Raw genomic sequence first — 72,089 nt, 5'->3', positions numbered from 1 at the left:
GTACATTTTGTCTTTCACTGTTTCTGCTTTACTCTATTTTTTTCTCCCTCTGGCATTCAGATTCCATGCCACATTGGTTTAGCCCTATAAATATTTATCAGACCAGAACTGTTTTCCGACACACTTGACAAGCGTTAAGATTCCCAGTCTGATCCTCTGAAAAGCCCTCTCTCAGACATCTCCTGTGTGGTGAAGAGTTCAAACAGAGCCACGCATGAGGGGAAGTCCAACTAACCTGGGCCCGTGTTGACATTTCACAGACACTACAACCTGGTCCAATGGGCTTAACTCATCTACTTTTTGGCCTAATTTTCAGTGGCATGTCCAGAAAATGTTTTATGGCGTGGCCAAGGTGTGGCACAGATGCAGTTTAGGGGTGCCATAACATGTTTTACCTTAACTGATGCAAGGTGGATCTTTTTCAATATACAGTAATTATGATGGTTCCACGCATTTAATGCTTCAGCATAGGTTTGGTACATTTCCCTTTTAAAATCATAAATCAAATCCAAAAGGGTATTAGCATATAGCAGTCAATTCATTTGAAAGTGCCATCCTAAATGTGAATTATACCCTGACATTCGGGGGGTCAGATCTTTTTTTTATGGGACTTCCAATCATTTTTTTAGGGCATTTATAGTAAAGATATGTAATTTAACTGTAAAAATGTATTACATTTTAACCTGTCATGAACACAACCAGACATATTGTTTTCATCTGATTGTCAAACTGATCACTTCAAAAAGTAGGTTAAAGTTGCACTATGCAGAAATCGCTCCTGGTTGCTAAAACGCTAATAGTTTGCCTAATTTCAGTTTATGTGACAAAATAAGATAGTACAATGATTCTCTACAGTATACTATCTAAACCACTGTGAAATATATTTTCCAATATCAAAAATATTGTTGTTTCAGCTGTTTGAACTAGTTTACAAAACCAAAAGTAAAAGATGCAAAAACAAAACTTAAGAACGGAATAGAACAGATTTACCGCTTCTTAGACTTGCTGTCAAGTAGAATGATAGATCTATAACACAGATTTCCATGTGAATTTGGTCGGGTCGCCCAAAAAGTTACATATTGCCACTTTAAGTATGTTACCTGCGCACATTCGTCTACTCCAAAATAAGTCAGAAATCCAAACAGTGCACTGTCCACCCGCTATTTGAATGTAATGATATTCAGCCAACAAAGTGGTGCGTATTCATGGATGCCAAGGGAAGCCAGGCTTCCCAAAAACAATTTCCAATTAAAAAATGAACAAACGTATAAAATAATTCTCATTTGTGTCAATCCATGTTTCAGAACTTTCCTTCAATTTGCCAGACAGCATCAGATACTGTACATAGCCTACAGATACTAAGACAGAGGAGCGTTGTTTGCCTCGCTCGGATGCTCTCTCCGGTGAGATTGATAAGTATTGTTGTCGGTGCGCCTCTTGTCAAATGTATCAATATATTCAGAGACGACCTATCAGATCTCAGAATTCCTAGGTGCAGGGGGCACTGGGGTGGTCAATCAGATTTCAAGGGGGGCCGTGACCGCTGTTCATTGTCTCATTGTCTCTTCTTCACGTTTCCAGTGTTTAAGCAAACTCGCCATTTGAGTCACTTCAAATGGCTTTGGTACTGACATAGATGACATGCAAATGAGGGATAGTTCCTTGCATCCTTACAGGATGGTTAAAATGATCTGACGCTATGTTGGGGAAAAGAAAACATCTGACAACCTCCGATATTCAGATGGATGTCATAATTATTGGATGTCATAAGCACCATAACATTTTAGTAGGATCTTGAGGAGTCATGCCAAGACATACAATAAAATAAACAAATTCATAAAACATATTTTTGGAAAGTTTTACTGCACTGCTTTTCTGGAGGGTATCTGAAAATGAAACGGGATTTAGAGATATGAGACCATCTTGGAATCTCGGCAGCGGCCAACTTGTTAGTTCACCAGCCCTATTCGTGTGTCTGTCTATGATCAATGAGGTCTTGCTGTTATGGTTGTCTGCGCCTTCATCAAATTGGCATAAAACCCCTGAGAAGTATTTTTTTATGTTCCACCAACTAATATAGATCATCCGCTTGTACCTCTTCCAAGCACTATTGCAGGTTTATGGTACTGGTTTTCATGGCCGGCTTCACCTTAGGATGCCTTTGCCCTCACGATGGAGGCACTGGTGCAGTGAAATCAGGGCAAACACTGCACTACCAGTGCTTCATACCATGTGAGGTCATACATCTTCCTCCTTTACTAAATATGTGAATGTGTCAGAAAACAGAGTCAAGACCAACGATCTTACAAACTAATTCATTAACTTAGAGGCTGATGTTATGAATGTAACAACAAGTTTAAGGAAAGAACCTCAACCACAATCCTTCATGTGAATTGTCACGTCAGAACCACAAAAACCTGCAGCAGTGCTTGGCTTCTCTGTCTCGTATGTTCGCTTGCCTTTTATACCTTCTGGCTCCAACACTTGCTCCAATATCATGGCTTATTTCTTTGCTGCACTGTACTGTCTTTCACCTGGTCTGGGCTGTAACCTTGGCCTTGGAATCTGAAAATACCACTTAAGCTTTAACTCAATGAAAATGATGTAAATTCAAATTGCTGAAAAGTATTTAGAACCCTTTGTATGGAGAGTATTGCATTTGTACCTAATTGCTTTGAGGTTTTTCAGTCAAAATTGTTTTCCTAAGTTTTGAAACCTTGGAGCATTTCGCTCACCTGTTTGAAATTGTCTGGGAATAAAACAGAAAATGTCTCAACATTTCCAAACATAAACACCAAGAAGAATTTAAAAGAAATCCCACTATGTTCTACTGCATTATAAAACGGAGGATTTATTCTTTACAAGACATCAGATAACAAAGCATTCACTGTCCTCACTTTCAAAAGGGCATCTTAAATCACTCCCCATCTCTAGCTGCCCTCAAGAGTAAAATGTTATACTGTGTACTTTGCTGTGCTTTGAGTCATCTCTTACACAGTACGGGATGCCATGTATTCAGAAAATACCGTAATTCCTAAAAAACAGTTACAATAGGACAACTAAGTGATACCTGACATAATTAAGCAATAAGTCACAAGGGAGTGTGGTATATGGCCAATATACCATGGCTAAGGGCTGTTCTTATGTGCGACGCATCGCGGTGTTCCTGGACACAGCCCTTAACTGTGGTATATTGGCCATATACCACAAATCCCAGAGATGCCTTATTGCTATTATAAACTGGTTACCAAAGTCATTAGAGCAGTAAAAATAAATGTTTTGTCATACCCGCGGTAAACAGTCTGATATACCACAGCAGTCAGCCAATCAGCATTCAGGGCTCAAACCACCCAGTTTTTAATTCAGTTTATACCATGGCATTGAATACTTGTTTCTGATTGGCTTGAAGGGCATTCTAGAGCATGCATTATTTCCCTATAATGCACGGTATATTTGCAGTGTAGAATTCAATGGCTATAGTTCATTCTTACATGTTCTATGTTTGAGCTGCATTTGAAAGCAAAATCGAAAACATTATTGGCATTGTTGATTTCGAATTTCATAATAGCAAGCTACGACTGATGTTTTGGTTAGCTAAACTGGCAAGTCTGTTTGTTTGATTACCACAGCAACTACTGTAGCTATCTAGTAAACTTGCTAGCAACTTCAGTGCATGTTAAACACATTTCTACCAGCAAATGAACACATTTCTTGCGGCAAATGTGTTAAATTATAGCCATGGTATAAAAGGGATAATCAACACGGGGCTGTATGCATTCTCTGTTAATAATGCAACTCCGTGGAAGGTCGTTCATTATTTTCCAAAGAACGCATAACCCCTCGTTGATTATCCCAATGCATGTCTTGTCTGTCTCTTGTTAAGGAGAAGAGTGACAGTATACATCACAATAACACAAAGATGACATTTTCCCATGCTGGGGATTTTATGAGACAAAGAGAACTCAGGTGATTAGTGTGAGAGATCGATCACAAGAGGGTAGCGTTTGCCAAAACCTATTGAACTGAATTGATTACATGTGAGAGACTGTAGATCTCTGTAGAAGGTGTCATACCAATTTAGCGTCTCTGGCACAATTTTGTCTGTGGGTGGTATAGGATAGTCCGCTTGCTACATCCTTATGACGAAACTACTGGCACAGATGCATGAAATTAAGGTGAGATTCTGCCTGTTCTTATGAGGACCAATATGGCAAACACATGTTGGCAGCTGCAAATGTTCTGGGCACATTGTTTCCAGTGTGATCAATCGTTAGTTTGAAGCAGTGGGAAGAGTTTCAAAGAAAAGCTTCCCATAACATTCTTGTGTTCGACATACATCTATTCAGATGACAGGATAGCTTTTATTTGAGTGTTCTCGATAGAAATGAATAAATTGGGATAATAAATTACTGTGTGGGCCTGTGCTCATCACAGGTGGTTACAGAGTGATTCCTCACGAAAACCATTTAAAAAATACCATGAATTGGGGGATTTTCACAAAATGCAATCCGTAGAATAGTCCTTTGGAAGAATGATTGTTGACATATTTGACATTTGTATCTAAAAGCATAATTGAGAAATAATTAATCAAAGTTGGCATATTTATGAAATGTTGACCTTAACCAGGCCTCTTTAAGACTCCATAATGCTTAATCTGAAGACACTACAAAGCAAGAATGTGTATCATATGAAGCTTTACCACTTTCTCTGTAATATGAGTGGTATTTTGATTTCAAGTAAAAAAAATTGACTTTAATTTATAAATATAAAAAAATATAAACATGAAAATTGAAAATATAAAATGTTGGATTTGGCAGTTTCTTTATATTGTCAAATATAATATACTCTACGGTAAGTTTGAGTGGTATCCAGATTTCCATCCCTTCATACAGTTCCCATACCACTCCGGGGAATACGGTATTACCGGCAGTGCACACAAGGGATGCTATTTCTTTTTTTTATGCTAACAAAGTACTAGCGAATTCCCATAGCAGACACAAGCTTGAAAATCATTCCGTCGGTACTTCAAAATACCCCGGTATACGGTATATACAGCATACAGGCCAAGCATGTTTTAAAGTTATGGCTCATTTTATACAAAGAAATTGGCATAGTAAGCAATGTAACCAATCACAAACCTCCTTTTATTTGTGTCGTTGCACGTCCTGCAAATCACCAGCAGAGGGTGACCATTTTGAATCCATTTTCACATTCACTCTGTTGGTAACGCTTAGAAATTGGAATCATAACATTAAAACTAGCAGAGATCCCACTCTGGAACTTTGACATGCCCGTATAGCATATTATGTTCAACAATATTGAAAAATTTGTCAAAATTCTAAAATGGTATATTTTCAATATTCATGTTTATGTTTTTCTATATTCATATATATATTTTTATGTTCCTTAAATCAATATACTACTCATATTACAGAGCAATCGGTAAATCTTTATATGACACCAATGTTTGCTTTGTAGCACCTACAGATTATACATCATGGAGTCTTGAAGGAGGCCTGGGTAAGGCCAAAATGTAATACATTTTAATTTTGATTAATAATTTATCAATTATGCTTTTAGATACAAATGTAAAAAATAACAATCCTTCCTCAAAAGGACTATTCTATATATACTGCTCAAAAAAATAAAGGGAACACTTAAACAACACATCCTAGATCTGAATGAAAGAAATAATCTTATTAAATACTTTTTTCTTTACATAGTTGAATGTGCTGACAACAAAATCACACAAAAATAATTTACATTTACATTTACGTCATTTAGCAGACGCTCTTATCCAAAGCGACTTACAAATTGGAATCAATGGAAATCCAATTTATCAACCCATGGAGGTCTGGATTTGGAGTCACACTCAAAATTAAAGTGGAAAGCCACACTACAGGCTGATCCAACTTTGATGTAATGTCCTTAAAACAAGTCAAAATGAGGCTCAGTAGTGTGTGTGGCCTCCACGTGCCTGTATGACCTCCCTACAATGCCTGGGCATGCTCCTGATGAGGTGGCGGATGGTCTCCTGAGGGATCTCCTCCCAGACCTGGACTAAAGCATCCGCCAACTCCTGGACAGTCTGTGGATGGAGCGAGACATGATGTCCCAGATGTGCTCAATTGGATTCAGGTCTGGGGAACGGGCGGGCCAGTCCATAGCATCAATGTCTTCCTCTTGCAGGAACTGCTGACACACTCCAGCCACATGAGGTCTAGCATTAGGAGGAACCCAGGGCCAACCGCACCAGCATATGGTCTCACAAGGGGTCTGAGGATCTCATCTCGGTACCTAATGGCAGTCAGGCTACCTCTGGCGAGCACATGGAGGGCTGTGCGGCCCCCAAAGAAATGCCACCCCACACCATGACTGACCCACCGCCAAACCGGTCATGCTGGAGGATGTTGCAGGCAGCAGAACGTTCTCCACGGCGTCTCCAGACTCTGTCACGTCTGTCACATGTGCTCAGTGTGAACCTGCTTTCATCTGTGAAGAGCACAGGGCACCAGTGGTGAATTTGCCAATCTTGGTGTTCTCTGGCAAATGCCAAACGTCCTGCACGGTGTTGGGCTGTAAGCACAACCCCCACCTGTGGACGTCGGGCCCTCATACCACCCTCATGGAGTCTGTTTCTGACCGTTTGAGCAGACACATGCACATTTGTGGCCTGCTGGAGGTCATTTTGCAGGGCTCTGGCAGTGCTTCTCCTGCTCCTCCTTGCAAAAATGCGGAGGTAGCGGTCCTGCTGCTGGGTTGTTGCCCTCCTACGGCCTCCTCCACGTCTCCTGATATACTGGCCTGTCTCCTGGTAGCGCCTCCATGCTCTGGACACTACGCTGACAGACACAGCAAACCTTCTTGCCACAGCTCGCACTGATGTGCCATCCTGGATGAGCTGCACTACCTGAGCCACTTGTGTGGGTTGTAGACTCCGTCTCATGCTACCACTAGAGTGAAAGCACCGCCAGCATTCAAAAGTGACCAAAACATCAGCCAGGAAGCATAGGAACTGAGAAGTGGTCTGTGGTCCCCACCTGCAGAACCACTCCTTTATTGGGGGTGTCTTGCTAATTGCCTATAATTTCCACCTGTTGTCTATTCCATTTGCACAACAGCATGTGAAATTTATTGTCAATCAGTGTTGCTTCCTAAGTGGACAGTTTGATTTCACAGAAGTGTGATTGACTTGGAGTTACATTGCGTTGTTTAAGTGTTCCCTTTATTTTTTTGAGCAGTGTAGATAAAATTTGGTGAAAATCCCCCATATCAGGACATTTTTTTCTGGCTTCAGTGAGGAATCAATCTACAACCTAATATGAATAACTTCACGATCAATTTTGTCCACGATCAATATAAACATTTGTGGAGTTATTGATAAATTATATTCCAACAATGATTAAAGCATCACTTTCTAAAATATCTCAATTTATTTATGAATATTCTGTGTACAATCAAGAGTAGCCAACAGCTGGATAGGAAACACGGGGAGGTAGGAAATATAGTGAAAACATGTGGAGCAGAGCAGAAAGTCGGAAGTGTGTAAAAAGCTCCAGGGAATTCCTGTCTGAACCCAACACAGTCAACCACAAATTTACTGAGTAAATATGGTCAGCAGTAATGTAATGACAGGTTGTATGTTTGGAAAATTATTATCTGGGATATTTTGTACGTTACACGTTTTCAGGGAGAATTGGAGCCTAGAGATCAATGTATGCCATCTAAATAGCTGATTATGACTTATCACAAAAGAATGTGATCATATGTGAATCAGTCACCTTTTGATGGAAGTCATGTAACCTTATACTTGAGATCATGCTAATGTGTTTGTTAAAAACCATCCTGACAGACACCTGGTTAAGTTCGCTGATGACACTGCCTTGAACAGCCTGTTGCATGATGACGAGGAACACCATGGCCCGATCCTAAATGACTTTGTAGAGTGGTGTGACGAATCACACTCAATACCAATAAGACCAAAGAGATGTGCATAGACTTCAGGAAGCATACAACACCTACCTCTGCAACATCTATCAGAGGTCAGAACATAGAGATTGTAGAGGAATACAAATATCTGGGTGTCCTCTTGGACAATAAGCATCAGTGGAGTACATTTACAGACCTGATCTACAAAAAGAGTGAACAGAGGCTTTCTCAAAAAGCTGGGATCTTTTAATGTTAATTGTACTATACTGACTCTGTTTTACAAATCTTTCATTGAGAGTATTTGAACTTTCAGCCAGAGAAATATGCTGAGAAGGATTATCACCACAAGGTACACCACAAGGTACTTGGAGTCAAACAGACAGGCCTGGATAAGATCTTTAAGGTCCCTCCGCGAGGCTCACAAAATCATTTTAGACCCAAGCCACACCCTGTACCCGGACTTTGAACTACTCCACTCTGGGCGCAGGTATAGGGCACCCCTCGGCAGGAAAAACAGAACTAGACAATCATTTGTGCCAGGTGTGATATCCCTCCTAAATAGCTCAGGCTAATGTTCCTATCGACCCAGTAAGGCCAGCAGGCTAGTCTCTTTTTATGTAACTGTTATGAAAGTTGTATTGTCAATTTGTTTTGTTATTTAAACGCCGCTTTAAACGTGTACATGACGCCGCAACAAAAATTCCCCATGGGGACAATAAAGTCAGTAAAGTAAAGTAAACCATAGCGTAATCCCGGCAAGTCTGAGAAACTGACTTTTCTGCAAATGCTGCAGACCTCGGTTGATCTACTAACGCCACTGTAGACAATGTGCATGCCCACGGAGGATTAGGGTGTCTGCATCACACACTTTTTGGGCCACTATACCATTCAGGACGATGTCAGCCCATTCAGTGCTGCAGAATCAGTTTAGAGACAGGGCCTGTACTCACAAAGAGTCTCAAGTGCTGATATAGCATCCGTTTTAGGTTTTAGATCAACATAAATAAGATTATATGGACGGCGGGGACCTGATCCTAGATCAGTACTCTTACTCTGAGATATTTTTGAATATGGGCCCTCGGCCCTGGTCACAGAATCAATGGCAAGCAGTCTTCCACACAGAACGGAAGATGTCCTCTCTGCAATCGATTATAGCAGGGTACACTCTGTCAGCACATACACAATTATTCTTCTCTGTGTCAGAATCAGACATAAAAGCTATCCCGAGACTTTTTGTTTCAAAATAATAAAGGCTGAATTCCATAATTGTATTATTTTTTTCAAATCCATAAATATAAGATTTCAATGATGTATAATATTCTGGCAAAGTAGTCATGCTGAGACGGCTGCAGACAAAGAGAACATGACAAAATACAGACCAGCTGACTCATTTTTCATCAGTCACACAATGCTTGTTTTGTCTTTTTTAAGCTCCCCAAAATTGTAGATGGTGTCCTTCACTCCTTTTTATTCACTTATAGCCCTGCACCTCCTTTCATTCTGTCCATGACCAAATATGATATTGGGCTGTGGAATGAAGGAAGGAAGGACAGAAACTTTAGGACTCGATAAGATTAGGAGGAAGAAAAAGACACAAACATGTCTCCGATTATTATACGGGTAATCGTTAAGATAAACAGACAGCCTAGGAGTCGAGAGGGGGAAAAATAAACCAATGATACTGGAGCCAACTGGTCTAGTGCTCAGCTCTAATAAAAAGGCATTTTATGTACTCACTGGAGAGACATTCAGAGATTCAATCAGATGGATATCTCAATCATGATTACGCCTAAAACACCAGTAGCCTATGTCTCTTTCTATCTCTAGGTAAATCAGATATGCAGGAAGTGTGTTGGCATCTCTGACTCACAGTGTACCTGTCTGCTTCAATACACCTAGGCTGGGATTTAATCTGAGGTGCGCTATAGAGCAGCTCACTATAACATACTTTTAAAGGTAAATTACACCTCAGCTGGAATGCGCAGTGTGAATGAAACTCTGCCCTAGTCACTGATCAATGTCGAAATTTGTTTAATCAAATCTATCTAGTCATGTATAAACAAATCCAACACCGAAACCCAATTGATTATATGCTCATTACTTATTTTTGTCATTTTTTTTAACAATCCACACAATAGCCAGCATCTGCCCTTCACAGTCACACCTATCTTTGAAATAGCGAGCGGTGTAAATAGGCTGTACTGTAAGAACGAGAACCTTCCCTCCTACAAAGCCCATGGCAATGCCAGTGCAAGGTGTAGAGGTTAAGCCATCCATTAGTGTCTAATCCAGCCAGATCAGTACTGCATCTGTGTAATTCAAAGTGAGCATGGCAACTGAGATACTGTTTGTGTGCACTCTGGATATGATAACATGGGGTCATGAAGATTTTTGCACAGATGACTGGGCAGATAGCTAGCTAGCTTCACAGTTAGCCTCAGCTGTAGTTTTTTCTGTAAACAGGAGACATAAACAATTGATTACTGACAAAATAATGTTGATCTCTTGGGAAGAAGACTGTAAGGGACCTAAATCCATGCAGGGCATACATGTAACACTTCGCCAGCCAAATGCAGAATAACATCACACGTGGGTAAACCATCAAACTCATGTGCCACATTGGAGGGTACAGTGTAGGCTAAGGCAAGCCACTATGGTAAAATGGTTACAGCTCTGAAGGAGTTAAATAATGTATCCAGTCAAGCATATACTCATCATGTGGATGAATGAGCTAGTAAGATATTGAACAGGGTTGGCAAGAAGTGTGAGCTACGATTAGACTTTTGAAGAGACGTGCATGTTCGCATTACTTATGCTTTATTGGTCCCCATTCTCAATAAATTGCCCCGTGCATTGTCTACGATTTTTATCCAAGCTGTCTTTGTCGCAGTTTTAAATATTTCCCAGCCAATACAAACCATCTAAACTCCAGCAGCAGTAAGTGTGATGTCACCTACGGTGGGGAGTTGAAAGCCCAGTTTGTGTCTGATTGAATGAGAGCTGTGTGTTCATTGCATGCGGCAGTGGAAAAGCACATAACTCATTTCAGAGGGCCTTGAGCAAAGTTAAAGTGGGTGCAAGTGTAGTAAGTGTGCCTGACTGAGATTTTTTCTTTTTTAAAGACTCCATTGAACTCATTAGTTCAATCAGACAAGAATGAGACATTCTGGAAGATACCATTTAAGTAAAGAGTTTATCCAAAAACATTTTTCCCCCCACCCAAATAAAAACATCACAATTTCTTTCCAATTATATTGACTTACATCTAGATTGTTAACTGCTGTATACAATTGCAGCCAACAAACTTGGGATGTTCTGACTTATTGAGCAACATCTCATATGAACAGAATATGTAAAACCAAACCCCTCTTTTTTCCGTTTTTTGGGCAAAAAGATCAACTTAACTGCAGCCAGTAGAACATTTATCCATCTACAGTATCTGTGTTTTATGACCTTCAACAATTATTCCCAGCCAGTCCCATCTATTATTTTTGAAGTGCTCATGATCAAGCAAGGCTTTGTACATGCCCAAAAGGTTAAAGTACTTATGTTAGCACAGTAGTCTGAGAACGGCTGTTCTTATATTATGCATGCTAGGAACTAGGCATGTTTTTGCTATTACGTGGTGAACAACAGGGATTGTGCTTAATTTCATACATTTTTTATTTATTTCTTTCTTTCCTCTTTTTGGCAACTTAAATTGATATTATATTCCTTTGTGTGTGATGGATTTGAAGCACATTGATATATTTTATTTTGACATTCATGTCCCGCTGTTCCGAACAGTCCGATTTTGGAGTCATAAACCTATCATTAGGCATCATTAATCCCCAGGCCCCTCGTTAAACTGGCTCTGCTGCACTCTACCCTGGAGGTATTACGACGACCTTAACTACCGTTGGCTGATAGACTTTGACAGAAATTATGACCTTAATAAAGTCTATTTTGTAACATTTGCATGCATAAAAATCTCATATCTGACACCAAAAAGACTGTCTGACTCGGTTTTAGGGCTCCCTCAGGACGTCTCTTGGCAGGCGGAGCGATATGTGGCACTCCAACTTCGAGAGGGATTGCAGTGGATGTGCGTATGACTAAATGACCATTACGGTCGTTAACAGTGACTTATAAAGTGCTTAGGGATCTTCGGTCAAACTCGCCCCATCACACATGGTTTGTGCTGCTTGTTATTTGCTCTCTCTTTCTGGTATAATGTGAAAATAATAGTGTTAACTTTAGAAAGTGGTAATGTTCCTTCTGATGCTCAAACTGAGAATCTTAAAAATATGGCTTATAGAGACTGTGTGGTCACCAAATTTAGTGCTCAAGAAAAACACTGTGGTCACATCAAGAATACATAGACAGCCGGGTTGGTGGGTTCAAATGACGGCATTAACTTATTCTAATCTTTGACATGTTACAATTTGACATAGAACTTGCCAAATTAAAGTAAAATGAAAAGTTGGCTTTGAAAATGTTGAATAAACAATAAGAAGCTGATCAAGATGGTTGTTTGTTACTAGTGCTCTGCTATACAGTGTCAAAATGTATGCTTTTGTTCATAATAGATTCACCTATTACAAAAACAGGAAAACTAAAATTAAAACGACTTGTAAATAAGGTCCAAAAAGCCATAGGCATGCCATTTAGGACTAAATGTATGTCAATTGAAGAATCTTAAAAATTTTCTCCCAAGGCTCCTAATAAGAATTTGCTCACAACTTGTGCTTTGGAATGTGTACAGAGTTCTCTTTTTCCAAATTTAGACGTTTAATAGAACAACTGTAAAGAAAGTACAACAATAAAGCATGGCTATGATGCTGTTAAACAGAACATGAGGGTGCCCTATGCTGTCTATGTACACTAACTGAGTAGTTACAGGCAACTTAAGTTGAGTACCAAGCCAAAACAATAGCAAAAACAAAATCACACTTAAATCATAAAAAGGGTTATAAACCCAACAAATTGCCCAGCATGTTACTGTAATTCTTATATCTAGTCCATCAATCAAACAGACTTGCATCATCTTCAACTAGTGTCTGCATCCAAAACATATAAATCACGAACAAATGTGTGGCAGACAGTACATACAATTAATCTACTACATGGCCGATCATTGGTCGCCACCACAGTGCATACTGTCCCTACCACGTGATAATCCCCCTGGTAACTAAAGCTCAGCTCGTTACGGTTTATATAGCGAGGGAAGGAAGACAAGCCAAGTAGAGGCCTGAGGATAAACATGCATAGATGCTCCCTCAAACTCAAACCACATGTCACAAATCACAAATAAGCAAAGCTCACTCTGAATATTACATTATGCTCACTGTTTTTGATATTTCAAACTGATTACCCCAAATGTATTTGCTACTGTACTTTCTATATCATTGACATGTTGCAAAACCACCATCTGCCTGTCCATCTACTTTTGTGTTTACACTCTTGAAATGATGCGCAGGACACATTAATAAAGAGATGGCTTGTAGGGAAGATGACTGTATTAAAGTTGTCCTTGGGGAGAATGTTGCTGTTACTGTTTAAAGCTGCAATATGTAACTTTTTTGGCGACCTGACCAAATTCACATAGAAATGTAAATTATAGATCTGTCGTTTTCCTTTGAAGCACGTCTAAGAAGTGATAGATCTGTTCTATGTGCACTGTTTCTAGGCTTCCTGTTCTTAAGTTTCGTTTTAGCGTCTTTTACTTTTGGTTTTGTTACATCAGCTTCAAATAGCTGAAAATATAATATTTTTGATGATGGAAAAGATATTTCACAGCGGTTTAGACGGTACAATGATTGTCTACACTATGCATTGCTTGTTTTGTCACATTGACTAAAATTAAGTGAACTATTAGAATTTAAGCAACCAGGAAATGGCGAAGCAATTTGTGCATAATGCACCTTTAACGTTTTGTGCAAGGCCTCTTTTATTGGTTATAAAACAATTATTCTGTTTGGCATCAGTTCAGCTTTTGAACTCCAGTCTTCTCTCAGACAATGTGAAGGGTGACTACTATCTTGCAGCAACTGTGAATACCATTAATATGTAAACTCATGCTGTAGGACAACCATATGTTCCTCAACATGATAATGGCCACTGTTGCTACACTCTTTTTTCAGAATGCATTGGATTAAACACCTGGGGGGTGGATTTCAGCAATCACAGATGATTAATTTCCTCATAACTGACTGAAAAGAACAGCCTGGTCCATTGAGGAAAACTAGAGAAGAAAAGGACACTTTCTTCAGGCTTGCTTCTGCAAGAGTCATTATTGTGTGCAGTTCTTATACAAAACGGTATTAAAAGAAAATTCATATTTTTTAACTGAGACCGTTTTTCAAGCACTGTTGTACGAGTTGGAATTGCCTTATAAGAAGTTAAATCACCTCTGTTCGCCTTCCTCAAAGACTGCTCCCCTTATTGGGATCTCTCCATGCTTATTTTTTGATACATTTTTTTTTATTTCACCTTTATTTAACCAGGTAGGCTAGTTGAGAACAAGTTCTCATTTACAACTGCGACCTGGCCAAGATAAAGCAAAGCAGTTTGACACATACAACAACACAGAGTTACACATGGAATAAACAAACATACAGTCAATAATACAGTAGAAAAGTGTATATACAGTGTGTGCAAATCAGGTAAGATAAGGGAGGTAAGGCAATAAATAGGCCATGGTGGCGAAGTAATTACAATATAGCAATTAAACACTGGAGTGATAGATGTGCAGAAGATGAATGTGCAAGTAGAGATACTGGGGTGCAAAGGAGCAAGATAAATAAATACCGTATGGGGATGAGGTAGGTAGATAGATGGGCTGTTTACAGATGGGCTATGTACAGGTGCAGTGACCTGTGAGCTGCTCTGACAGCTGGTGCTTAAAGTTAGTGAGGGAGATATGAGTCTTCAGCTTCAGTGATTTTTGCAGTTCGTTCCAGTCATTGGCAGCAGAGAACTGGAAGGAAAGGCGGCCAAAGGAGAAATTGGCTTTGAGGGTGACAAGTGAAATATACCTGCTGGAGCGCGTGCTACGGGTGGGTGCTGCTATGGTGACCATTGAGCTGAGATAAGGTGGGGTTTTACCTAGCAAAGACTTGTAGATGACCTGGAGCCAGTGGGTTTGGCGACAGTACAAATTATTACTGAATTGTATATTTTACATGTAAACTTGTTTGTCTACTACAGATTTGGAGAACTACATAATGAAAATGTATGCCTGTAAAGTAGAAACATAAAAAATTATATATACTCCAATGTACTACTATGATGATGACTATTATGATTTTACTTAACAGTACATTTTTTAAACATTTGATATTAACAAGATCAGAGATGTACCGTATGTAACAAATCAAATCAAAGTGTATTGGTCGCGTATACAGATTAGCAAATGTTACAACAGGTGCAGCTAAATGCTTTTGTTTCTTGCTCCTACAGTGCAGTAATACAATATCAATAGAATACAATACCGATACGCAAATAATCGAGAAAGTCCAAAACAAGAAAGAAATGCATCCCCTATATACAGTAAACATGTTTTACTAAAATTGCATTGGCCAATACAGTACAGTAATACCGTAATATATACCATTTATGGAGCAGAGACTTTTATCCAATGTGACAACAGTCCACACATTTTGGTATGTGACCTCAGTGGGAATCAAACCTGCAACTCTGGTGTTGCTAGTGACATGTTCTTATGAACTGAGCCACATACAGGACCACTATGATACATAAGAACAATACAATACTGTAAATTACAATACACGATTCTACATCGGATTGCTTGCTCTCTGGGGTTTAAGCTCGGTTTCTGTATAAACACTTGGTGACAACTGCTGATGTAAAAAGGGCTTTATAAATACATTTGATTGATTGTATTGATTGATTAAAAAACAGGTGGAAAATGTATGATTACCATCCCCATGAGCATACCACCCTCCTTCAGGCCATCGATGAGGCATGAAATGATTTCAATCCAGACCTATGTTAGGCTTGGAATCGCCATGCCAAAAGGTTTTTCCACAGGTGCATGAACAGTGACGATATTTACCGCAATTTCGATGAGAACCTAATGCCAAATGCTCATGACATTCCCTATGAGCGTACCACCCTCCTCCAGGGTCCATTTTAATGGGTAGTGTAAGTCTATTGCCAAATGTGAAAACAGTGTAATGTACTGTAATTTACAGTACTGTAGCATACAACATTCAAAGGGCAATTTTGAAATGTATCTTACATTTTTTGCTATTCGATTAACTGGTTGTTAAAATAACTACATTGAGAAGATATGATTATGTTGTGTTTTGGCGATTAAACCAATGTACTCATTATACACTGCTCAAAAAAATAAAGGGAACACTTAAACAACACAATGTAACTCCAAGTCAATCACACTTCTGTGAAATCAAACTGTCCACTTAGAAGCAACACTGATTGACAATACATTTCACATGCTGTTGTGCAAATGGAATAAACAACAGGTGGAAATTATAGGCAATTAGCAAGACACCCCCAATAAAGGAGTGGTTCTGCAGGTGGGGACCACAGACCACTTCTCAGTTCCTATGCTTCCTGGCTGATGTTTCGGTCACTTTTGAATGCTGGCGGTGCTTTCACTCTATGGTAGCATGAGACGGAGTCTACAACCCACACAAGTGGCTCAGGTAGTGCAGTTCATCCAGGATGGCACATCAATGCAAGCTGTGGCAAGAAGGTTTGCTGTGTCTGTCAGCGTAGTGTCCAGAGCATGGAGGCGCTACCAGGAGACAGGCCAGTACATCAGGAGACGTGGAGGAGGCCGTAGGAGGTCAACAACCCAGCAGCAGGACCGCTACCTCCGCCTTTGTGCAAGGAGGAGCAGGAGAAGCACTGCCAGAGCCCTGCAAAATGACCTCCAACAGGCCACAAATGTGCATGTGTCTGCTCAAAAGGTCAGAAACAGACTCCATGAGGGTGGTATGAGGGCCCGACGTCCACAGGTGGTGGTTGTGCTTACCCAACACCGTGCAGGACGTTTGGCATTTGCCAGAGAACACCAAGATTGGCAAATTCGCCACTGGCGCCCTGTGCTCTTCACAGATGAAAGCAGGTTCACACTGAGCACGTGACAGACGTGACAGAGTCTGGAGACGCCGTGGAGAACGTTCTGCTGCCTACAACATCCTCCAGCATGACCGGTTTGGCGGTGGGTCAGTCATGGTGTGGGGTGGCATTTCTTTGGGGGGCCGTACAGCCCTCCATGTGCTCGCCAGAGGTAGCCTGACTGCCATTAGGTACCGAGATGAGATCCTCAGACCCCTTGTCTGGTGCGGTTGGCCCTGGGTTCCTCCTAATGCAAGACAATGCTCGACCTCATGTGGCTGGAGTGTGTCAGCAGTTCCTGCAAGAGGAAGGCATTGATGCTATGGACTGGCCCACCCGTTCCCCAGACCTCAATCCAATTGAGCACATCTGGGACATCATGTCTCGCTCCATCCACCAACGCCACGTGGCACCACAGAGTGTCCAGGAGTTGGCGGATGCTTTAGTCCAGGTCTGGGAGGAGATCCCTCAGGAGACCATCCGGCACCTTGTCAGGAGCATGCCCAGGCGTTGTAGGGAGGTCATACAGGCACGTGGAGGCCACACACACTACTGAGCCTCATTCTGACTTGTTTTAAGGACATTACATCAAAGTTGGATCAGCCTGTAGTGTGGTTTTTCACTTTAATTTTGAGTGTGACTCCAAATCCAGACCTCCATGCGTTGATAAATTGGATTTCCATTGATTATTTTTGTGTGATTTTGTTGTCAGCACATTCAACTATGTAAAGAAAAGTATTTAATAAGATTATTTCTTTCATTCAGATCTAGGATGTGTTGTTTAAGTGTTCCCTTTATTTTTTTGAGCAGTATATTTCACAGTATATTTTGGATCAATGGTCAATTACATTTTGGATCAACGGTTGTGTGGTGAAAGATTTCTACAAACAAAATGAATGCACAATGAAAGGTTTTGAATGTAAGACTGGATGTGTTACAAGTGTTACCAGTTTGGAGTTTTTTACTAAGAGTTAAAAAAATTCACCACATACTTGTGAAAATAGTACCAACGCGATTTATAAACTGTAAGTTGTCTCACATATTGTGGTTTGAGCTAGAGGAGACTGGGAACCTCTAGCCCAAAATTCAGTTTACAAGGATCACTGCTCTGAAGAATCTCCAGGAATTGCTGTTTATGGCCCCCTGTTGGATTATGAGGAAATGGAAACTGTGTTGAGATTTATGTTAATTTAACATACACTGAGTGTACAAAACATTAAGAATACCTCCTCTTTCCATGACATAGACTGACCGGTTGAATCCAGGTGAAAGCTATGATCCCTTATTGATCTTACCTGTCAAATGTACTTCAAACTGGGGTATGCGCAATATAAATGTGATTCACATTTAATATATATATATATATACAATAATTTTTCAAACAGTACATTTATATATTCCAATGGGGCTATACATTTGGGTGAGTTTTGTTCTTCTTCTTCGCCACAGTAGCCTCGTTTCACTGCCCAAAATAAAATATAACCATCTAGTGTTCGGTGAAATAACAACACAATGTCAAATACAGGTAGCCTAGTCAAATAATTAACATCTAATCACAGGAACCATTACTCTCTCGCCGGAAACCTTCACTCTTGAGCTGAAATTTAGAAATTAAACATGGCAATTTGAAAAATAAACCACAGGAGTTTTTTTGAGCGAGAATAAAGACGACTTTCGAGTAGAAGACATGTATAAAAGCAACAGATACCATTAATATGAAGGGGCTAGAAGCGTCTTATATGGTGAGCTACCGAGTGGCTAGGACAGGCAAGCCTCATACTATTGTGGAGGACTTAATTCTTCCTTCTGCCGCGTATATGGCTGGGACAATGCTGGGGGAAAAGGCCAAAAAAACTATACAGACAATGCATTCATCAAATAAGACTGTTTCACGACGCATCAGTGACATGCAGGAGATGTTTTGAAACAATTACAGCTTCGCATACAAGCCAGTGAATTCTATGAATTACAGCTGGATGAGTCAACAGACCTGGCGGGCCTGGCACAGCTCCTGGTATATGTCCGTTACTTTTATGGCAGGTCAATTAAGGAAGACATCCTCTTCTGCAAACCACTGGAAACCAGGACAACATGAGAGGATAATTTAAAGTACTGGACAGTTTTGTGACAACAAATGGACTTTGGTGGTCAAGATGTGTTGGTATCTGTACTGATGGCGCAAAATCCATGACAGGGAGACATAGTGGAGTGGTAACTAGCGTGCAAGCAGTTGCTCCCGACGCCACTTGGATACACTGCAGCATCCACCAAGAGGCTCTTGCTGCCAAGGGAATGCCTGACAGCTTGAAAGACGTTTTGGACACTACAGTGAAAATCGTTAACTTTGTTAAAGCAAGGCCCCTTACTCTCGTGTATTTTCTGCATTATGCAATGATATATATGGGCAGCGACCATGTAATGCTTTTACAACATACAGAAGTGCGCTGGTTATTAAAACCTGTTGGGGCTACAGGTTAGCAATGAACCCCGAGCCGGGATTGCTAACAAGGCTGGAAATTCAAAACATCAAAAATCTAATAATTTCAATTTCTCAAACAATCAACTATTTTACACAATTTAAATGATAAACATCTCCTTAATCTAACCACATTGTTCGATTTTCAAAGAGGCTTTACGGCAAAAGCATAAAGTTAGATTATGTTAGGACAGTACATAGCCACAAAAGTACAAACATCGATTTTCAATTCAAGGTCAGGCGTCACCAAAAGCAGAAACCAGCTTGAATTATGCACTAACTTTTGTCAATCTCCATCAGATGACACTCCTAGGACATTATGTTATACAATACATGCATTTTTTGTTCCATCAAGTTCATATTTATATCCAAAAACAGCATTTTACAGTAGCGTGAAATTCAGATTTTTTTCTTCTCTGAAATGCTTCCGGTGAACATAACAAAATTACTATTCGAAAACATTGGTAAATTATAATATTGTCATTCAAAGAATAATATATTATCATCTCGTAATTGCTACCGAATGGCCAGATCTCAAAATAACTTTACTGGGAAATCACATTTTGCAATAAACGGGGTGCTATGCTAAGAACAACAGGCTATGCTATACAGTTAGCATCATCTAAAATCGATAATAACATTGTAAATATCCCCTTACCTTTGATTATCTCCATCAGAAGTCAGGCATCCCAGGTCCGGAAGGCATCCCAGGTCCGGAACAAATGTGGTTTCTTTTGACAAAGTTCATAATTTATGTCCAAATAACACCAAGTACTTAGTGTTCATTATGCTCCCACAAAACGTGGTGGGGGGCTGGTAAAATCACGCCCGAAAAGCTAAAAAACCTAGTAAATAATATATTTATGTTCGTTCAAACATGTCAAATGTTGTTTAGCATTAATCTTTTGGTCCATTTTTAACGTTAAACATCAGTAATATTTTCACACAACCTATCCTATGTCTAGATAAAAAATGATGACAAACTCACGTTTCTCAGATTTATGCGCAGGCGCAAAAAAATGAAGTGATGACATGTCAACTTCCTTGGATTCTAATTTGCTCTCTGTTTATCATAGACGCTTCAAACAACTTTATAAAGATCGTTGACATCTAGTGGAAGCCGTAGGTGTTGCGAAATGAATCCTTTCTCACTATGGTATCTATAAAACAATGACACTAAATAGTACAGTCACAAAATTCACATTTTTTTGGATCTATTTTTCACAGGTTTTTGCCTGCAATATGAGTTTTGTTATACTTACAGACACCATTCAAACTGTTTTAGAAAATTCAGAGTGTTTTCTATCCGAATGTGTTAATAATATGCATATCCTAGCTTCTGAGTTGGTGTAGGAGGCAGTTAAAAATGGGCACATATTTTTTTCAAAATGTCTCAATACTGCCCCCGAGCCCCAACAGGGGCAAAGTATTGACATGTTTTTTTTAATTCAGAGACAAGCTTAAAGTTTTCTTTACTGACCATCATTATCTGACCGCTTACATGATGACAAGTTTGTCACACGACTGGCCTATCCCGGGTGATGTTTTTTCTCGCCTGAATGATCTGAATCTAGGATTACAGGAACTCTCCGCAACTATATTCAATGTGTGGGACAAAATGTAGGCTATGATTAAGAATGTGGAGCTCTTCTCTGTCTGCATTAACATGGACAATACAAAGGTCTTTCCATCATTGTATGATTTTTTTGTGTGCAAATGAACTCAAGCTTATGGACAATGTCAAATGGGATATAGCGAAGCACCTGCGTGAGCTGGGTGCGCAATTACGCAGGTACTTTCCTGAAACGGACGACACAAACAACTGGATTCGTTATCCCTTTCATACCCTGCCTCCAGTCCACTTACTGATATCTGAACAAGAGAGCCTCATCGAAATTGCAAGAAGTGGTTCTGTGAAAATGTTATTTAATCAGAAAACACTGCTAGAATTCTGGATAGGGCTGCACTCAGAGTTTCTTGCCTTGGAAAATCGTGCTGTTAAGACACTGATGCCCTTTGCAACCACTTACCTATGTGAGAGTGGATTCTAGGCCTTCACTAGCATGAAAACTAAATACAGGCACAGACTGTGTGTGGAAAATGATTTAAGACTGAGACTCTCTCCAATACAACCTAACATTGCAGAGTTATGTGCATCATTCAAGCACACCCTTCTCATTAACCTGTGGTGAGTTATTCACAATTTTTGATGAACAAATAAGGTTTTATATGTAAGATGGCTAAATAAAGAGCAAAATAATTGATTATTATTATATTATTATTTGTGCCCTGGTCCTATAAAAGCTCTTTGTCACTTCCCACGAGCCGGGTTGTGACAAAAACTCACACTCATTCTTATGTTTAATAAATGTATCGTATTGTGTGTGTGTGGCAGGCTTACAATGATGGCAAAAAACAACATTTGAGAGTGCGCTGACCATGGTGTTAGAGGGGGTACGCAGCTGGAGGTTGAATGTTTGAAGGGATACGGGACTATAAAAAGTTTGGGAACCACTGGTGTAGATGAAGGGGAGGTGACAGGTTAAAGAAGGATGTTTAAGCCTTGAGACAATTGAGACATGGATTGTATATGTGTGCCATTCAGAGGGTGAATGGGCAAGACAAAAGATTTAAGTGCCTTTGAACGTGGAAAGTAGCACAGTAAGTGCCAGGCGCATTGGTTTGTGTCAAGAACTGCAACACTGCTGGGTTTTTCACGCTCAACAGTTTCCCATGTGTATCAAGAATGGTCCACCACCCAAAGGACATCCAGCCAACTTGACACAACTGTGGGAAGCATTGGAGTCAACATGGGGGTGGGGCAACTCAATATTTGGAAGGTGTTCTTAATGTTTTCTACACAATGGTCAGTGCAGAAGCTTACTAAGCTTGTCATTTCTTCTACGCTTGTCATTTCTCTCTATCTTCTCTCACTCTCATCCTCTTATTCTATTGGGATAAATACTCTGGTTGATTTGATGGGTATCTAAACATTCTGCAACACTTAAGCAAGAGTAACAAGTGTGCTAACTGTTATTCATCACTGGGAAAGAGAGAGGGAGAGCAAGAGCGAGAGAGAGATTGATGGAACTATTAGTTTCCTTTTACTAAACAACACTTTAAGCATGATCATTCCATGTCATGCAAGATTGGTTTATATGAGGCCAGTTCTGGTGTAAATAATACATCATCTCTTTTAGGTTGATTGGTGGGCCAAAACTCATTAGAAAACTTTCCTGCTCCTTATTAGTGAATAGCACGCACTCTCAACCTTGCCCCTCTGCAAAATGGAGAGGTGGTAGGAAGGAAGTACACCATATTAGTTTAAAAGGGCCCAGGGTTTTAGAGGTAGATATAATATTTGCAACTTTTCTGTCGAAATTGTGTTTATTTTGCTCTCTGACTGGATAAATTATTGTTCATGGCAATAAGTGCAACATTTTGGGAACTCAATGGCTTATTCAACAACTTGCCATGAATCCAGGACCACTTTGCCTACTAGCCTACACAGCATTGCCTACATTTAATAATGCCCCTTCTGTCACAGTTATATAACCTTATGCGAAACAGGTGGTTTTAAATAAGTTATTGAACATTAGAAAAGGTAGTACTTTTATACCATATTTTAGAGGGCAGATAATTTGAATTGTATTTTATTTTATTTATTTATTTAACTAGGCAAGTCAAGTTAAGAACAAATTCTTATTTACAATGACGGTCTACACCGGCCAAACCCAGACGACGCTGGGCCGATTGTGCGCTGCCCTATGGGAATCCTAATCAAGAGAAGGTCCCTGGTCATCCCTACTACCTCTGATCTGGCGGACTCCGTAAACACAAATGCTTAGTTTGTAAATTACGTGAGTGTTGGAGTGTGCCCCTGGCTATCCTTAAATGAAATAAAACAAGAATAACGTGCCGTCTGGTTTGCTTAATATAAGGAATGTGAAATGATTTATACTTTTAATTTTGATAGTTAAGTATATGTTGGCAATTACTTTTACTTTTGATACTTAAGTATATTTAAAACCAAATACTTTTAGACTTTTACTCAAGTAGTATTATACTGAGTAACTTTCACTTTTACTAGAGTCATTTTCTATTAAGGTATCTTTACTTTTACTGAAGTATGACAATTGGGTACTTTTCCCAACACTGTTGGCAATCAATATTACTTTAGCAAAACTGGACACTTCAAAAGAATCAAATATACTTAGATTTATAAAAGACAACATTAGCTTGGCATTTTTCACCTTGTTCGCCCATGGCGCCAAAACGTCCAGTTCTCATGGCAAGCACCTGTCAAGGACAGTTAAGTGTTATCAGCTACTGCAAATAAAATGGCAGATGCACAACTACCATGGATATATTTTGGCTACTATCCTAGATAATAAAAGAAAGGTAACACTTTCGGTAAATTACAACTTTTGTATCCTGTATAGCCTTTGGCTATGAGTAGAAAACGTTGCCCCTCAAATTCATACAGTATGTACTCTAGGATGATAGCATGGTAATGGCCTAGCTAGTAACCAAACGTTTTGTACCTCAAGTCAATACTATTTCATTTAACAATTCCAATTGGCAGTTAATATTAGCCTACCACAAATATGGCCAATTCTAAAAAAGAAACCACAAATATGGCCAATTCAAAACAAAAAAAAAGAAGAAACGAACAGCTAACTCAACATTTGAATGGTGATTTCGATTTGGGCAAAGTCTACATTACTTTAGCATTTTTTGCACCGTTCTTACCCTGCGCCAAAACTGCACGTTAGCGCGCTGGCAGCAAACACACGTCAAGGAGAGATATGCATCATCAAATTGACTCAATTGTCTTATTAGTATAGGCCTAGTTGTCAGTAAAAATGACTAGGCCTGTGCACAGCCACTAAGGATTATGTATTTAAATGTAAGGTCAAAATATATTATATTTTTATGAATAAAAATATTATCGTTACAAAATTCGTTTGGCCCGTAAAATAAGATTGTATCCAATCGGTTGTCGGAATATGCCTAATTTAAATTTCTCACTTTAAGGGTAAACCAATCCAGCTGGGCAAGGCTTGATGGCCGAACGCTACGGATATTTGTCCGTGCTTCATTACAACACAGATTAGCGCTAATGATATTTTCTACGATTTGATGACATAAACAAACAGCACACTCCAACTAAACTCCACCTCTGGTTTCTCGTCTCGCAGTCTGTGTGAGTTTGAGGGGTGGGGCCAACTCAACTTCATGCATGCGGAGACTCCTGGAATAGATGGGGTTGGATGCAAATTACCCAGGATTATGAGTGACTTGTCTGAGTTGGAAGGTTTCCGACGCTTAAAAGTGGATTTATGTGGAAATTGCATTAAGAGAGTGACTTACTAGCAAGAGCCTTCTTATAAATAACTGCGCTGACTGAAAGAAATAGCAAAAGATATACAAACATTTTTCAGTGGATTGCATTTGAAAGATGACTTTGTCATTTTATTTGAAATGAGTTGCAGATTTTGAATTGCCATAAATAATGCACATGGAGAGTCCAAATGTTTGATGGCAACATAAATTGCCAACTGATAAAATACAACAAAGGGAATGATTTGTCTCTCTATAATGATGATGGATCTCTTTCCCATCTCATGTGGAGGTGTCATGTAGGAGGAGTTCTTTGAAACCAAACAAGTTACGAATTTTCCCTTATAAAAAAGGAAATTGAGACCCGACAACTCACTGGATCTCACCATAAGAGGTTCGCAATGCACAGGTATGTGGAATATTCCAAGCTGTTATTCTGCTGTGGATTCTGTATGACTGGAAACTGCTAATGCATTTTGGAATAGTTTAGATCTCTGTAATTATGGGAAATATTATGGGATCTCTAAGTAATATGGGAAATAAATGATATAATCATCTAAATTACATATTTATTAGGCTAACCTATTAGCTTACTATGGCTTAATTAGCTTTTAATTAATGATGAATAATAGGCCTACCTCTAATAAACAACCCTCATTTAATTGTCAAAATGAAAGTAGTTTTGAATTGTTATTATTATTATGTTTTTTCATTATGGCAATCATTTTAGTATTCAACTTTTTAAATGTCAGTGACATTGAATTTTATCTTGTTTTATTTTGTTTTATCTTGTTATCTTGTTTTATCTTGTTTTATTTGCTGTTATTATGCAGAACCAGGTCAGGTGTAAGGAAAAATAGTTTGTCTGAACAATATATTACTGTTATTAATACTCAAAAATGCATGTTCGGAAGAGGAATCATCTGATTTTCAGTAACCTATGTCCATGAGGAACCCCATGATATTTAATAATATAGATTTCTCACTTTTTCTGTAAAGAAAATTGTAAATTGAGACATCCTAAATGCCTCCGTTTGTATCTATTAGGGGTGCCCTGATTGTATGAAGGCATGCTTTTGGTTCTGCTGGTCGCTATTCAAGCATATTTAGGGAATAGAGTGCGCAGAAATTGAGCATTTATTTTGGCACTCCACATGTGGCAGCAGCAATTTGGCAGTTAATTAAAACAGCACTGGCTCCGTTTATCTCCCCCTCTCTCCTTCTCACTCGCTCTCCTTCTTGGTCTCCTCGTTCTCGCTCTCTTTCTTTCTCTCCGCTTTTCTGTATCTGTCTGTCTCTGTCTGCTTCTCCACCAGTCTTACATAAACACTGACCCCTTGAGTTCCGCTTCAAAAAGAGAGTGATAGGAAAAGAGGGAGACAGACAATTGGAGACTGAGATTATGGGAGAGAGAGATGCTGGAGTGGACTGGGGCAGGTGGGGATCTCCAATAGATTTTCCTTTCTTCTCAGAAGACCGTTGTAGGCAGCTGAAAGTCAGCATGGTGTGCTAGCATGTGAAGCATGCAGACACAGCGCAGCTAACCCTGACTGTTGGCGCCCCATAGACTATGGGTGCGTTTGAAAGGGCAGGGTGGTGCTGGTAACACAGAGGAATTCTCCTCCTTGTAGATCTCAGTGGGAGCTACCAGACAAGGAGTTGGAGAAGGAAGGAAGGAAGGAAGGAAGGGGAGAGATCTACTGTACTGTACAGAGCAGGCAGTCCTGTAGTGTTATAGTCTACATCTGTAGCACATTTTACCCAGCTTTCCCTGTACAGGAAGTGATTACCCAAAGGCTCCTGAAGCATTCCAGTGGCAGAGCCAGGTGTTTTTCGGCACACGTGCACATGCAGATGCCCTGCATGGTGCGACTACTACCTGATGCTTTAGATTAGAGAGTGTTGATGGTGCTGAGCAGTCTGTGGGGCCTAGAACATGAAGGAGAGTGACTACTGATAACGCTTTCCTACCACCTACAGTTGAAATCGGAAGTTTACATAAACTTAGGTTGGAGTCATTAAAACTCGTTTTTCAATCACTGGACAAATTTCTTTTAACAAACTATAGTTTTTTGCATGACACAAGTAATTTTTCCAACAATTGTTTACAGATAGATTATTTCACTAATAATTCACTGTCTCACAATTCCAGTGGGTCAGACGTTTACATACACTAAGTTGACTGTGCCTTTAAACAGCTTGGAAAATTCCAGAAAATTATGTCATGGCTTTAGAAGCTTCTAATAGGCTAATTGACATCATTTGAGATAATTGGAGGTGTATATTACATTTACATTTTAGTCATTTAGCAGACGCTCTTATCCAGAGCGACTTACAGTAGTGAATGCATACATTTCATACTTTTTTTTTTGTACCTGTGGATGTATTTCAAGGCCTACCTTCAAACTCACTGCCTCTTTGCTTGACATCATGGGTAAATCAAAATAAATCAGCTAAGACCTCAGAAAAATATTGTAGACATCCACAAGTCTGGTTCATCCTTGGGGGCAATTTCCAAACACCTGAAGGTACCACGTTCATCTGTACAAACAATAGTACGCAAGTATAAACACCATGGGACCACGCAGCCGTCATACTGCTCAGGAAGGAGACGCGTTCTGTCTCCTAGTGATTAACGTACTTTGGTGCAAATCAATCCCAGAACAACAGCAAAGGACCTTGTGAAGATGCTGGAGGAAACAAAAGTATCTATATCCACAGTAAAACGAGTCCTATATCAGCATAACCTGAAAGGCGGCTCAGCTAAGAAGAAGCCACTGCTCCAAAACCACCATAAAAAAAGGCAGACTACGGTGTGCAACTGCACATGGGGACAAAGATCGTACTTTTTGGAGAAATGTCCTCTGGTCTGATGAAACAAAAATAGAACTGTTTGGCCATAATGACCATCGTTATGTTTGGAGGAAAAAGGGGGAGGCTTGCAAGCCGAAGAACACCATCCCAACCGTGAAGCACGGGGGTGGTAGCATCATGTTGTGGGGTGCCTTGTTGCAGGAGGGACTGGTGCACTTTACAAAATAGATGGCATCATGAGGCTGGAAAATTATGTGGATATATTGAAGCAACATCTCAAGACATCAGTCAGGAAGTTAAAGCTTGGTCGCAAATGGGTCTTCCAAATGGACAAGGACCCCAAGCATACTTCCAAAGTTGTGGCAAAATGGCTTAAGGACTACAAAGTCAAGGTATTGGAGTGGCCATCACAAAGCCCTGACCTCAATCCTACAGAAAAGTTGTGGGTAGAACTGAAAAAGTGTGTGCGAGCAAGGAGGCCTACAAACCTGACTCAGTTACACCAGCTCTGTCAGGAGGAATGGGCTAAAATTCACCCAACTTATTGTGGGAAGCTTGTGGAAGGCTACCCGAAATGTTTGACCCAAGTTAAACAATTTAAAGGCAATGCTACCAAATACTAATTGAGTGTATGTAAACTTCTGACCCACTGGGAATGTGATGAAAGACATAAAAGCTGAAATAAATCATTCTCTCTACTATTATTCTGACATTTCACATTCTTAAAATAAAGTGGATATCCTAACTGACCTAAGACAGGGCATTTTTACTAGGATTAAATGTCAGGAATTGTGAAAAACTGAGTTTAAATGTATTTGGCTAAGGTATATGTAAACCTCCGACTTCAACTATATATCTTCACTATCATTGCCTCTCTCCGTCTCTTCCTTTCTCTCTACTCTCCTCACTCACTCACTCACTCACTCACTCACTCACTCACTCACTCACTCACTCACTCACTCACTCACTCACTCACTCACTCACTCACTCACTCACTCTCTAAATTAAATTCAAAGGGCAGTATTGGCATGGGAAACATATGTTTACATTGCCAATGCAAGTAAACATATGTTTTCCACATTTTGTCACCAAAGCCCCATATACCACCCACCACTGTGACTTGTATGCTCTCGTTGGCTGGCCCTCGCTACATATTCATCACCAAACCCACTGGCTCCAGGTCATCTATACGTCTTTGCTAGGTAAAGCTCCACCTTATCTCAGCTCACTGGTCACCATACAACACACAACCGATGCACACGCTCCAGCGGGTATATCTCACTGGTCATCCCCAAAGCCAACACCCCCTTTGGCCGCCTTTCCTTCCAGTTCTCTGCTGCCAATGACTCGAACGAATTGCAAAAATTTCTGAAGTTGGAGACTTATATCGCCCTCACTAACTTTAAGCATCAGCTATCTGAGCAGCTTACCGATCGCTGCAGCTGTACACAGCCCATCTGTAAATAGCCCATCCAACTACCTACCTCATCCCCATATTGTTTTTATTTACATTGTTTTGTTGCTCTTTTGCACACCAGTATTTCTACTTGCACATCATCTGCACATCTATCACTCCAGTGTTAATTTGCTAAATTGTAATTACTTCGCTACTATGGCCTATTTATTGCCTTACCTCCTTACTCCATTTGCACACACTGTATATCGATTTTTCTATTGTGTTATTGACTGTACTTTTGTTCATCCCAAATGTAACTCTGTGTTGTTGTTTTTTGTGTCACTGCTTTGCTTTATCTTGGCCAGGTCGCAGTTGTAAATGAGAACTTGTTCTTAACTGGTGAACCTGGTTAAATAAAGGTGAAATAAAAAATAACATTTAAAAAAAAATTGATAAACAAAAGTGAAATAAACAGTAAAAAACGAACAGCAAACATTACACTCACAATAGTTTAAAAGGAATACAGACATTTCAAATGTCTTATTATGGCTATGTACAGTGTTATAACTATGTGCAAAGAGTTAAAGTACAAAAGGGAAAATAAATAAACATAAATATGGGTTATATTTACAATGGTGTTTGTTCTTCACTGGTTGCTCTTTTCTTTTGGCAACAGGTCACAAATCTTGCTGCTGTGATGGCACACTGTGGTATTTCACCCAATAGATATGTGAGTTTATCAAAATTGAATTCGTTTTTTAATTATTTGTGGGTCTGTGTAATCTGAGGGAAACACAGTGCCTTCGGAAAGTATTCAGACCCCTTGACTTTTTCAACATTTTGTTGGGTTACAGCCTTATTGTAAAATGTATGAAGTTTTTTTCCCTCATTAATCTACACACAATACCCCATAATGACAAAGCAAAAACTGTTTTTAGAAATGTTTGCTAATTTATTAAAAATAAACAACTGAAATATCAAATGTACATACATTTTCAGACCCTTTAGTCAGTACTTTGTAGAAGCACCTTTGGCAGCGATTACAGTCTTGAGTCTTCTTGGGTATGACGCTACAAGCTTGGCACACCAGTATTTGGGGAATCTTTACCATTCTTCTCTGAAGATCTTCTCAAACTCTGTCAGGCTGAATGGGGAGCATTTCTGCACAGCTATTTTCTAGGTCTCTCTAGAGATGTTCGATCAGGTTTAAGGCCGGGCTCTGGCTGGGCCACTCAAGGACATTCAGAGACATGTCCCGAAGCCCCTCCTGCGTTGTCTTGTCTCTGTGCTTTGGGTCGTTGTCCTGTTGGAAGGTGAACCTTCGCCCCGGTCAGAGGTCCTGAGCACTCTGGAGCAGGTTTTCATCAAGGATCTCTCTGTAATTTGCTCCGTTCTTCTTTGCCTCGATCGTGACTAGTCTCCCAGTCCCTGCTGCTGAAAAACATCCCCACAGCATGATGCTGCCACCACCATGCTTCATCGTAGGGATGGTGTCAGGTTTCCTCCAGACGGTGTTGTAAAGTACTTAAGTAAAAATACTTTAACGTACTACTTTAGTTTTTTTTGGTATCTTTACTCAACTATTTTTATTTTGGACTTATTAAAATAATGTACTTTTTACTCCATACATTTTCCCTGACACCCAAAAGTATTTGTTACATTTTGAATGCTTTAGCAGGACAGGAAAATGGTCCAATTCACACGCTTATCAAGAGAACATCCCTGGTCATCCCTACTACCTGATCTGGCGGATTCACTAAACACAAGTGCTTTGTTTGTAAATTATGTCTGAGTGTTGAGGTGTGCCCCTGGCTATCCGTAAATTAAAAAAACAAGAAAATCGTGATGCCTGGTTTACGTAATATAAGGAATTTGAAATTATTTATACTTTTATTTTCACTTTTGATACTTAAGTACATTTTACCGATAACATTTACTTTTTATACTTAAATATATTTAAAACCAAAAACTTTTAGACTTTTACTCAAGTAGTATTTTACTGGTTGACTTTCACTTTTACTTGAGTCATTTTCTATTAAGGTATCTTTCCTTTTACTCAAGTATGACAATTGGGTACTTTTCCACCACGCCTCCAGATGTGACGCTCGGCATTCAGCCCAAAGAGTTCAATCCTGGATTCATCAGACCAGAGAATCTTGTTTCTCATGGTCTGAGAGTCTTTAGGTGCCTTTTGTCAAACTCCTAGCGGGCTGTCATATACCTTTTTCTGAGGAGTGGCTTCATTCTGGCCACTCTACCATAAAGGCCTGATTGGTGGAGTGTTACAGAGATGGTTGTCCTTCTGGAAGGTTCTGCCTTCTCCACAGAGGGACTCTAGAGCTCTGTCAGAGTGACCATCGGGCTCTTGGTCACCTCCCTGACCAAGGCCCTTCTCACCCAATTGCTCAGTTTGGCTGGGCGGTCAGCTCTAGGAAGAATATTGGTGGTTCCAAACTTCTTCCATTCAAAAATGATGGAGGCCACTGTGTTCTTGGTGACCTTCAATGCTACAGAAATGTTTTGGTACCCTTCCCAAGATCTGTGCCTAGGAACGGACTATTCCTTCGACTTCATGGCTTGGTTTTTGCTCTGACATGCACTGTCAACTGTGGGACCTTATATAGAGAGGTGTGTGCCTTTCCAAATCATGTCCAATCAATAGAATTTACCACAGGTGAACTCCAAGTTGTAGAAACATCTCAAGGATGATCAATGGAAACAGGATGCACCTGAGCTCAATTTCGAGTCTCATAGTCTGAATACTTACGTAAATAACGTATTTCTGTTTTTTGGTTTTAATAAATGTGCTAATTTTTCTAAAAACCTGTTTCACTTTGTCATTATGGGGTATTGTGTGTAGATTGCTGAGGAAATAGTTTTATTTAATCAATTTTAGAATAAGGCTGTAATGTAACAAAATGTGGAAAAAGTCAAGGCGTCTGAATACTTTCCGAAGGCACTGTATGTCTCTCTAATATGGTTATACGTTTGACAGGAGGTTAGGAAGTTTCCCCCTCATTTTGTGGGCAGTGTGCACATAGCCTGTCTTCTCTTGGGTGCCAAGTCTGCCAATGGCAGCCTCTCTCAATAGCAAGGCTATGCTCACTGAGTCTGTACATAGTCAAAGCTTTCCTCAATTTTGGGTCAGTCACAGTGGTCAGCTATTCTGCCACTTTGTACTCTCTGTTTAGGGCCAAATAGCATTCCAGTTTGCTTTGCTTTTTGGTCAATTCTTTCCAATGTGTCAAGTAATTATAATGTTTTATTTTTCATGGTTCAGTTGGGTCTAATTGTGTTGCTGTCCTGGGGCTCTGTGGGGTCTGTTTGTGTTTGTGAACAGAGCCCCAGTACCAGCTTGCTTAGGAGACACTTCTCTACGTTAATCTCTCTGTAGGTGATGGCTTTGTTACGGAAGGTTTGGGAATTGATTCCTTTTAGGTGGTTGTAGAATTTAACAGCTCTTTTCTGGATTTTGATAATTAGCGGGTATTGGCCTAATTCAAATGTTATGTTAGTTTTGATGGTGTGGTGTAGATGGCCCTTCTTGCCTTGTGTCTCAGATCGTTCACATGTTTGTGGAAGTTACCTGTGGTGCTGATGTTTAGATCGAGTTCAGTATATTTTTTTGTGTGTTCTAAGGCAACGTTATCTAGAATGAATTTGTATTTGTTGTCCTGGCAAGTGGACCTTTTTTGGAACACCATTATTTTTGTCTTACTGTCAGGGGCCAGGTCTGACAGAATCTGTGCAGAAGATCTAGGTGCTGCTGTAGGCCCCCCTTGGTTGGGGACAGAAGCACCAGATCATTAGCAAACAGTGGTCTCTCTCTCTCTCTCTCTCTCTCTCTCTCTCTCTCTCTCTCTCTCTCTCTCTCTCTCTCTCTCTCTCTCTCTCTCTCTCTCTCTCTCTCTCTCTCTCTCTCTCTCTCTCTCTCTCTCTCTCTTCCCCCCCCCCTCTGTTTATGCTGGACTGTTGTCTCAAGGCAGCTGGCCATTGTGTTTGTCTCCCCTATCATCGACCTGTGGGCGGGTTTGGCTAATGTGACGAGAGCTTACAGCTCGGAGGCAGAGATGGGAGTATAATAAAATAAAAGTAAATCAAACATTGATGTACTGGATGCCTGGGTGAAAGTGCACATAACCTCCCTGTTTCTTTGCTGCCTGCAGTTGTGGAACCAAATAATCTGGATCTGAATCCAAAGAAAAGAAAAAGGCTCAGTTAAAAGCCCTTACACTGGAGCCAATCTCTCCATTCGGTGCCCATGTGGCAGGCACCACCTACCAGTAATTTCATTATATTACAAAAATAGGTGTGTTGGAGTCCATAAGTAGCACCAGAGGAGGCTCTGTTGCCTGCCACAGTTTTTAGTTGTTTCCCTGTGTCTGTGTGGAAGCAGAGGAAGGCAAGGCAGCTTGTGGCAGTACTGGGGTGGACAGGCCTGAAATTTGGGAGTGGAACGAAACGCGAAACGTTCAGTGCTTTAACACTGGTTGTGTTTATGGCCTGTTTACTGCTAGGCTCTTTTTCATTGTCTCACTCACATTTGCTGCTGATTGCAACTGCCAGAGTTATCTTTCCCTCATAAAGTAGTGTCTAGTGGTCTGGGTTTAAAGGTGCACTATGTAGAAATCTCTCTGCCATTTCCTTGTTGCTAAAATTCTAATAGTTCACCTAATTTCAGTTCAGTTTATGTGACAAAACAAGCAAGTACAGTGTGGAGAATCATTGTACCATCTAAACCGCTGTGAAATATATTTTCCATAACCAAAAATATTGTATTTTCAGCTATCTGAAGTTAAAGATGCAAAAACTAAACTTAAGAACGGGAAGCATAGAAATGGCCCACATAGAACAGTTCCACCGGTTCTTAGACTTTCTTTTAATGAGAATGATAGCTTGAACTCATATTTCTATGTAAATTTGGTTGGGTAGCCCAAAAAGTTACATAATGCAGCTTTAAAATAACAAAATATGATAGAGAGCTAAAGACAGCTTTTTTAAATATTGTTGGATTTAGGTGCAGTTTAGGGAGTTTTATTTACACAGAAGTTGACAGTGGAGATGGCTGTTTTGGCTTAATGATTCTACAGTATAAGCAGTGCTTGATTTAGGCAGGAGCTCACCAGAACTTAGTACCGGTACCTCTGATTTTCTATTGCTTGAGTTCTTGCAATGTTATAGAATAATATTTTTAGCTCTAAAGTATTGCTGAGTTCCTGAACCTAATTCAGTCCAAGTCAAACACTGAGCATAAGTACATGTCTGATTTTAGGACCCCAAAATGTACAATGTTCTGGGAGTCACAATCAGAACATTGGTTTTGGCTAACCCTAATAATCAGGACTATTTGAATGCACTTTTGGTCTCTTGAATGTTGTTGAATTAACTTAATTTACATTAGGGTATGCAGACAGTCCAGATTTTTGATTGGCTGGATGCATTAGAGTATGATACAGTGTCACTCCATTACTGCTTTCCTGAGCTCACATTTTATTGTACTGCTCCTACCACATCAGCCAGTGAATTAGGCCTCTGTGAGATCTAAATTACGTTATTTTGACAGGTTCCTCGGTAGGCTAGGTTTCTGACTCTGAGAACTGTGTAGTGGCACTTTCTCAGTTTCGACAAATTCCCAGAGGGTGGGAGCTCCCTTTCACTGGAGCCTGCCTGATTTAATAATTGATTCATCAAAAGGACTTACAAAGCAGGGCAATTGAATCTCCTGACTATTTGATGAGGGAGTTCAGCTCCATTCAGATGAATGGAGCCGGCAGTGAAGAAGGGGACACCGTGCTTGTGTCTGTTTAATGGATGAGGGAAACGAGACAGAGCACATAGAAAACTGTCAAGAAGTGGCACTGTGGCCCCAGAGTAGCTCAGTGAAATGTCCCTCATATCCAGAGGACAGGTCAGCTGTCAAGTGGAAGGATGACTCTCATGTTGTCATGTTGTGAGTTTTGTGCCCATCTTGCTCTTGATCTGTCTTACCGTCTTATCACTCGACGTATTTTCAACCATTTTGTCTTTCGCCATCATATCTCTCTCGCTCTCTCACACACTGCACTCTCTCTCTTTATCTCTCTCTCTCCTCTCTAGCACCCCTTCTCTCTCTATCTGAATATCAGTAGTCCGTTGCCACTTCTAGGCTTATCGCCACGCCGTAATATAAAGGTTGGATATGGATGGATGGGACAGAGTGGGCTCCATTGGCAGGTAGTAAAGAGTTGTAGGCGGAGTGTGGTGTGAAACCGTCTCTGACACATCTCCTAAATGACTCAGCCCTGGTCTGGACGTGTTGTTCTAGGTTGTTCATTCCCCTGGTCCAGGGCATGTCTCCCTCGCTCTCCAAGCATCCCTCTCAATGAACAAACCTTATCTATTTTGGCACTTGACGGTAAATATAGGGGGAGTTGTTGAAGAAATGTGTCTATTATTCACCTCAAAAGGCAAATAAACCCGGGCAGAAGCAGCGGCGAAAGCTGGGGTGCAGGTGGGTGTGCAGGTGTTTTTGGAGATAATTTAAAAATGTTTTAAATCCTTAAGCTGGTTAACTGAGATCTTTGACATGGTTTGGCAAGGCAGTCTGCCTAAAGGAGTATTTAGAGTGTCAAACTGTTTGTCTGTATGCATGTGGACCACAGTATGTGCACCTGCCTACATACTGCGTGCTGCTGTGGTGTGTTAGTGTGTGTGCTTGTTGTTGTTCTGTTTCAGCTTCTTTACTGTGTGTGTGTGTGTGTGTGTTCAAGTTTCAAGTTTTATTAGTCGTATGTACAGGATACACATGGTATACGCCGTCCAACGAAATGCTTACTTACAGGTTCCTTCTCAACAATGCAACAACAATAAGAACTAATACAATATAAGAATATGAACATAAAGTAAATGGCTCAGTAGAATATAATACATATTTTAGCATAAGTATAATACAGGAGGGCACAATTTATAGTCCAATATTTACACGTGTTTTGGGGAGCAAGTGTTTAAATTGTGCAGTATATTGCAATCATAATAAGGGTCAGGTAGCAGCAGTTGTGATGTGTGTGTGTGTATAGCATGAATGTGTGTGTTTGTCTGCGTGTATGTGACTTCTTCACATACTAACTCGCCGCAACAGAGGGACCCAGTCAGCAGCCCTTAATCTCAGAGACTCCCCTCGGAGAGACACTCTTATTCATCATGATGGACGAGACCCCGTAATTAAATACTGTCCCTGCTCACATTAATATTGTTTTACAATAGCAAGACATTTTTACACAAATGGGCTCACTGGGGAGGGGCTGTCTGGTTGATCTCAGCCACACTGGCTATCAATCTGGATTAATGTTCTGCCGTGTAGTTCAAATCAAATCAAATTGTTTTTGTCACAGCAGATGTTAGCAGATGTTAATGTGAGTGTAGCGAAATGCTTGTGCTTCTAGTTCCGACCGTGCAGTAATGTCTAATAAGTAATCTAACAATTTCACAACAACTACCTTATACACACAAGTGTAAAGGAATGAATAAGAATATGTACATAAAATATATGGATGAGCCATGGCCGAACGACATAGGCAAGATGCAGTAGATGGTATAGAGTACAGTATATACATATGAGATGAGTAATGTAGGGTATGTAAACATTATATAAAGTGGCATTGTTTAAAGTGACTCGTGATATATGTATTACATCCAATTTTTATTATTAAAGTGGCTAGAGATGAGTCAGTATGTTGGCAGCAGCCACTCAATGTTAGTGATGGCTGTTTAACAGTCTAATGGCCTTGAGATAGAAGCTGTTTTTCAGTCTCTCGGTCCCCGCTTTGATGCTCTCGATTGTGCATCTGTAAAAGTTTGTGAGTGTTTTTGGTGACAAGCCGAATTTCTTCAGCCTCCTAAGGTTGAAGAGGTGCGGGTGTCTGTGTGGGTGGACCATTTCAGTTTGTCCGTGATATGTACGTCAAGGAACTTAAAACTTTCCACCTTCTCCACTACTGTCCCGTCGATGTGGATAGGGGGCTACTCTCTCTGCTGTTTCCTGAAGTCCACGATCATCTTCTTTGTTTTCTTGACATTAAGTGTGAGGTTATTTTCCTGACACCAAACTCTGAGGGCCCTCACCTCCTCCCTATAAGCCGTCTCGTCATTGTTTGTAATCAAGCCTACCACTGTAGTGTCGTCTGCAAACTTGATGATTGAGTTGGAGGCGTGCATGGCCACGCAGTCATGGGTGAACAGGGAGTACAGGAGAGGGCTGAGAATGCACCCTTGTGGGGCCCCAGTGTTGAGGATCAGCGGGGTGGAGATGTTGTTTCCTACCCTCACCACCTGGGGGTGGCCCGTCAGGAAGTCCAGGACCCAGTTGCATTAATGCCACATGGATGTATGCTTTGTTATATTTCATTCCAGTCCTCCTTAGTTTATTACAGAGTTCACTGGATTACTCTCTGTTTTTTTATTTATCTGGATTCTTTGCACAGCCACTTGAGATTAGAGTCAGAATTGGAAGCTAAACTGCCTGGCGGGGTTGTGGCAGTAATGTAAGAAAAGCATGGTAAGATCTAGCTGGGATTCCTGCAGGTTTGATTCAAACTTTCTTCAGGGACGCTATAGTGCGTTTTAGGGACATTATAGTGTATTGTAGGGACATTATAGGTTCTTTTGGAATGTTAAAAGGTGTCTGCACTTCCTGATTTGGCCTCGTTTTAGATTTGGTTCATTAGGAAATGCTAGCGGCCATGACTGAAGTTGTTTTTTTGGGTGTGGATTGATGTGCATGTCTAGTGTTTGTTTGCAGGTGGGAAGAGATAGCTAAATTTATTTAGGCAATTAGCTTCAGTCGGGCTGGTGTGGAACTGTGGCAAAATTGGTTTGACTTTGGATAGCTTATCTCTGAGTCTATTTAGGGACCGTCAATAAATTACACAATGTAAATGAGACAATATTTTCATGTTGCACACCTTTTTTGTTTTTTCATTAAATGCTTTCATTATTTGTATATTAATTTCTACAATTTATAGTTGGTTTGAGGTTTTTAAGTCATTGGAATTTGGAGCTATTGGAATTTTAACATTTTGTCCTATGTACATTTTGTAATTTACCATATTGTCCCTAACTAGCCCCATAGGGATATCCAAAGTTAACCATGCAGCTAGGAGCACTTGAATTGATGATTGTGCTGCCAGCTGTCGGCATGTGACCAGGATTGAAACAAATCCAACTTTCATTTACATTGTGATGCAGTCACAGCCACAAGTAAAAAAAAAAAAATATATATATATATGTTTTGGTCGAGACTGACTATGACCAAAATGATCCTATTTACACTTTGTAGTACATTTTGACAGTAGAATAAATGTTTCTGACTCATATCTATGCCACATAGGCTGTTTTCTGAATGAGAAGTTCTTTTTTTAGGGGCAGTTACTCTTTAAGAACTCACCCAAAATGTCTTTGTAGGCCTACTCTGTATTTTCTTTTTTTTTAACCTTTATTTAACCAGGTAGGCAAGTAGAGAACAAGTTCTCATTTACAATTGCGACATTTACATTTACATTTAAGTCATTTAGCAGACGCTCTTATCCAGAGCGACTTACACCTGGCCAAGATAAAGCAAAGCAGTTCGGCACAAACAACAACACAGAGTTACACATGGAGTAAAACAAACATACAGTCAATAATACAGTAGAAAAATAAGTCTATATACAATGTGAGCAAATGAGGTGAGATAAGGGAGGTAAAGGCAAAAAAAGGCCATGGTGGCGAAGTACATACACTATAGCAAGTAAAACACTGGAATGGTAGATTTGCAGTGGAAGAAAGTGCAAAGTAGAAATAGAAATAATGGGGTGCAAAGGAGCAAAATAAATAAATAAATACAGTCGGGGAAGAGGTAGTTGTTTGGGCTAAATTACAGATGGACTATGTACAGGTGCAGTAATCTGTGAGCTGCTCTGACAGCTGGTGGTTAAAGCTAGTGAGGGAGATAAGTGTTTCCAGTTTCAGAGATTTTTGTAGTTCAATCCAGTCATTGGCAGCAGAGAACTGGAAGGAGAGGCGGCCGAAGGAGGAATTGGCTTTGGGGGTGACCAGCGAGATATACCTGCGGGAGCACGTGCTACAGGTGGGTGCTGCTATGATGACCAGCGAGCTGAGATAAGGGGGGACTTTACCTAGCAGGGTCTTGTAGATGACCTGGAGCCAGTGGGTTTGGCGACGAGTATGAAGCGAGGGCCAGCCAATGAGAGTGTACAGGTCGCAGTGGTGGGTAGTATATGGGGCTTTGGTGAAAAAACGGATGGCACTGTGATAGACTGCATCCAATTTATTGAGTAGGGTATTGGAGGCTATTTTGTAAATGACATCGCCGAAGTCGAGGATCAGTAGAATGGTCAGTTTTACGAGGGTATGTTTGGCAGCATGAGTGAAGGATGCTTTGTTGCAAAATAGGAAGCCAATTCTAGATTTTACTTTGGATTGGAGATGTTTGATGTGAGTCTGGAAGGAGAGTTTACAGTCTAACCAGACATCTAGGTATTTGTAGTTGTCCACATATTCTAAGTCAGAACCGTCGAGAGTAGTGATGCTGGACGGGCGGGCAGGTGCAGGCTGCGATCGGTTGAAGAGCATGCATTTAGTTTTACTTGTATTTAAGAGCAGTTGGAGGCCACGGAAGGAGAGTTGTATGACATTGAAGCTCATCTGGAGGGTTGTTATTAACACAGTGTCCAAAGAAGGGCCAGAAGTATACAGAATGGTGTTGTCTGCGTAGAGGTGGATCAGAGACTCACCAGCAGCAAGAGCGACATCATTGATGTATACAGAGAAGAGAGTCGGCCCAAGAATTTAACCCTGTGGCAGCCCCATAGAGACTGCCAGAGGTCCGAACAACAGGCCCTCCGATTTGACACACTGAACTCTATCAGAGAGGTAGTTGGTGAACCAGGCGAGGCAATCATTTGAGAAACCAAGACTATTGAGTCTGCCGATGAGGATGTGGTGATTGACAGAGTCGAAAGCCTTGGCCAGGTCAATGAATATGGCTGCACAGTATTGTTTCTTATCGATGGCGGTTAAGATATCGTTTAGGTCCTTGAGCGTGGCTGAGGTGCACCCATGACCAGCTCTGAAACCAGATTGCATAGCGGAGAAGGTGCAGTGGGATTCGAAATGGTCGGTAATCTATTTGTTGACTTGGCTTTTGAAGACCTTAGAAAGGCAGGGTAGGATAGATATAGGTCTGTAGCAGTTTGGGTCAAGAGTGTCCCTCCCTTTGAAGAGGGGGATGACCACAGCTGCTTTCCAATCTTTGGGAATCTCAGACGACACGAAAGAGAGGTTGAACAGGCTAGTAATAGGGGTTGCAACAATTTCGAGCAGATAATTTTATAAAGAAAGGGTCCAGATTGTCTAGCCTGGCTGATTTGTAGCGGTCCAAATTTTGCAGCTCTTTCAGAACATCAGTTGGCTGGATTTGGGAGAAGGAGAAATGGGGAAGGCTTGGGCGAGTTGCTGTGGGGGGTGCAGTGCTGTTGACCGGAATGGGGTAGCCAGGTGGAAAGCATGGCCAGCCGTAGAAAAATGATTATTGAAATTCTCAATTATAGTGGATTTATCGGTGATGACAGAGTTTCCTATCCTCAGTGCAGTGGGCAGATGGGAGGAGGTGCTCTTATTCTCCATGGACATTACAGTGTCCCAGAACTTTTTCGAGTTTGTGTGGCAGGAAGCACATTTCTGCTTGAAAAAGCTAGCCTTGGCTTTTCTAACTGCCTGTGTATATTGGTAACTAACTTCCCTGAAAAGCTGCATATCACGGGAGCTGTTCGATGCTAATGCAGAACGCCACAGGATGTTTTTGTGTTGGTTAAGGGCAGTCAGGTCTGGAGAGAACCAAGGGCTATATCTGTTCCTGGTTCTACATTTCTTGAATGGGGCATGCTTATTTAAGATGGTGAGGAAGGCATTTAAAAAAAATAACCAGGCATCCTTTACTGACGGGATGAGGTCAATATCCTTGCAGGATACCAGGGGCCAGGTCAATTAGAAAGGCTTGCTCGCTGAAGTGTTTCAGGGAGCGTTTGACAGTGATGAGTGGAGGTCGTTTGACTGCTGACCCATTACGGGTGCAGGCAATGAGGCAGTGATCGCTGAGATCTTGGTTGAAAACAGCAGAGGTGTATTTAGAGGGCAAGTTGGTTAGGATGATATCTATGAGGGTGCCCGTGTTTACGGCGTTGGGGTGGTACCTGGTAGGTTCATTGATAATTTGTGTGAGATTGAGGGCATCAAGCTTAGATTGTAGGATGGCTGGGGTGTTAAGCATGTATGATTCACAAGCCACAATTTCAGTTTCACCCTTGGGGTTGGAGACCCTGTTTGCGCTGTTCCAGACAAGCTATGCCTTATGTCTTCTGTATGCAAGAGCTGTAAATATAGCTTGACACTATCTGAGAAGATCTCTGCACCACTTGTTCATTCCAAGTGTTTGTAGGACTATTATGTGTTTTTTCTTTCTTTTATTTTAAGATTGGAGCAAACATATTTTTCAAATCAACTCTCTTCTCCAAAGGCAACTGGAAGTGTAGCAAACGACCCAAACTATTTGTGGTATTTTGTTTCATTGTGCCATAGCTGCTAATACATTGAATTAATCTGCATCGATTTCAAAGTTTGGAAATGACTGCGGTCCATTTAAATCTTATGCTTTGATTTCAGGTCAAAAGACAAATGGACGCTGATTGCCCTAAACAAGTATTTTACTTATCAGATGTAGTACTGTGTACTTTGGAAATGTTTCAATACATTTTCCCTCAAAGTAGTTTAAAGAACAGAGGAATCAAGTTACTGTTTTTGAATTCCAGTACTTATCATTGGTTCACTGTTGGTTGACATGGTTGGAATTTATATAATTTCCGTTCTTGTTACAAAATCTTGTATCTGTTTCAGTCTTGGCCAAGAGGTGGATTTTCTCTTGACATGCTAACTTAATGGTTTGGTGTTTTAGAGCTCATGTCTCATTATTTCTCTCTCCCCATCACACACACCCCTTCCCAACTCCCCTTTTCCTCTCTGTCTGTCTGTCTGTCTGTCTGTCTGTCTGTCTGTCTGTCTGTCTGTCTGTCTGTCTGTCTGTCTGTCTGTCTGTCTGTCTGTCTGTCTGTCTGTCTGTCTGTCTGTCTGTCTGTCTGTCTGTCTGTCTGTCTGTCTGTCTGTCTGTCTGTCTGTCTGTCTGTCTGTCTGTCTGTCTGTCTGTCTGTCTGTCTGTCTGTCTGTCTGTCTGTCTGTCTGTCTGTCTGTCTGTCTGTGTAGCAGGTCCTGGCACTGTCAGATGCGTTGTCACGTGTAGGAGTCTCCAGCTTTTTTTAGCAGCCCCACTCCTGTCCCTCCCCCCACGCCTCCTCAGAGCATCTTTAATAAGACACATGCTCCTGGGCTCGGGCGCTCATTCACACCAAACGCTCCTTGGTGATCCTCAAACAGGCTGCCTGCTCCCCTGCTAGCCCCGCCGAGTATTCATGGGTTGAACCGACAGGAGTGCCACACTCTCCTCTCCTCCTTTTTCACCTCTCCTCTCCTCTCATACTCCACGCATCGCTCCTCCATTACATCGTCAACCGACCTCCCCCCCCCCCACACCACCGTTATGGTTTTTGCACCGGGCATGTTTGGATTTGCAGCCGCAGCAGCATAATCCTCCGCTGAAGGGAGTTGCGGACACAGCAGCCCATAGAGAGAGAGAGACAGTGAGCGAGTGAGAGAGAGAGACCCAGCGGACAACAGCAGCGGAAGGAGGGAAGCAGCAGGGAGGAGCAGCAACAGCAGCAGCGGCGGCAGAGTGATCCACCTGTCACAGAGTGGAAGGGGCCCCCCGCCTTATCCGTCTGCCTGCAGGGGGGACCCCGCGTGGCCGGTCAGCACCAGGGACTATGCAGCTGGGACTGGTGACTCTGGCGATGGTCTTTCTCGGATCCATGGGTCACAGCGACAGCGGCCTCAAGCTCTCAAAGGGACGGAGGCAGAAACGGAGTGAGTTACCAAATCCTCAAATCCCTTCCTCTCTTTCACTCTCTCTCTTTCTCTGGTTTCCATGCAGCCACTGAGAGCCACAGTGGTACATTTCTTATAAACATTTAAAGGCCGTAAAGATTACATGTTGTTTATTTTTCTTCATCCTCATTATTTTGTTTTACCAAGATGGATTATGGTAGCCTCAGCTATCTTTGAATGACCCTCTTTTCTTCCTCTTTTTATGATTACGCCTCTCTTGATTTATGTTGAGCTTTTATGGGTATTAAGAATGTTTATAGTCAGGACTTAGGCGGATTCACCCTGGGTTTTACAGCTAGAGCTTCAGCACCACTGTTCTCTCCATGTCTGCCTCTGAGGCACTGAGTGGAACAACTCTCTGACACTTCAGCTCATGGTTGTTGGACCACGTTGCATTGTTTGGTTTTCAAGCAGTTTTATAAACACTTTTCTGACCTCATGCACCCACAAATACAGAGCTTACTCTCAGCCTCAGTGTCTGCCCTCAGAGCGGGGTGAATCTCAGTGCAAGGCATTATCACTGCTTTTAATAGAATGCCTTTTCCCTCAGAAGAGCTTTTAGAGGATACCAGCTTTTGCCCCCCCTACACCCCCACCTCACAAAAACATCCAAGCAGTCAGGAGAGGTCAGAATTTTATTGAGCTTGGCGTTTGGTAAATAAAGCTTGGCTTCGGCATGGCAATAGATGTCCAGAGGAAAGGCTTATCAGATGGGTCTTGTTAGAATTGTTATGTCTTTTCAATTGCACAATAAATACATATTTCTGATGAGCAAAGTGTGTTTTACAGTACCGTAAAAAAGGCGAGATAGCAATGACCTATGAATCATGTGAAAATGATCATTTAAGAGGTTTATCCTTGGTGAACAGTGTTCCCCCTGAATTTTGAAGTGATTTTTCAAGTTTATTTTCTGGGTTATTTAAAATATACTAGAACGCCCTCTATAGAGACTGAGACACAAAGTGAGATTGACACGGCATGGAACCTTCAGTTGGTTTAACCCACAGACTATGTTACCCACTGCTGTTGGCTGGCAGGTAGATAATCATGTTGTTGAAGTGTATGATTTAGTGTAATTCATCTTGTTGGAGTTAGGTTCAGGGAAACGGGTGCTCCAACTTTGCCATGCGCAACAGGCTTTATATGTTAGGACTGAAGCTGTTCATAGATTACAAATGAGAAATTGACATATCTGCATTGGATTTACAGAACATATTTTCATCACATCATCTCTGTATGTTCTGTGCCGGTCTTTCCTGGTTCGACAACACCTCATCCAGAGGAGTAATATGGCTGCTCACACTCTAGTACATGACCTCTAGCAGCAGGGTCAGAAACTGTCCCAGCATACTGTCCGAAAACACCTTACACCCCCTCACCTCTGGTTAACTATTGCACAGTGTGATTATTTCTTTTATCATTATTAATGTGTTAAGAGTCTGGCTGTGTGACAGCTACTTTGGCTGCATCCCCATGCAAGGTCACCATGACTCAGCCATGGCGCAATTGATTTGCGGGGAGAATTTTTTTAAAGCTTTTACCATCCCAACATATCTCTGGGAGACAGGGATGGCAGATTGATTGCAGTGTCAGTGTGTATATATTTAGACGCTGATATCACATAGGCCTGTAAATCAACCGTGATGACCGCCATTTTGGCACCAAATGGCCCCTAGAAACAGGATGTGCATATTGACACGCTTTCTGAGCAATCATTTAAACTACTGGCAGCAGCAGAGCAGAGTCTCCGAGTTCTAGCCTTTTTGGAAGATGAGGGAATAGGGAAATGAAGATATGAAGTATGATCATGGGATTATATGTGGATGAGAGCCAAATGGAGATGGGGTGCTTTGAGACAGAGTTTTGTGGCTTAGTACAATTCTTAGATTGTTATATTCAGCTTCATGGGCGGATGGTTAAATCACCAAAATACGTTAAGCTCTGTATAGAAGTGTTGGGAAGAGACTTAACGCATTTGTGTGCATTTCCCTTTTTGGCCGGCACGCTCGTGTAATTGGCGAGATCGCGATGGCTGAGTCACTTTTCGTTGACCCCAGGGGGGCCCCTGCTGTGTGATGTCATGGCATGATGTGGAATCGATCATCGCAGGATGTCAGTCCGAAACACTCGGGCTTCTCCAACTAAAATCTGTTTAGGATCTCCGGCAAGCAGTTTCAAGTAAACAGTGAGAAAACTGTTCAAACAAAGATGTTTGGCATGGCCCCTGGTTAGATTATCTGAAACATGAACAACTGCCAGGTTTATGGCTATGTGGTGCAAAAATAGACAAGGGCCATGTCCTCACTGATATTGCCAGTGTTGAATGTAGTGTATGTCTCCAACAGATAAATACTTATTCACTTTGTGGTAACTGGACCTTATATGCTGGTTTTTAATGACTGTTCTCTTTCTCCCTCTCTTTCTCTCTTTCCCCATATATTTCCACAGTTAGCACTGAGGGGCCACCATCTTGCTCAAATGGCTGTGAGCGATGTTCCGAATACAATGGCTGTATAAAATGTAAGCCCAAACTCTTCATTCTCCTGGAGCGCAACGACATCCGCCAGATAGGCGTGTGCCTCGCCTCGTGCCCACAGGGATACTTCGGCATGCGGACTCCCGATACCAACAGATGCATCCGTGAGTTTGGATTCTTGGACTTCATTGTTCGTTTTTTAAATGCGTTGTGTCATAAATAGGGCGACACGTTTTTCGTGGCTATGATGTGAACTGACCAGGAAAGCCCCAGTAAGAAGGTTTCCTATATTTGTATTGACATTTTTTGGTGTTGGACAAAAGAAACCACATCCAATGATGTTCAAGATATTCCCGAGTACAACATTCATATCATCACAATGTGTCACCATAATGGTAAACACACAATGGGCACGAATGTGGTCCAGTGGTAAGTGAGGTGTAATTTCCACTTTGAACTGCTGTCTTCACCACATGACCACAGCCACAGCAATGACATGCATCACAACAACACACTCATAAAGACCAGCAAATAGTATCTGTCAAGCTGGAGATGAGACATGGCAGGAAAGTTATTGTTCTGTTGCGGTAATATTCAGACAGTTTAAAGATAGACTCAGCGGTATGACAGATACAGAAAGTAAACAGCAAAGTGGGTCAATTTCCACGACAACTAAAAGCGTTGAATCGTGAGGCTCAACCTCCGCTGTTTTGGTGCCCTGGCTACCATGCTGTAAACAGCGTGAAGAGAAACCGTGCACATGTGCAGATACTGTGTGTGACTGTGTGAGAGCGAAGTCCTGCCTCTCGCTCATCTCAATATCTGTGCTGCTGCACGTGGTAACGTCATTTTGCTGAGTCTACCTTTAAAGACCAACTGAATCAAAAAATGACCTTCTATTGTCAAAATTGACTACAAAGTGTAATCATAAAGTCAATCTCGTCCAATACAGAGATTTGCGAGATGATTAGAGAAAAAATGTAAGCCATGGAATTAAGGTGTAATTCCCATGGTAAATGTGGTTTGACTTTGGATATCCCTATCAGTAAATTACACAATATACATGGGACAATATTTCAACATTTCAATAGCTCCAAATGTCAATGACTTAAAAACCCTTAAACTGACTATAAATTGTAGAAATTCATATACAAATATTGAAAGCATTTAATGAGAACTAAAACATGAAAATATTTCCATTTACATTGTGTAGTTTATTGATGATCCCTAACTAGCCCGTGACATAGGCTATCCAGTCACGCACACCAGCCAGCTGAAACTAATTGGCCAAAGAAGTTGACTAGCACTAGCTAGCCTTGCCTAATTCCAGACACAAGACCTGGTTAGACTGTTTCAAGTCATCTAGAAGAGTGAGGGACTGTAACTGTGTACTGTTTTGGCAGAGTAAGTGTACTAACGCTTCCCACATGCGAATACACACCCACATTATACCACACCCATAAGACAACTCTCATTTGGCTTCAGTCATGGCAGCTGCATTTCTTAATGAGCGAGCAAAAAAAAAACGAGAACGAATAAGTAGGTCCAGCCCTCCTTTAAGGGGTGTGGGGTGAAATAGGGTTGGTATACATGTGTACATGTGTAATGTTTACAAAACTCCTCCATGTTGGTTCTGGTGGCACAAACACCTTTTTCTGAACCGGGAGTGCCAAGAGCCCGGCTCGTGGTCTGTTTTCTCTTACTTGTGGGTGGAAAACAGGAATGGAAGAAACTCAAAACAAAAACATTTCTAATGCACTGCTGTTTGTTTTTTCAAGGATGTCTATGTTTTTTTATTTTTTATATTTGTCTCGCGAGCCAGGGGTTCATGCCAGTTCACAGTCCATATCCGTTGAGTTTTACCATTTATGTATCAAAACATCCATGTTTTTAAAGTCCATTTATATTTTCTGGACACAACTGAGTTATTCATTTTGCAAGTTCCCTTGTGAATCATACAACTAAACTTGCCTCTCCAATAGTAAATGATATCAACTTCTTATTTTTGAGGAAAGTGCGTATGATGATAGGCAATTAGAGCGCAAGGCAGCTTGTAGTCATTATATTTTGTTACAGGAAGAACACGCAGGCTGTTTGGTGTATGTAAGTTGTTGTTTTGTTAGATAGGTTGTTGCAACATCATTTAATACCAGATGTCTGTAATGTTTCGTTTTTTTCTATTACAAACAAACTTCCTAAAAGCTGAACTCATGATGCAACACAAATATGGAACTGAAATGGTTCAGGGGTATTTCCCTTTAGTTTTTCTCCATCAGTCATAAGGTAAAATGTAAATGTAAAATGTACATGTCTTTGAAAACAGAATCATGTCACATTTGTCACCAAACTGAAGAAATCTGACTGAAAATGGGAGGGAATACCTGGACAAATAAGAAACACTCCTTTTAGTTTTCTGTTGCAAAACATTTTTAAAAAAGAACATTACCAAGATTTACTAGTAGTCTCGAAACAAACAGCAGTGTCTTGTGGTTCTCCAGTCAAAAGTTTGGACACACCTACTCATTCCAGGCTTTTCCTTTATTTATTTGTATTTTCTACATTGTAGAATAATAGTGAAGACATCAACACTATGAAATAACACACATGCAATCATGTTGTAACCAAAAAAAAGTTAAACAAATCAGAATATATTTTATATTTGAGATTCTTCAAATTAGCCAACTTTTGTCTTGATGATAGCTTTGCACACTTTTGGCATTCTCTTAACCAGCTTCATGAGGTAGTCACCAGGAATGCATTTCAATTAACAGGTGTGCCTTGTTAAAAGTTAATTTGTGGAATTTCTTTCCTTCTTAATGCATTTGAGCCAATCAGTTGTGTTGTGACAAGGTAGGGGTGGTATACAGAAGATAGCCCTATTTGGTAAAAGACCAAGTCCATATTATGGCAAGAACAGCTCAAATAAGCAACGAGAAATGACAGTCCATCATTACTTTAAGATATGAAGGTCAGTCAATCCAGAACATTTCCAGAACTTTGAAAGTTTCTTCAAGTACAGTCGCAAAAACCATCAAGCCCTATGATCTAACTGGCTCTCATGAGGATCGCCACAGGAAAGGAAGACCCAGAGTTACCTCTGCTGCAGAGGTTAAGTTCATTAGAGTTACCAGCCTCAGAAATTGCAGCCCAAATAAATGCTTCACAGAGTTCAAGTAACAGACACATCTGAACATCAACTGTTCAGAGGAGACTGCATGGATCAGGCCTTCATGGTCGAATTGCTTCAAAGAAACCACTGCTAATGGACACCAATAAGAAGAAGAGACTTGCTTGGGCCAAGAAACACGAGCAATGGACATTAGACTGGTGGAAATCTGTCCTTTGGTCTGATGAGTCCAAATGTAAGATTTTTGGTTACAACCGCCGTGTCTTTGTGAGACGCAGAGTAGGTGAACGGATGATCACTGCATGTGTGGTTCCCTCTGTGAAGCATGGAGGAGGAGGTGTGATGGTGTGGGGGTGCTTTGCTGGTGACACTGTCTGTGATTTATTTAGAATTCACAGCTCACTTAACCAGTATTGCTACCACAGCATTCTGCAGCGATACGCAATCCCATCTGGTTTGCGCTTAGTGGGACTATCATTTGGGTTTCAACAGGACAATGACCCAACACTTCTCCAGGCTGTGTAAGGGCTATTTGACCAAGAAGGAGAGTGATGGAGTGCTGCATCAGATGACCTGGCCTCCACAATCAGCCGACCTCAACCCAATTGAGATGGTTTGGGATGAGTTGGACCACAGAGTGAAGGAAAAGCAGATGACAAGTGCTCAGCATATGTGGGAACTTCTTCAAGACTGTTGGGAAAGCATTCCAGGTGAAGCTGGTTGAGAGAATGCCAAGAGTGTGCAAAGCTGTCATCAAGACAAAGGTTGGCTACACTGAAGAATCTCAAATATAAAATATATTTTGATTTGTTTAACACTTTTTTGGTTACTATATGATTCCATATGTGTTATTTCATAGTATTGATGTCTTCACTAGTATTCTACAATGTAGAAAATAGTAAAAATAAAGAAAAACCCTGGAATGAGTAGGTGTGTCCAAACTTTTGACTGGTACTGTACATACTGAGGCATAAGAAGCACTTATTGCTTTCTTTTAAACAGTGTTTCCCTACTCTTTAACCCTGGTATTTTATAGCCCTTACATTGAGAGGAAGGTGAGATAGCATACAGATTTACACAGCTCCTCCTGGACGAGTTGTAACTGTCCAGATGCCTTCGCAGCAGAGAAGCTTACTGTCAATCAGCAGAAGAAGTTTCAGGTTGGAATAAGGAGGGCTGGTATGTGTGATGCTCCTCATACCAGCAACATGGACCGATATAGGGGCCTGTTCAATGAAACAAGAGTTATTACCCCACATAGCGTTGTGTACACATGTAGCTACCTGAAATCACATTACAAGATACATAATGAGGATCCATCTGAACTTATTAGCCTTAGCGCAACTGTGTAATATAGTGCAACATTGAGCATAATGTGCTTCAAGATATGTATTTGAAATAGCTTGACAAACTTTGTACATGTACAATATGTCAACATAAACACAGGGCCATAACCTCAGAGCATGTCTGTCTGCTAGGTACTCAGGAAGAAGGTTTTGGAAAATAGTCCAATTTGGATAAAAACAACAAAAGTTCTGGCTCACTCTAATCCCCACATTTTTGTTCATGTTTTACTGTCACTTGAAATTAACTTAACCTTAGCCGTTATTGTTTCAATGTTGTCCACTGCATCCTGAAAGGACGCTGTGCATGCTGGTTAGTCTCCTCAACCTCCTCCTCAAGCCTCTCCGTGGCTAACCTGCTGTTATTATCCAGTCAGCCGCTTCAATTTCGGACATATCGAAATCCCCAAGATGTCTTGTTAGCCACATGTATTTTACATTAGGGCTACATTTGTTAAAGTATTTGCTCCAAACATCAGTAACGTCAAATTTAGCTGTCAAGAGCTTATAGTAATAATTGAGGTTAGGGCATTAAAATCCCAACGAGGATTCTTCCCTTTGGCTTGTTTTGAACTCCTGGCAAGACTCCAGCCGACTAGACATTCTTTATTTTTGTTGTTTATGGGAAAGGTGTCTAGGGTTTTGTGACTGGATATTCACAGATATTCCAACCCAGAGATGTAAGGATTACATCTGTGACCTTCGCTTAGCGTGCCTCTGTTTCTACACTCTGGTTTTGGCAGATAAAATGTTATTATTTCAGAATAAGATAATGATGGTAATGAAAAAGGGGGGCTAGTAGAAGGGTTGGGATGAGAAAGGGGGGGCTCTTGGTAGTCCTCTAAGGTGTCTGTTTTTCATTCTCCTGCACCCATAATTACCCTCAATTTAAAGTAGTTGTTTGTTTGACTGGAGAAGCTGTGTTTTTAACGAGGCAAAGATGCGTGGAAATCCGCTGACGTCCTCTCTACTCTTGGCCCATACTCGGCCACCCGCTTTCCAAAAAATATAGCCGTGGTATGCACATGCTTTTAAGACATGGGTGTTATTCATGCAAAATCCCCCCGAAGAGTCTCTCCCCATTGTTTTATCACTAATAAATCTCTCATAGGAAATACAAATCAGCCTACATTCTTGTCCTCCCCCGAGGAGAAGAGGATCCCTAAGTGCAGTAGAAAGGCTTCAAATTTTTTAAACATACTTTGCTGTTTTTGTATTGTAATACTGTATTATTCTGTATTAATGCAGAAGCTTGAAGCCAGAACGATGAACAGTGACGTGTTATGCTGTCAGTTAATGCAAAGTGTACGTGTATACTATGTTAACACAATGAATATGAACTAAACTAAGTGTGATTTGATTTTCTCATTCTCTCCTCTCTTTGACTCATATTTTTTTCTCCCCTTTTCCTTTCAGAATGTAAAATAGAGAATTGTGAGGAGTGTTTCAATCGCAATTTTTGCACAAAATGTAAGGAGGGCTTATATTCACACAGAGGGCGATGTTACCCCAGCTGCCCTGAAGGCCTCAGCACCACCAACGGGACCATGGAGTGCGTAGGTGAGTGACCTCTCACCTCTGACCTCTCTTCCTTTCACCCCCTGCCACAGCTTCACTCACAGCTGACACTGAACTGGATTATGAACAATGAGTTTAAGGGCATATAGCCTTTTGACACATGTTAGCTTTTGAATAAGATAATATTACTGTAAGTCCCACACTACCCATACATTGAGTATTAAGCATATGAAGTTAAGTATGATGAGTTTTTGTGGTGAGAGCCTGTCACAAAGTTTTAAATGTTTCTCAGGTGTGGGCTGCATATTTGATCCCATAACATACCCCGTTCACCCTAACCCATCACACATGGTATACTAAATACCCTTCAGCTATCAGCCTGTTGGATGAATATCGCCTGCCATATGAGAGTTCAGTTCAAGACTTCAGTGACGTGGAGAAGCTGTGTTCTGTTGAGCTCTCTTCCTCCTCTGTTCCTTTTTTCTTCTTTCTCTTTCTGCTGTTTCTCAATCACCAGCGAGCCAGCTGAACTTCGGAGGGAGGCCTGCAGGATGATTTTATTGATTTCTTTTAAAATTATTTCTGTCACAAGTAAGCAAATAGAGCACCAATGGCATTACTCTGCAAGTCTAGTGCTAGCTGGCTGCTCCAGGCCACTTGACCCCTCAGAGAGGAGCTCTCAACCCCCAGGTTGACATTCTGGCATTGCCCCTGCTCCCTTACCTTACAAAAGTGCTCATATCAGCCTCTCTTTTATATATTCTCTAATTTCTGTTATTGTTTTCGGCAGTATCAAGTTTGCTTGCTTCACACCCTCCCACCCCCCAACCTTTAACAAAAAAGTCCAAATATTTTCCCAGAAAAAGGTTAACATTTTCCCCACGATGGAAACCAGCTCTTGACAGATAGTCATGACTTAAGCTCAACAGCATGTCACTAGGGGTAAAACAGTTGAGGTCTTTAGATAAACGGACTTGGTAACATAGAGGCTTTGCGCTTGACAAGGCCAAATGAGTGATGTCTGATTTGGGCTGGATAAGTTCCTCTGCATTACTTTCTCACTGTGAACATGTAAGAACTGTTGAGATCTAAGGCTTATTGGGTTTCAATTTGGGCTTGTTGCATGTGTGTTCTATGTGTGTGCATCTAAAACTGTATTTAACTTCTGTCCTCTTTTCTATCCCATCTGTAGAATGTGAACTGGGCGAATGGAGCCCATGGGGTCCCTGTATGAAGAAGAACAAGACGTGTGGCTTTAAAAAAGGCACACAGACCAGAGTGCAAGAGCTTCTTCTGGCCCCCAGCCCTGACACGGTCTCTGCGTCCTCCCCCCGGCCCTGTGCTCCACAGACTGAGAGACAGAAGTGCACAGTGCCGAAGGCACCATGTGGAAAAGAAGGTGAGGACTAACACATACCTACATTAGGAGAGTGGCAACGAGAGGAAATAGAGTGAAACAGATAATGAATATATGGATGGTTAAAAGACAGGAATGAGACAGTAGATGAAAGATGACAAAACAGCAGTTCAACACAACCACAGAGTCAATAATATTGTGATTAGCACCTTTTCTGATGAAGTCATAAACTCCCTGCACTAAATAAGTTTTTTTTTTCTCATCAATATTATAAATGTCCAAGGCAATACACAACACCAACCACCTGTATGACCATGACCTGGCACCTCAAAAGTGTTTGTTCAGTAAGGACACGGAGTCTCTGACTGGGAACCATGTAAACAAACATTCCAAAAGAGCCAAACAGGCAAGACAGATGGGAGGGTGCCATGCAGTGCACTGCAGTGTTGGATGACGATAAGAGCTGGAGTTGGACTGTTTGTTTTGAAGCTCTGCGAGGCGTGAGTTTTACACGGCTCTGACATGTTTGCTCTAGCTTTTATCATTCATATGCCGTCGTGTTTCAGAGCTGGCTAATGTTGTTAAGCTAGCAATCTGCCCGGTAACACTCAATTTGAGAACAGCTTAATCATGCTGTAATTAGTACTACTCCGTTGTTGTTCTTTGGTCCATAACATTTTTCTAGTAGTAATTGATATTATAAGATGGAGTTTATTCAAGTAGTTGAGAAACCAAAAAGCCTCTCCTTTGGTCAGTAAGGGTTTTTATTTTATTATTTTTGTATTTTACCCCCCTTTTTCTCCCCAATTTCGATCTTGTCTAATCGCTGCAACTACTCAATGGGCTCGGGAGAGCCGAAGTGGTCATGCGTCCTCTGAAACATGACCCGCCTAACCTCGCTCCTAAACACCCACCAGGTTAGCCTGGAAGCTAGCCGCACCAATGTGTCGGAGGAAACACCGTTCAACTGGCGATGGGGGTCAGCCTGCAGACACCCGGCCCGCCACCAGGAGTCGCTAGAACGTGATGAGCCAAGTAAAGCCCCCCTGGCTAAACCCTTCCCCAACACGGACGACGCTGGGCTAATTGTGTGCCGTCCTGTGGGACTCCCAGCCACGGCCGGTTGTGGCACAGCCAGGGAAGGAACCTGGGTCTGTAGTGACGCCTCTAGCTCTGCAATGCAGTGCCTTAGACCGCTGCGCCACTTGGAAGGCCGGGTCAGTAAGTTTTAATGAACTCTGCCTTATAAAATAAAATGGACCAGTCAAAACTTTATTGACCATCATGGCTGGGATGCTTAGCTTTGTGATCGACCCAATAAAAAGGTAGAGAAAGGTTTGGAGTCGATTTCTTAATGTTTATTTGAAGTGAAAGGAGTTGTTTTGTATGGCTGACAACGGTGGGCCCATTTGGCCACTGCTTCTATCTCCTACTTTTCTCACTGTAATTCCTGGTTTTAATCCATGTGAATCTTTTATTTGGCAGCTAATTAATGTACATGTTGAATCAAAGTTGGAAGCTTCCATTTCTTTACAAGGACTTAGTGTGCAGTAAACAAGCAATATTCCCAAACTTTATGAGCGGGTGGTACACTTATTGGATTTCAGGGCTGCTACTATTTTGAGTAAGAGCTTTCAACAAGCGTCAGTTTACCCGCTGTAAAGAATCAATGAAGAATCATGTCAGTTATGCAATATGTAACAGATGGAATATGTAAAAATGCACACAGAAACAGCATTATACAACATTAGATGAAGAAATCCTTCGAGGGAGGATATATATGAGCTCTTGCTTGTAATTCTTCAGGGAGGAGTGGACTTGCTTCACACTGGACAGGACCAGGACAGCACTCTTTGATAAATGAGAGGCAAATTTACACTGCATGACGCCTGCATTCTGGAAAGAATTTCCACCACGGATTGAGAAGAATAATTAACGGTGAAATATTATAAACTGCTCCATAAATGTGTAGTGCCGAATGCCAAATTTCTAAACTTAGCGAGCGGTGTTGTGAAAGGAGGGAAAATGAGGGAACGGGATGCCGTGTTGGAATGACAGAGTGTAGTGTGTCAGGACTCAGGAGACACCCGTATCTTGAAGGAGATTGAGACGTATGATGTGACTCCAGTTGTGAAATGTGGACAGTTTGACTTCGAGAGATGATTGCCATTAGCTTCAACGTATTTTCCTTATTCTGGTCTCAGAATACACTGTTGTGAAAATGAGTAAGGATCTCCTGTCAAGGCACATAACAAATACATTTTCTTCTCATGTGAATTAACTCATAGGCGATGGTTATCATGACCTTGTCTAAGCCCTTTTTCATGTGCTTAAAAAAACTTGCCATGTGCTAAATTAGCGAGGCCGCGAATCCATCTGCAAGACTTGGCCGACGGGCCGCTGTAAAAAAACACAGGGGGCAGTGCTTGTATAACACAAGTGATTTACTGGTCTGCAGATCTCACGCTTTGTGTCGATTTGGCCAAGCTCTCCCCTTTTTCTTCCTGTAGCTTTTTACAAATGGGCCCGCATGAAAACAGAATTTGCTAAATGCGTGATTGCCTTTGTCAGGCCACAGTTGTTTAGCTTGGATGGAGTGGAGCTGCAATCATGGCTGTCATAAATTGATGGAGTCCCCCTCGGTCCATTAGCGGGCTTGTCAAGGGACTAATTAAGTCCTTACACAGTGAGAGAATCAGCCCAGGTCCTGCTGTGCACACTCAACAAATGGCCCTTACTGTAACTCCCCAGGTTCACTGACTAAAGCACATTACTCTAAACAGAAACAAATGTCTTCCAAATGCAAATAGCCTCCATTTTGTTTTCATTAGTGGAAGAAATTAATCCCCCAGAAATTGTTTATTTACTCAAGGCAGGCAACACATAAATACTTTACAAAGCTAGTAATCAAGTCTTGTCAACACTCCCCTAAGAAATGTGACACAGCCCCCAATGTCAGGAGCCAACTGGCCAATAGGGCCCTACAGTGACAGATGCTTTAATGACTTTGGCCCCTCGTGTCTCAAGAAAAGTTACATCAACTACTTCTAGTTAGTGGACTACTGTATTGGGTCTGCCTCTGCCTGTTTTCTACCAAACAAAGGGAAAGATACTGCACACCTGTGCTCCTGCCAGGTCCACGTTAAATAAATGATAGGAATGCTTATTGAAACTCATTTAGTTTCAGGGGTCTCTTTATTCAAAATATGCGCCATTAAATACTTAAATGTTTGCAGGTTTACTGCCAAATAGGTATTTTCATTGGTTTATACTGAGATACATGTCTATGGAGCAAATTTGAGTAATAACAAGGCTTTTTGTCTTTGCGTACTTTCAAATACACTCAAATCACAAATAAATTACTTATAAAACAAGCTAAAAAGAGCACGTGGTGCAGAATGGAGGAAATAGGCGTAGGCCTATTACAACAGTTATATAATTAAGCAATAATACACGAGGAGGTGTTGTATATGGCCAATATACCACGGCTAAGGGCTGTTCTTAGGCACGACGCATCGCTGACACAACCCTTAGCCGTGGTATATTGGCCATATATCACAAACCCCCGAGGCGCCATATTGCTATTATAAACTGGTTACCAACGTAATTAGAGCAGTAAAAATAACTGTTTTGTCATACCCGTGGTATACGTTCTGATATACCAATGGCTGTCAGCCAATCAGCATTCAGGGCTTGACGTATTGCGTTGTGCATAAGAACAGCCCTTAGTCATGGTACAGTATATTGGCCATATACCACGCACCCATGTGCCTTATTGCTTAATTATAAACTGGGTGGTGCAAGCCCTAATTGCTGATTGGCTGACTGCCATGGTATATCAGACCGTATACCACGGGTATGACAAAACATGTATTTTTACTGCTAAAATTATGTTGATAACCAGTTTATAATAGCAATAAGGGTTTATGGTATATCGCCGATATACTACGGCTAAGGGCTGTAATCAGGGCACTCCGCGTTATGTTGTGCATAAGAACTGCCCTTAGCCTTGGTATATTGGCTTTATAACACACCCCCTCCGGGCCTTATTGGTTAAATATTACATTATATTATTAAAGCAAACGAACAAGAATGCTCCATGAGCCTCCTGTTGTCAAACAGTTAGCTTTGGCGAATGCTCTCCAGCCCCCTTAGTGAGTGTTTTGAGTCTCTGTTTCTAGGGAACATCAAGTTCATAGCAAACATTCCTCAGCCTAACTTCCCAGTTTCCTCTCATAGTGGGAGCACTCATCAGCCCAGTATAAACAACCATTGTCTGACACCTGACGCAAACATCCATTCCCGTTTATGTGCGTGAAAGGTTGTTCACACCCGTGCCTGCGTGAACACACAAGCAAGCCACACGCGCACACACACAGAAACACACGCACACACGCTGTCATTAGAGCTCCGACGTGTTAACCTCATTGTGGCTTAGTGGTTTAGTGGCATAGCGCAATTTACATCAACAATGTCAAGAGGATGTCAATGAGTGCTCGCATGTTGAACAATCTATAGCTGTATGTACAGGACATGAAGGACTCGTGCACTCCACTTCAACAGTGTTGATTTACTTTCATTCCTCTGTTTTATCCTCTCCTGAACGGTTTTTCCATCCCGAGTTCCTGGAAAGCTACTCTTAATGGATGTTTGTATTTAGGGAGCAATTATGCACTTCAACTGTGTGACAGGTGGAAATCCAGACAACAGCCTACAGCGAGAGTGAAAGGAAGAGGAGGGGAAAGACAAGAGTGCGGGGGGAGGTAGAGTGGAGAGGGAAGGCAGACATTGAGATAGGAGCCCACCTCAACCGGTCCCCAACTGTTTACATGAACTATTATGTTCCATCAGCCGTTGTCTCTGCGAGTGTTAAGACGTGTCCGGCTCGGAGTCGCGGCCACACTCCTCACAAAGGCTTGATTACTGTTTTGCGGCCTGTCGTTATGGCACTGCTGTGTGTTTCCTGTCAGCCAAATACAGCACTGTGTTGCATCATGGTGGCATTTATGAAAGGCTCTGGATCCTGAGCTGCATGTCTGGGGCTTAGCGACAATTAGCCAGTATTAAAAGGGCCTGTTAGGAAGCTAGAAACCGGGGTATCCACACAATGCCACTGAGGAACATGTTGTGAATATGGGCTAATGGGCTAATGTCAAGGTCTACCAAGCTCATTCTGACTCTACTGTACTTAAAACACACACCAAAGCCGTTAAAGCCCTGTTTATAAAAGCTGAGCCCAACTACCCTGTTATTTTGGTGTCGTAGTCGTGTAATAATGCATTTCAATCTGTTATTTTCCTCTCTCTATCCAGATGGGAATAAGAATAAGGGCGAGCGACGAGACCCGCAGAGGAGGCAAGACAAAGAAAACGTCCGAGGCCATGGCCACGAGGGCAAAGAGGGTGGCAAAGAGGGTGGCAAAGAGGGTGGCACGAAGGGGGGCAAAGAGGGTGGCACGAAGGGGGGCAAAGAGGGAGGAAAAGAAGGAAGCAGAGAGGGTGGCAAAGAGGGAGGGAAAGGAAGCAGAGAGGGTGGCAAGGGAGGCGGCAGGAGGAAAAAGGGCCAAAACCAGGCCACCACCGCGCCCAGCCTTACCCCTAGCACTGTAGCCTAGGCCTTACTCACGCTGGGACTTGGTGGGGACAAGGAGGGACAAAAACTAGGCAACACCCACCTGCATTGGCCATTATTAAGAGACAGTCAGTGGACAGAGGTGACAATATCAAACTGATGAAGAAAAGGATTAATGCTGCTATGCATTCTAGAAGATGCTGTAAGAGAACTGGAGGATTGCTGCAATAAATGAGTAACAAGACTTGGACTTATCAAACTTGGAGAGAAGAGGGGGAATGTGCACTGTAGAGGGTTCCACTGTAAGCCTTGCAGTAGGGTCAACATGTTTCATTTCACCGCTTCCAAGTTTATCTTGGAGTTGGCAGATGGAGATCCCAGTGGCTGAACAGTGGAAGACACTGAATATGAATATGAGCATTTCAAGATGGAGGCTTCACAATGATCAAGGATCTCTTCAATCCATTAGAATCCCTGATGTGCTTTTCATTGTTGACTCATGTTTTGTGAACGGTAGCAAGTAGATATTTCTAAGGAGATGTTGTTGTAAGTGATATAAAGAAAATGAACAGTATTAAGATTCTTTATTTTAATTATATTTTATGATGAAACAAAAGAAAGGCACTGGAACAAATGTGTGGTTTTGAAGGAAAACATTTTTTTTAATACATTTTTTGGTTTGAAGGGAATCCGCTCCAAAACAAACCAGCAACAATAAAGAGAAAGTTTAGACAGCTTTAGTTCAAATCCTGATCTGGTGTTAGACAAAGGTTACCCACTTAATAGCTTAGCTCTTAATTTCAAGTAGAATAATGTTTTGGTCTCTTCAGCATAAAAAGTTTAGATTTGAAAACTGGGTGTGTTGTGTGTTGTGAGTGTATGTGTGCGTGTGTCTGTGTGTGCATTCGTGCCTGTCTGTATGTTTACAAAATTTCAACCAAATGTTTTTGTGAAGTAGTGGTCACACAAGTCTATGTATATTTGTGTGGGTGTGGGTACATTGTATGTGTTTCTGCACGTACGCTTAATGCGTGTGTGTACGTATCAATCTGGTAGAATGGGAAATTTGATCTAGATGATGAGAGAGATCATTGTAAAGGCACAGCTATATATCAACGCATCAATATTTCCATAATCATATGGCTCTGGTTACATGTAAACCATCTACAGCTGTGTTCTGTACTATATACAGCTCTGTCAGTGGAAAGAATCATTGCATTATACAACTACTTGTCAGCCTGACACGACAGAGCAACTAAAGTTTTTGTACCATTTGACACTAATCTTTGAGCAATCATTGTCACGTTTTTGTTTAGCTTTCCCTGGGTCTGTTTGCTTTACACAAAAAATATTAGCTTCTCGAGAAGGTATACGTTAAATACGTGTTCGTATTGTGGATAGTGGTACTGAAGATTTCAACATCAGTATATCATTGATATATCTTATTACTTCTGTGAAAGCTTGAATAAAATTCAGATGCAGTAAACATGGCAGACACACTAGCATGATCATTGTATGTTTTACAGTAGTCGGTCTCTTCCTGTGCAATCAAATATTATTGTAGTCTTTCCATTTCCATGTTTCCATTCCCTTTTTGTTCTCCCGTGGTCTCTCAATGGTTTTTACTTGTCACACGTACAGTAGTTGGCCTGTATATGCCATAGATGTACAGTACGGTAGCCTACATTTATACCAATGATCTGTATTTGTGTACTATACCAGTAAGTATACAGTCATCATAATAATTGACACACATATTAAGACTGCCTTTCACAGGCTCTTTAAATGTATAATGACAGCACCTGAGGAACTCAACATTCACGGCATATGTTTGTCATTGCTGTAGGAAGTGCAAAAATCTCATGTGATGTCTCCATAAAAACTGAACCACGATGCACAAGCCCAAATTAAAATGACATAAATCTGACAACATTGCGCAGTCCCCTCAGTCAATGTCTCCAACCGCTCTATTATGTCTCCATTATGTTGATCTCATTCAGTGACACAATAAGAGTAGAGCAACGGCAGGGATGGGAAACTGGCAGCTCACGGCCTGGGGATCAATTTCCCAAGGGGAAATCAAGTCGAGTCTCAATTTACTGTTGAGAGTTAGAATAGTAGAATACACAAGGTGCAATTCCGAAATTTGGTTGTGCATCAGCATTTTTTCTCTTGTTATGTCAGTCACTGACAGTCACTCAATTAGTCTATGTCAGCTAAAATGTTTTAGATTTGTAAGTTAGTCTAGACAGCTATCTAAACTTGTAATAATCATGGTGGAATTACCGATCGGGGGCCCCCATTGATTTTCTTAGTCACTTTCACTCAGATATACTAAAGACTGCAAACATTTCTCTCCACCCTATGGCAAAATGTGTACAATTGCAGGAAATTAGCTGTAAAACTGCACATTTTTCTCTCCGCCCCATGGCAAAATGAGTAGAATTGCATGAAATTGGTTATAAAATTGTCAATCTTCTCCGCCTTATGGCTACATTTGTAGCATTGCAGCAAACTTGCTTAAAAACTGCAACATTTTATCTACGGCCCAGGCAAAATGTGTAGATTTGCAGGAAAAAAAGTTCTGCTGTCAAGAGGGAGACCCCTAACAAAATTTCCCTTTGGGCCCCCAAAAGGCTAGGGCCAGCTCTGACTGCATGTGTGGATATGGATGTGGGTATGCAGCCACTCATGATGATTTCCGATTTTTTTTGTGGCCCCCACCCCCATAAAAGTTGCCCAAAACTGATATAAAGTATAATCATGCTGGGCTGTGTTGGTGATACATTCAGCGCTGGACCGTTAACATAGGCTGTATAAAATGGCTGTGAATGGCCAAATGGATACAATACTGTACTTCTTCCATTGAAGCATGGGAAAACTGCTTGAAATGTGGGGCAGGTTGGGGAATTTCGATTAATCCAGTTATGGCGGTTTGGAGCAACAGTATGGGAAGTCAGCTTCCGCGCTGCATGCCGCTGGGAGCGACGGGAGGCCATCTTGGGAGGTGGAACGGGAATGGCCCAGCTGGCGCAAGCGGGGCGGCAGTCTCCGAGCGCTAGGCCAAATGCTGGCGCCTGGGCAGGGGCTGTAAAAGCAGGGACAGAAATAAAAACTAATGATGTGTCATAGCCAGGGGGATGGGTCTACTCTGGTCTAATCTACTAGGCCTTCACCCTGTGCCACAAAAACAGCCGTTTCTCATTACAAGAGGGGAGGGCAGGGGAACGGTAGAGTTTAGACTGTAAATTACACTTTCATCCCTCTTCCTGACCATAAATTCTCAACCCCGGCTCCATGGGACTGAGCTCTCCGTCACATTCAAGCTCCAACTCTCTTTTTTCTCTCTCCCTCCCTCCCTCTGTCCTTTCCAGGGAGAGAAATTGATGGTAAGTCTCAAGAGTATATAGGTGTCCTCACTTTCCAGGATCATAAACCCTTGATCTCATTACATTTGCTTAGCTTTTAGGAAACAGTATCTATGTGTGTGAAACCTCATCGCCACATCTGTGCTTGCTCACTTTCCCTTGTTTGTACTGTAACTGTCACCCCTACTAGGCCCTGCTTGCCAAGCCAACCCCCTGCAAATAATAGAGATGGGAATCCTTCCTGTTGTCATTTTCATCATTCACTGAAAAAATAGGCCCCGTGGCCATGGTTAGTTCCCATTGACTGAAGCAAGAGACCGGGAGCCTTTCTGAGCCACTGCCGCCCCCATCCATCCCCCTATCAGTGGGGGTGACCGGGGGGGTTGGGGCCACATGAGGCCACTGCACTGCTAGAGTCACAGGCTCAGTCACAGCAGCAACTCCAACAGCGGTGCACTACATTTAGGGTTTACACTGTTATTACCAATTACCCATTGCTGTCCTCCATTCAAAGCCTCTCCCCAAATCCAGTGGAGCTCGCGGCTTCCATCCAGCTCTCCTAAGATGAACCCACTGAGACTTCCCCCCCAGTGACTACACTGATCCATGGTTTACATCTCTGGAGCAGAACAGTCTCTCTCTCTCTCTCTCTCTCATGGCTACAGATCTGAGAGGTAGACCAGTAAGGGCCAGAGGGAACGTTCAAAGGGAGGCCTCGATTACTCCAAAAGATATGTTTGGAAATGTGTCAAGCCAGAAAGTGACTGACAGGCCACACTTTTGATTTTGAGATGGCCATCCATCGATAGGGAATCCACGCCATTGAAGCTGAGGAACAGTATCACAGAGAGAGCATAATGTCTGTGATCATTAGATGCCATCAATACCAATGCCTTAGCCCTACTCACAGCGAGTACTCTCATTGATTGAAGAAACTGACTGACAACATTACATCGTCCACATATGTATCTGACGACAATTACAATTGAGACTATAAGGCCAGTTGGCCTGTATTGTTGATGAGTCACTTATCCTATGGGATGAAGACTGAAAACCACAAAGTCTTGAATACATCCTCGTTGCTTTATGTACTATACTGCCCCCCTTTGGGGTAAACCAATATTGCATCAATATTGATACAGTAGACCTAAATTACAGGTAACTGCCAAAATAAAGGAAACACCAACATAAAGTGTCTTAATAGGGCCTTGGACCATCATGGGCCAGAACAGCTTCAATGCGACTTGACATGGATTCTACAAGTGTCTGGAACTATATTGAAGGGATGCGACACCATTCTTCCACGAGAAATTCCATAATTTGATGTTTTGTTGATGGTGATGGAAAACACTGCTTCAGAATCTCCCATAAGTGTTCAATTTGATTGAGATCTGGCAACTGAGACACACACACACACTTTAAACACTCTATGCCCCTTTGATAGCCCCCTTTCAAAGTCTTTGAGATATCTTCTTCTACCCATGGTAGCCAAAAATAATGGGTAACTCCGCATTTTTATACATTAAACTATAGATGGTGGGCCGAAGCCTTAAAACGTGAAGTTGATCGATCCCCATCGAGGGAGTAGCTGATTGTTTGTATATGACAGTAAAACATTCTTACTATAAAATTTGTTGGCACCTTCAATTCTTGTATATTTCTTTAATAAAAAGTGTATTTCAACACTCGGCTATTCAGGCAAATTTGCCGAACTACTAAACTTGAAACCAATCAAACTCCCGTACATACCCCTTGTGGGTATGATGAAGGCAGCCTATGGCCTGCTTCTATCTGCGATGTAAACACAGCCTCATGAAAACATCCAGCTGCAGTCTGATGAAGAGGAACAGATACAGCTGGCTAGATCCCAGCCTGAAATTAGATAAATATCTGTTTTCGAGTTCACTTTAAATATGCATCATGCAATACGAATTGTCTTGATCACATGAAGAGGTAACTCCATTGACCATTTACCCAATTTATTGAAAGCTAGCCAATGTCACAGACTAGCCTAGCTAGCTACTGTAAATATCAGTTTGTGTTTCATTAGCTACCTCTGTCCGTTAATTCAATTGTTGAATCATGTTTTGGCATGATTATATGTCTCATTTAAAGTAACTAGCTGCAGGCTTAAAGAAACATTCAATGAAATACCATTCTTAGAAACCCAATAAAAACATGCAGATGGAAAGATGTGTGTGTGTCATGTGTGCTAGAATGAAGGTTTAAAAACAACAGCTGCAGATGCATATTAGCCAATACATAGCCCACACATATGACATACCTTGTAATACAATATTTTTCTAAAAGCAGTTGTATAATGTGTTCTGCAATAAGATAACTAATCTGGTTTAGAAATCAAACTCTGGTTATCAAATAACAGCTGCCCAATACCATGGTGGACATGCATAATGTTGGATGCATTGGAAAATAAGGTATGGAGAATGATAGAGCCTGTAGGATTATATAAACAGCAGTTGGGAAATTAATGTTTGAGCTTCAAATACTAAATGTTCAGTGGATGTGAGTATATTTAGGTGGTTTAAATGATTCACTTTCCTACAAACCTAAAACTTAGGTGCCAAAATCTTGCCAATGCATTTATTATTCTACAAACTATGACAGTGTGAGACATTTTTTCCATCATGTACATTTCCTGCATGTACAGTACATACAAATAAAAAACATGTGGTCCCAATGTCTAAATTATGATGGCAGAGTCATAATACTCATGAAATCCAGTGGTAAAATCCGGAAATGGTCCTGGCGCACCAAAAAAAAGTGCCAAGGGAAGCGAGCTTGGATTTGGCATCACTCCTATCAAATCTGATTGAACGCATACCTCACTGACAGAAAAACTTGAATTGTTGCATCTTGTTGTGTTGTTGTTCTCCAGTAGCTAGCTAACCAGCTAGATCAAATTGGCCTTTTCATAATTTAGCATGGATGGAGATAGGGATTTGGACTTGTGGTTTTACTTAATTCTCTGTACTGGTCAATGACTATTACGGCGATTCTGATCCAACCATTAATTCATACATTGTTGTGCCCCTGGCCTGAGAGGATGGAAATTCAATATGTAGCTAGATGTAGAAGTCTAATGTTAACTAGCTAATGTTGCCCATGAATGGAAGTTAGGCTAGTGAGCAAGCATTTTAGCCAGGTAGCCTAGGACAACAAGAAATAAAGTGTACACTGTATGACAGAGTGATAGACTGTTTCATCAACATGAGAGGAGGATGACATTGGCGTTTCTCTACAAGTAGGGTGAGTCAACATGTTTTTCTACTTGCACGAACGAACGCACACACACACGTACACACAGAAATCTGAATCATGGACAGCGACATCATATTTAGCTTACGTTGATTGGACTAAATTGTTTTGGTTGTCACTGTATTAGACTAAGCAGAGGTGATTTGATGATGTTCAAATGTTGAAGTTCAAATGGTGCTGTAATAGTGGAGGCAGCTCCTGTTTTCTTTGTGACTTGTGGTAACTCTCTCTGTGCTTCTAAATCAATAGTTGTTTAATGGTCATGTAACTGTGTTACTGTATATGCAATATGTTTTGTGGACTTCACTGGATAGAGATTGCTATCCGGTTTTGTGATAAATCCAGTGGCGCAACTTTGGTTTTAGAAGTGGGGGGACATAACCTGGCAGGGGGTCCTCCCTCACAATTTTTGGGGCATCTAATTTTGAGGCATCTAAAGCTCATTTCCTGCATTTCTACTAGGGCTGTCCCTGACAAGAAAAAAATCTTGGTTTACCAATAGTAGTCTTTTTTTTGTTGTATTTTTCCATATATAGACACCCTATGTGTTTTAATAAAATCAACTGTATGTACTGAACATGTCTGATGCTTTAAGCACTGCTTCTGAAATTCTGGAAAACAGTTAAAGACCTGGAGAATAAACCCTCCTCCTCACAGCTGCCCATGTCCCTTAATGTTGATGATGTGGTTGTTACTGAAGGAGCACATGGCTGTGCTCTTTAATCACCACTTCATTAAGTCAGGATTTCTATTTGACTCAGCCATGCCTCCTTGCTCGTCCAACATTTCCTCATCTCCCAACCCTTCTAATGCAACTATCCCGAAGCTCCTCCCTCTTTTTCCCCTGCTCTGCCACAAAGTTTCTACCTGCAGGCGGTCACTAAGTCCGAGGTGCTAAAGGAGCTCCTTAAACTTGACCCCCAAAAAACTATCTGAGTCAGATGGTTTAGACTCTTTCTTCTTGAGGTTGCTGCCCCTATCATCGCCAAGCCTATCTCTGACATTTTTTAACCTTCTCTCTGGGGGGGTTCCCAGTGCTTGGAAGGCGACAAGGTGTGTCCTTTATTTAAAAGGGTGAGATCAAGCTGATCCTAACTGTTATAGGTCAATTTGTATTTTGCCCTGTTTATCAAAAGTGTTGGAAAACTTGGCAATAATCAACTGACTGGCTTTCTTGGTGTCTATACTATTCTATGGTATGCAATTTGGTTTACCCTCAGGTTATGGATGTGTCACTACAACCTTAAAGGTCCTAAATAATGCCACCATTGCCCTTGATTCTAAGCAATGTTGTGCTGCTATTTTTATTGACTTGGCCAAAGCTTTTGATACGGTAGACCATTTCATTCTTGTGGCCCTGCTAAGGAGTATTGATTTCTCTGATGGGCCTTTGGCCTGGTTTGCTAACTACCTCTCTCAAAGAGTGCAGTGTATAAAGTGAGAACATCTGCTGTCTCCGCCGCTGCCTGTCACCAAGGGAGTACGCCAAGGCACGATCCTTGGCCCCACGTGCTTCTCAAATTTACATCAACAACATAGCTCAGGCAGTAGGAAGCTCTCTCATCAATTTATATGCAGATGATGAAGTCATACTCAGCTGGCCACTCCCGGATTTTGTGTTAAATGCTCTACAACAAAGCTTTCTTAGTGTCCAACAAGCTTTCTCTGCCCTTAACCTTGTTCTGAACACCTCCAAAGCAAAGGTCACGCCCCTCTCCCCACTGATGTGATTACTACCGCTGAGGGTTTAGAGCTTGAGGTGGTCATGATATCATAAATAGGACTGGTGGAGTTGTCAAACATGGAGCTAACAAAAATATATGGAAATATCTGCTCTACTCAAAATTACAACTAACTAATTGCAGCATTACCGCAAAAATGGAAAAAGAATGTGAAAGGGGGAGAAAGTAAGGAACTTGTCTGTCGGCCCTGCGTTAAAGACCAACATTGGCTAAAGAAAATTGTGATCAAAAAGTATACCAGTTTCATTTAAGGACCCAAAAAATTAAACATGTGCAATATAGATTGCAAAATAGTTGGGAGGGAAGAGATTTTCAATGTACCGATTCCATGGCACATGGTTTCTGAACTGATACAGAAAACAAAGCCGGAGTCAAAACAGAGTTTTTCAAATTCAATTATTATACAAAATTCTTACAACCAATTGAACGCTATATATGTGGGATACAACCATCCCAGCGCTGCAGATTTTGCTGCAAAGAGACAAAATCATTAGATCATTTGTTTTGTCACAGTCTATATATGTAACTGGTCGCAGGTTCAGGAATGGCTGAAGAATTGCAACATTTACCTGGAGCTAACTCTGCAAATAGCACTGCTGGGTGACTTAATAATACTCTTATTTTTTATTAAAGGAAATTAAAGGTTCAGAACTTTTGTGGAACATCACAGCACAGTTGAAAAATATATGTAAAAAATAAATCAAAACTGGATGGTGTTCAGAGATAGATGGGAGGGTTGAAGGGAGCTGAATGATGGGACTAAAAATAAACAAAAGATAACATTGTAAAATATACTGTGTCCGTAAAATGTTTATGGTATGTTTAAACTGGAAGTAGAAGCCTAAGAGTCCATTAGTTTACTCAGTAAGGGGAGGGATGGTAGGGTTATGGGAAAATAAAGAAAAACAATATATATACAATAACAATATATATATCATAGTTCTATGAAATAGCACATATGGAATCATTTTAGTAAGCAAAAAAGTGTTAAACAAATCAAAATACATGTTATATTTTAAATTATTCAAAGTTGCCACCCTTTGCCTTGATGACAGCTTTGCACACTCTTGGCATTCTCTCAACCAGCTTCACCTGGAATGCTTTTCCAACAGTCTTGAAGGAGTTCCCACATATGGTGAGCACTTGTTGGCAGCTTTTCCTTCACTCTGCTGTCCAACTCATCCCAAACCATCTCAATTGGGTTGAGGTCGGGTGATTGTGGAGGCCAGGTCATCTGATGCAGCACTCCATCACTCTCCTTCTTGGTCAAATAGCCCTTACACAGGTAAGATCATTTAAACATCACCGATATACATTTGTACTGTGCCCATGATAAAATGCAATGTGAATTGTGTTGGACTACTGAATGAAACTCTGAGGAGATGCACTCAGACCAGCATTTGTGATTGAACTTAAGTTAACTACATTATGTTAGTTGGCTACTTTGAGCAATATAACCTATTCTAGGAGCCTATTGTTTGTCTATTTTTTATTTCACCTTTATTTAACCAGGTAAGCTAATTGAGAACAAGTTCTCATTTACAACTGCGACCTGGCCAAGATAAAGCAAAGCAGTGCGACACAAACAACAACACAGAGTTTCACATGGAATAAACAAGCGTACAGTCAATAACACAATAGAAAAAAAGCAAGTCTATATGCAGTGTGTGCAAATGGCGTGAGGAGGTAAGGCAATAAATAGGCCATAGTAATGAAGTAATTACAATTTAGCGAATTAACACTGGAGTGATAGATGATGGTGTGCAAGTAGAAATACTGGTGTGCAAAAGAGCAGAAAAGTAAATAAAAACAATATGGAGATGAGGTAGGTAGATTGGGTGGGCTATTTAAAGATGGGCTATGTACAGCTGCAGCGATCAGTTAGCTGCTCAGATAGCTGATGTTTAAAGTTAGTGAGGGAAATATAAGTCTCCAGCTTCAGCAATTTTTGCAATTCATTCCAGTCATTGGCAGCAGAGAACTGGAAGGAAAGGCGGCCAAAGGAGGTGTTGGCTTTGGGGATGACCAGTGAGATATACCGTGCTACGGGTGGGTGTTGTTATCGTGACCAGTGAGCTGAGATAAGGCGGAGCTTTACCTAGCATAGACTAATAGATGACCTGGAGCCAGTGGGTCTGGCGACGAATATGTAGCGAGGGCCAGCCGACTAGAGCATACAGGTCGCAGTGGTGGGTGGTATAAGGGGCTTTGGTGACAAAACGGATGGCACTGTGATAGACTGCATCCAGTTTGCTGAGTAGAGTATTGGAAGCTATTTTGTAAATGACATCGCCGAAGTCGAGGACCAGTAGGATAGTCACGTTTACGAGGGTATGTTTGGCGGCGTGAGGGAAGGAGGCTTGGTTGTGAAATAGGAAGCCGATTCTAGATTTAATTTTGGATTGGAGATGTTTAATACGAGTCTGGAAGGAGAGTTTACAGTCTAGCCAGACAACTAGGTATTTGTAGTTGTCCATATATTCTAAGTCAGAACCGTCCAGAGTAGTGATGTTAGTCGGGCGGGCGGGTGTGGGCAGCGAACGGTTGAAAAGCATGCATTTGGTTTTACTAGCATTTAAGAGCAGTTGGAGGCCACGGAAGGAGTGTTGTATGCCATTGAAGCTCATTTGGAGGTTAGTTAACACAGTGTCCAAAGAAGGGCCAGATGTATAGAGAATGGTGTCGTCTGCGTAGAGGTGGATCAGGAAATCACCCGCAGTAAGAGCAACATCGTTGATATATACAGAGAAAAGAGTCGTCCCGAGAATTGAACCCTGTTGTACCCCCATAGAGACTGCCAGAGGTCCAGACAACAGGCCCTCCGATTTGACACACTGAACTCTGTCTGAGAAGTAGTTGGTGAACCAGGCGAGGCAGTCATTTGAGAAGCCAAGGCTGTTGAGTCTGCCGATAAGAATACGATGATTGACAGAGTTGAAAGCCTTGGCCAGGTCGATGAAGATGGCTGCACAGTACTGTCTTTTATCGATGGCGGTTATGATATCGTTTAGTACCTTGAGCGTGGCTGAGGTGCACCTGTGACCAGCTCTGAAACCGGATTGCACAGCGGAGAAGGTATGGTGAGATTCAAAATGGTCAGTGATCTGTTTATTAACTTGGCTTTCGAAGACTTTAGAAAGGCAGGGCAGGATGGATATAGGTCTCTAACAGTTTGGGTCTAGAGTGTCACCCCCTTTGAAGAGGGGGATGACCGCGGCAGCTTTCCAATCTTTAGGGATTTCAGACGATATGAAAGAGTGGTTGAACAGACTGGTAATAGGGGCTGCAACAATGGTGGCGGATCATTTTAGAAAGAGAGGGCCCAGATTGTCTAGCCCAGCTGATTTGAACGGGTCCAGGTTTTGCAACTCTTTCAGAACATCTGCTATCTGGATTTGGGTGAAGGAGAAGCTGGGGAGGCTTGGGCAAGTAGCTATGGGGCGTGCGGAGCTGTTGGCCGGGGTTTGGGTCTATGATCTTTATTCATTGTTCACTTGTTTTTCAACATTGTCAGGTACGGGCAGGGATGACTGGGGCCTTCAGCAAGTAAGACATAGGATGTAAGAAATAATTTGATCATCACAGATATACATTCCCACTGTACACATGATAAAGTTAACTACATTGCTTAGTTGGCTGCTTTGAGCAAAACCTGTATGTAATATAACCTATTCTGGGAGCCTAGTGTGTGTGTGTATGAACTATGTGGAATATTTTTTGGACCATTGGCTTCACTGAAAACAGGTACTGACAGGAGGAGCAATAGGAGTCTGTCGGATGTCATCACACTGGATGGGGATGGAAGCTTTGGTGGTCCACACAATGAAGAAGCAGGTGTCCCTCCCAGTGATGTGGAGCTGACCTTGGACCTGATGCCAGTAAGGATGGTCTTCATGGAGGCGGTAAGACCCTCCCTCGATATAGAAATCCTTTGATTTCACTGCCTCTTCAGTGGTAATGTCCCTTGCACCATAGGGACACTTGACCTCCACTGCTGTTATGGTGCCACCAGACCATCCGGTGAGGCACCCAGGAACCCAGACTCTGTGACTCAAAGCCCTGACTCCTGTACATGTCACACCCTGATCTGTTTCACCATCACACTGTGCATGGCTCACCTGCTTGTCTCTACCCCCCTCCAGGTGTCGCCCATTTTCCCCATTAGCCCCTGTGCATTTATACCTGTGTTTTCGGTTTGTCTGTTGCTGGTTTGTCTCGTTCAAGCCTACCAGCGTTTTTTCCCGTGCTCCTGTTTCTCATTAGTTCTTGTTTTCTAGTTCTCCCGGCTTTTGACCATTCTGCCTGTCCTGACCCCGAGCCTGCCTGCCGTTCTGTACCTTTCGGACTCTGCCCTGGATTACTGACCTCTGCCTGCCTTTGACCTGCCGTTTGCCTATCCCCTGTTTTGTAAATAAACGTTTGTTATTTCGAACTGTCTACATCTGGGTCTTATCCTGAGGTCTGACAGCACATCCATCTCTGTAGCCATTTTGAATGCTTTGATGCCCTCCTCTTCATTATATATGCCCCACTTTACTGACAACACCCCATCCAATGACTGATCTGAGGACCTTTTTTGGCAGCTATGGAGTAACGCACTAATCACTGCTCCATAATTGCTGACCGTCAACCTCCCTCTGTGCTCTGTCCAACTGTTGCCTGCCGTATAGCCTCCTGCTGCGCCAGGTGCCCTTGTTTTTTAACAATGCCCGGTACATACGGGGATGGTAGCAGTTGTTCTGGCTCAGGTTCAAGGAGATATGCCATTCCACTGAACCTGCCCCAGAGATGGTTCCTTAGCCACTGAAGATCCTTCTCTGTGGGCTCTCGGCACAGAGGGTTGCAGTTGGCTTCCTCTACTCGCATTCCATATCCGTATGGCCAATATTGTGAACCGCAGAAGTAGGCTGTATGGGTACACTTATGAGCTCCACGGAGTCATTTGCATGTGGTAGAGAGAATCCCCTGGTCACTTATAGAGACCTGCCAAGAGGAGGGATGTTAAGTGACACATGCCTTTCAATGCATGAAACTTTGAACACCTTGAAATGTATTTGCTGTAAGAAATGTGCTTTAGAAATAATGTTTGATTTGATTGATGACATTTCAGCTGTATAATATTTAATAAACTGTAATTTTCACACAAGGACAAAGTGCAGTGTTTCCATAAACTTTTAATTGATAAATTGGGATTTTATCACTTGACATATTAATCATATAGTGGGAAGGATCCTATAA

The 72,089-nt window shown here is 41.5% G+C and overlaps 2 protein-coding genes across 2 annotated transcripts in view; one reads left to right on the top strand and one right to left on the bottom strand.

Annotated features, from left to right (window-relative positions):
• LOC106581708 (post-GPI attachment to proteins factor 6-like) overlaps nucleotides 1–2,246 on the bottom strand; it is a 4,740-nt gene extending 2,494 nt beyond the window's left edge. The window contains exon 1 of the mRNA XM_045713254.1: nucleotides 2,230–2,246. Within this exon, the coding sequence (XP_045569210.1) occupies nucleotides 2,230–2,246 (17 nt within the window). The remainder of the gene's footprint in view (nucleotides 1–2,229) is intronic.
• A 22,561-nt stretch (nucleotides 2,247–24,807) lies between these two features.
• On the top strand, nucleotides 24,808–59,951 carry LOC106583005 (R-spondin-1). The gene is made up of 6 exons (XM_014166717.2): nucleotides 24,808–25,244; nucleotides 42,336–43,052; nucleotides 45,522–45,713; nucleotides 51,436–51,579; nucleotides 52,730–52,936; nucleotides 58,207–59,951. Exons 2-6 carry the CDS (start codon nucleotides 42,953–42,955, stop codon nucleotides 58,506–58,508), a joined length of 945 nt encoding a protein of 314 aa, XP_014022192.1. The 5' UTR covers nucleotides 24,808–25,244; nucleotides 42,336–42,952; the 3' UTR covers nucleotides 58,509–59,951.
• The last annotated feature ends 12,138 nt before the right edge of the window (nucleotides 59,952–72,089 follow it).

Source organism: Salmo salar, chromosome ssa02, assembly GCF_905237065.1.
Source record: "Salmo salar chromosome ssa02, Ssal_v3.1, whole genome shotgun sequence".
NCBI lineage: Eukaryota > Metazoa > Chordata > Actinopteri > Salmoniformes > Salmonidae > Salmo > Salmo salar.
This window is presented reverse-complemented; position numbering and strand designations above follow the sequence as displayed.

Bases quoted from the DNA above. Each gene is read 5' to 3' on its own strand.
- LOC106583005 (XM_014166717.2), top strand. From the start codon at position 42,953: ATGCAGCTGGGACTGGTGACTCTGGCGATGGTCTTTCTCGGATCCATG. The intron at 43,053-45,521 runs GTGAGTTACCAA...ATATTTCCACAG, and splicing joins GGGACGGAGGCAGAAACGGA to TTAGCACTGAGGGGCCACCA. The intron at 52,937-58,206 runs GTGAGGACTAAC...CTCTCTATCCAG, and splicing joins GGCACCATGTGGAAAAGAAG to ATGGGAATAAGAATAAGGGC.